Consider the following 72,089-nt stretch of genomic DNA (forward strand, 5'->3'; position numbering starts at 1 on the left):
AAAACTTATAATTCTAATTAATTTTTATCAAATTTTAACCAAGATAAATCCAAATAAAACCAAATAAATTTTTATTAGAGAATATATTCTAATTATTATGATATAATTCGATATATGGCGTTATTTCGTTGTATAAAGCTTGAGTGGGCTTAATGGTTAAGAGGATGTGTTTCCTCCTAAGAGGTCATAGGTTCAAAACCACAGTGGGGTAGAGTATGTATGCCTTCATAGATTTAGCAGTCAAATAGTTGCGCGGAGGTGGGTCCCTTGTCCCACAAACAAGGGGGTCTCATACACCAATTTGGTGTCTGGCTTGGTTGTGACCTTAAAAATGAATATTATTATTATTATTATTATTATTATTATTATTATTATAAAAGTTATGCGGAAAATTTGTTTTATTGATGAGTTTTTATACGTTATTGTTTCATCATATAAGATCTAGCATGCACCGAGAGGGAACAAATCTTTTTTGATGCAAATCTTCTTTACAGTACAAAATTTGAAAAAAAAAATTGCATCCCTTGATAGATCTCAATAGTTCTCTCTCGCTATATATATATTAATTATATTTTGTAATGTTTTATAGAGTACATATCTTAAACTTGTAAGTCCAAAAAATATTGGTTGCATTTTAGGGAAAATTTACCAAAAAAGGATATACCTAAGAAATGAACAAAATATTAAACAGTAAGACTACTTTAAATATTTTAACCATAACCACTATATTTTTAATTGATTTATATGATATACACATATTTTTTTTAAATATTAAAAAATATATAGATAGTTGGCATTATAATATTTTACATAACATGTGAATTGAAACATTTTATCTATGGGCTACATACCACATTGAAATTGTTTTTTTATTATTAATATATTTTAAGCGAGTTGTCTTTAGTGAGACTTTTTGGAAGCTTTTCTGGTCTAATTTCTCTAAAATCCGGAAAGAATTTATTGAAATCACAAGCTTGATGGGTAACCCCTGCACAATCGAAGTGCCCTAGGGGTTTTTCGGGGTGTTGAATCCATATATACAGTGAAAAACCAATTTAAATAATAAAAATCAAGATTTCATTGCAAATTTTTCCGTCGGATTCCGACACTAGAAAGTCCGAAAAATCACACTAATGACAACTCCATTTTTAAGTATAAATCAATATTATTAATGACTCAAATTGAAATTCTTATTATATTAAAAATTGAATGAATTACACGACTCCCTCATATTATTTTTATTAGTAAGTACTTGATATTTTTTATTTCATTTTTTAACTTTCAATTATTATTTTTTAACATTGAATATTTTATTATATACAATATTAAAATATTTTCTTTTATCAACATAAATTAGTTAACATGTAACTTCAAAAGCAAGTAGGAAGCCCACAAGGGGAAGGAGGTCGACTCTTGGAGGATGGCGCGCACGCGTAAAGGGTTAGGCTAAGGGTTTTTTCTCGCTGTCGACTGCAGTTCGTCGCGGCTAGGGTTTGACATTCTTTCTCGATCGGTTACCGCCGCGGTCACAGCCCTGGGACATTACTGCAGCAGCATCTCCATCGGATTCTCCACCAGTCGTTTTCGGTCGCCGCTCAAGAGACAGTTATGGCTGACATGGAGCTAGAAGCGGTGGATTACTCGGCGGATCCTTCGCCGGACAAGTCAATTTTCGGAAACCCTAGCTTCGCCTCTCGCTCACAATTTGCACCGTCCTCATCTTCAACTGCTCCGGATCTGCCGCAGCACCCGCCCTCCATCTCGCTTGCCGCTCATCGAACCATTCCAACCTCTGCAGGCACTTACCCTATCGAATCTCCGCCTTTTGAGGTCCCCCCGCTCTCGCCGGGCTCACTGCATTTCTTGGCTACCCATACGCCTCCTTCGCCCTCTTTTGATCCGCTGGCCCCTCCCCTCCTTTCGGTGCCCTCCCCCTCGCCGTCGGTTCCCCCTGCATCTCATCCCTCTGTTTCGGGAGTCCGTCCCTCCGGATGCTTTGAAACACCTGCTGTCATTGCTCGCCCTGCAAAACCCCCATCCCTGGATGGCATTACAAATCCTCTGGTAGACCATCCGTCGGCTCCCCGCACCTGCAAAAAGAAGGCCAAGTGTGTTAGGGCTACAGCCAGGGACATCTCCATCAAATTCGACGAATCGAAGCCTCTCGGTGAATACATGGACATTGCGAACACTGTGTTGGTAGGGCACGTCAGGGGAAGGACATACTCGGTGAAGCGGCTCAAGCAATGGGTACAGGAGATCTGGGGCGGAGTTCTTTTCGATCTACCTGTGGTCCATGTCCTCCCCAGAGGATGGTTTTCCCTTCAATTCTCCAAGGAAAGTCAAACTAATTTGGTTTTGGGCAGATACTGGCATATTGAAATGGCCCCGGTCCTCCTCAAGCGCTGGAGCCCCCTCTTCGATCCAGAACGGGAACAGCTCGGAGCCGGACCAATTTGGGTTCGCCTACCAGGACTACCATTACCGTTTTGGGCAGAAGAAGTTTTCATTAGGATTGGAAATGCCCTGGGGACGTATCTGGACTACGATCGCACATATGTTGAATCCGGGAACCGAACACTTGCGCGGATTCTGGTCCACCTAGACACCCGTGAAGGACTTGAGGAACAGATCACTCTACAGTGGGGGAGGTGTATCAGAGTGCAGTTATTGGACTATGAAGGAGTTCCCTTCCGATGCAGACGATGCCACAAAGTGGGACACCTTGCGAAGGACTGCCCACTCAACAAGAAAGCAGAAGATACTCCGAGAGGAACCCCGGCTCCTACCAGGACAGCATCCCCCATTACCTCTCGTCCTCCCTCTGCGGGCCCGCCCCCACCGACATCATCTCCCGCGGTCGATCCAGGACTTCGGCGGCCCTCTCCACCAAAGACCAGGGCACGCTCGGCAGCAGAAGCGGGTACGATCTCGGGTTCTCTTAACCCATCCTTGCTTTCTTCTTTTGATGTTATGCATGATATTGGATCCTCCTCACAGACTTCCATGATTCACTGCGCATTAACATCTTCCCCACTTATCTGCAACACTGATCCCATCATATCCACATCCTCCCCCGCGGCTAGTTCCTCCCCGCTCCCCTTGGAGTCCTCCCCACCTCATTCATATTTTCTCTGGTCAAGGAATCCTGCCAAAGAGCCAACAGACAGACATTCGGGATTGGGCATTGTGATACCTGAGGGGGGTTCTTTGATTACCAGAGGGAGAAAATCCCATCTCTCAAAGGCTATAAAACAAGCCGGGGCAGAGGTTGTTTCTGGCCGGCAATCGACCATTGACGGGGTCCTTAGAGCAGGACACACCCCGAGAGGTGTTCCCCCATGAAGTGCCTATCCTTTAACTGCAGAGGACTGGCTAGTTCCTCCAAGAAACTAGCCATGAAGCGGCTCATTGAATCTGAACCTATCGATATCATCATGCTCCAAGAGACCCTCTGTTCTGCAGACCAGATAACTCGGGCCATGCAAGCCTTGACCCCTGGCTGGAGCTACTCTGCCATTGATGCCGTTGGACGATCTGGAGGTATGGCCATTGGTATCAACCCTCGTTCCATTAAGATGGACTCGACCTGGGGAGGAGCGGGGTTCATTGGGCTTGACATTTTCTCTGCTGAACTCGGCATGAATCTCAGAGTTGTCAATGTATATGCTCCCTGCTCCCAGAGAGAATCGTTCTGGCAGCATCTACTACACCTCTCTATGATGAATGAAGACCGGGTTATCATTGGAGGAGACCTTAATTTCTCTCTGGGTTTCAGGGAGTCATGGGGTTCGGATGCTCAATTTGACCCCATTACTGATTATATGACCAATCTGCTTGAGCAAACAAATTTTATGGATATACCCATGCAGCGACTTCTCCCTACATGGAGGAATCGGCGGGTTGGGGATGCTGCACTTGCTCGCAGACTTGACAGATTTCTTATGAAGGGGACTCTCCAACAGCGCTTGCATCTCTTCAGACAATGGGTTGGCTCGGGGGGATTATCGGATCACACTCCTATATACCTGGAGATTCAGGGTCCTTTCAAGAAACCTAAGGCACCTTTCAAATTTAATCATACCTGGCTGAAGGATCCATCATATGTCAAGATGATATCGGATTACTGGTCCTCTCACCCTATCAATGACACAGAATCCCTCGCCAAAGGGTTCTGCAGGAATCTCTCTGAAATAAAACATATATCAATTATGTGGGCAAAGGAGAAACAGGACCGTGATTCGGCTCAGCTTACCCAAATTGAAGCTGAATTAAGCTCTCTCACCGACGAAAGAGGATTGGGATTCATAACAGCTGCAGACAAATGCAGGCTAATTGATTTGGAGAATCAAAAAGCAAAGATCCTCAAAGAGAGAGAGGAAACCATTAGACTAAGGAGTAGGGCTTTATGGATCCAAGCTGGGGATGAAAACACGAAGTTCTTTCATAACTTTGCAAAGTGCAGGAAAGTTTCAAATACTATCTGGAAGCTCCCCTCCCCGGATGGCGATATCGCAGATAATTTTAACAAGCTCGCTCACCTGGGCACCACTCATTTCAGGAATCTATACAAGTGCCCTCGGGAAGTTAACCTACTTGATATCATTAATGTGGCAAATCACTTCCCGAGATTCGTGGAGGAAGAAGATGTGGAGGATCTAAATGACCCGGTCTCGGCAGAGGAACTGGAAGGAGTGCTGAAATGGTTCAAAAAAGACAAGAGCCCTGGCCCGGATGGATGGACCATTGAATTTTACTTAGCCTTCTTTGATGTACTGGGACAGGATCTGCTGGGGGTGGTCGAGGAGAGCAGGACTACGGGTTCTATCTATCATGCCATCAATTCTACTTTCATTGCACTAATCCCTAAATCGGATTCCCCGGCATCCTTCGATGACTACAGGCCCATCTCCTTGTGTAACTGCCTCTATAAAATCATATCTAAGACCATTGCAAACCGTCTTAGACCTATCCTCTCCCGATCCATTGCCCCGCAGCAATTTGCTTTCCTTGAATCTAGGCAGATTCACGAGGCCATTGGACTCGCCCAAGAAGCTATGCACTCCATCTGGTCTAGGCATCTGAAAGCCATTCTTCTCAAAATAGACCTCTCAAAAGCCTTCGACCGAGTCAGCTGGCTCTATATAAAAATGATTCTCATCCACCTGGGCTTTCCTCACGCCTTCATCACTTGGATCATGGCCTGTATATCCTCCCCATCCTTCAGTATCCTCATTAATGGCTCGGCCTCCCCTTTTTTCCACTCTGAAAGGGGTTTGAGACAGGGCTGCCCCCTATCACCCCTACTCTTCCTCTTGGTCATGGAAGGTCTCAGCCGCCTCATGGATTCTGCTAAACGGGCTGGAGATGTAGGGGGCCTCCGCATATCCGACCTATGCACTCTCACACATCTGCTCTTTGTGGACGATGTTCTTATTCTACTTGATGGCAGTGTTCGAGACTCTCGGACCTTCTCAAAGATCCTGCATCTTTTCTCTGCAGCTACAGGTATGCTGCCAAATCAGTTGAAATCTACCATCACTTGCGCTCGTACTTCAGTACAGGAATCCCGGATAGCCCTTCAGGTATTCCCCTACACTGTCCACCCTCTGGATAGAGGTCTCAAATACCTGGGGTTCAATCTGAAGCCTACTTGCCAAAGGATAGCAGATTGGGTCTGGTTGGTTGCCAAACTGGAAAAAAGACTTACAGGCTGGAGCTTCAGATACCTCTCTAGGGCTGGCAGATTGGTGCTCATTAAATCTGTGTTAGAGGCTACCCCGGTCTTCTGGATGGCACTAGCGTGGATACCGAGGAATATCCTAGGGCGACTACAGCAGCTGTGCAATCGATACCTCTGGAATGGGAGTCAGGATAAAAGAATCTTTGCATGGATTAGCTGGAAGAAAATTTCTCTGCCCAAAAAATGGGGTGGATGGGGCCTCAAAGACCTTCCTGATTTCGCCATGGCACTAGCTGCCAAGATGGGATGGACCTTACTAACCAGCCAAAGCCTATGGACACAGGTATCCTATCACAAATATATATGGCCCCAGAATATTCTGGATTGGGCTCGATTACCAACTTGGTCATCGAAGGGGTGCTCATCAGTCTGGAAGGCCTTGATTCATTCCCTTCCCCTCATTCGAGATAATCTTGTATGGCGAATCAATGATGGCTTGACGGGCAGGATTGGCCTGGATCCATGGATCAACTGTGGGGGCAGACACATCCTCAACCGGGATCTTATTACACATCTACATAACCGAGACATTCGGCATTTTGCTCATATCGCCGATCAGCTTCGCACAGACATATTCTCCCAAGCATGGAAATCGGCCCAGCAACTGGATCTCCCACTACAATGGCATCAGGAATGGAATCACTATATTGCTGCATTATCGGAATCCCACATTCGCATCAAACAAGGTCCGGACGAACTCATTTGGTGCATTGCGGATCATGGTTTATACGCTCCAAAGTATGGGTACAGAGCACTCATCTCCCACAGAATACCTGATCCAATACATTCATGGTGGCATATCATTTGGAAGCTTAAGGCACCACCTCGCTCCAGACTATTTTTCTGGTGTGCCCTCAAAGGTATCGTCCCCACAGGCGAATATCTTACCCGCAGATCCATCTATGGACCTTCCTGGTGTATATTCTGTAAGGCCGCATCAGAGAACTCGGATCACATATTTCTACTCTGCCCTGCTGTCCACACCCTATGGACCAACATTCGCACTCAATTGGGCATTGCAGGGAACTGGACTGGGGATGATCTATTGGGTGCTTGGACCGCATGGACACTCAGTCACCCGGGCTCCAAACTTCTAAATCTCCCCCTCGTAGCAACTTGGTATACCTGGCTTGCGCGGAATCGTGCTATTTTCGAGGATCTCACTGTATCTTGGAACCGGGTTGAAGCCACCATCATCGCTGCGTACCAAGAACTACCCGACCCGCCTCCACCTCGACCCAGAACCATTCAGCCCATGCCCAATATAGACAAATCGACCCCGTGGGCTTTTTTCGACGGGGCAGCAAACCAAGCGGGGTGTGGAGGGGGTTTCGTGCTGCATATAAATGAAAATCACAGATACCATGTAACAATGGGATTCGGAAGAGGATCAAATAATTATGCTGAGCTTTCTGCCATCCGGAATCTATTGCATTTTGCTTTAACACATCAGCATTCAAATATCAACATTTTTGGGGATTCAATGGTGGTCGTTAACTGGATCAATAATGTCACTACATGTCATACACACACACTCAGCAATATATTACATGATGCTCTCACTCTCAAAGCAGCTTTTAATCATTTCTCTTGTTTACACATTTACAGAGAACATAACAGCGAGGCTGACAAATTATCCAAAGAGGCCTCGACACTTCCCAGAGGCGAATGGCTAATTGTGGAGCAGAATGGAGCCGAAGAACACAGATTTTACCACAGGCCATACATAGATCAGAGAGAACAGAGGGACAACAGTCCCGATAGCTGACAGTAATGGATAGTATTTTTTGACATGATGGAACTGTATATAACTATGGCTATTTTGTATGGAAAAGGATCCTTTTGTGGACGCGAATAGGCTTGAACAGCCAGACTAATGTATGTACCCAGCACAATTTTGTAATACTCTCTGATACAACACCCTGTGAGGTGAATTTTGTATGATCAACACAGCAATGCCAAGGCATCTACTATATGTAATTTTCTAATATTAATGAAAATTACTGATTTTTCCAGTGGAAAAAAAAAAAAAAAAAAAAAAAACTTCAAATAGTTTATTTAAATGTCGTGTCAAAATATTTATGAGAAGTATAAAGTTTAAACATCTTACTCACACATTTTTATTTTTTTTAATTACTTATCTCTTTTTAAAGTTTCTATAAAATTATATTACATCATGTGAGCATCAAAGTGATTTTTTAAAATACATTGGGTTGTAATATCAACAACAAATCGAGTGACCATAGTGAGGTTGAGATTTTTTATTTTTCGCACATTTTTTTATTTAGAGAATATTTTATTTTTATTTTAAGGAGGACATGTGTCAACTCCAAGTTGAGCATAGACAAAATTACACATTCCCTCGCAGTGGGTTGTAGAATGTGTCTCTATGCGCAATTAAATTTAGTTAATATACAACTTGAGTGGGCCTAATGGTTAAAAGCATGTGTTTCCTCCTAAGAGGTCACAGGTTCAAAACTAGAAGGGGGTAGAGTATTTATGCCTACGTAGGCTTAGCAATCAAATTGTTACGCGGAGGTGGGTCCCTTGTCCCACAAACAAGGGGGTCTCATACACCAATTTGGTGTTTGGATTGGCTGTGACCTTACAATTGGATAATAACAATAATAATAAAAAGATGGGTATTCATTAGCCCTATTTTTCAAATTATTATGGATATTTTTTATTATCTTGTATAGATTATATTATTTCACAATATAATAATTATGTTAATAAGTTTGTTTTATAATGTAATTAAATTTAATTGATATTTTTTTGTTAAGTTATGCGAGTTCTGAGATGACTGGAAAGCCTAATTTATGGCTTGAGCAATCGCAATCCAGAGACATCAAGTGGTCAAAGTCAACTGGGGATTGCACTCAGCCTAGGCCACACCAACCCTTAGTATGGCTAAATTTTCCCCATGGAGTTTCGAACTAGTGACCTTCACATCAAGGTGATATAAAGATATTACTTATAGGAAAAATATAATTTTTATAAGATAGTTAGAAATCAGCATCTAGAGTGGGGATGTTGGTAGCCCACATGTCTACTCACTTAAGAGTTCACAAGGCTTAAAGAGAATACAACATTACATCATCATGTCACTAACGTGGAATTGAAATTGAGTGGGGAAGATACAACCATTCTACTCAACCACTCGAGATAACCCAAGTTGACATATATTATATATAACATAATTAAATGTAAAACTTCTCAAAAATATTTATAATAAATATATTTTACGCCAATAGGCACATTCTACAACCTAGTATGAGGGAGACATGTAATTTTCTCGATGCTCAACTTGGAGTTGACACATGTCCTCCTTAAAATAAAAGTAAGATATTCTCTAAACAGAAAAACAATGTGACCGGTGGAATCGCAGGTGGAGGCGCTATGTAAGAGGGCCAACCCTAGGTTCTTTGGACCCCAATGTGACCAGAGCGCGGAGGTTTTTGGAGCCCGGTGGGAAGGGCGGGCGATTAACCAAGCCCTTGATCCTGTGGCGCCCTACGTGACCACACACCCGATGTTTAAGGGCTAGGTAGGCGGGGGTGGGCATTAAGGCCCAACCCACAACCTTATGTGCCTATATGACCATGTTTTTCGGACTTAAGGGGTCATTAACGAATTTAATCGTCCAACAAAATGCACTGGCAGATGGCGAAAACGTCACTCTGTTAGCGAAAAATAGGGAAAATTTGTAGGGTAGTTAGACTGTTGGTCTAATTTGTAGGACAATTAACATCAAAACTCATGGGAGAGCTTGGAGAGCAATACCTTTTTTATTTTTTGACCAAATTGAGCTCAAGAAGAGTCTACCTAGAGGTTTTTAGATATCTTGGATCTAATGGTGACCTCTAATTTCTGATTTGAGTACATGTAAGGAGTATTTTTACAGGTTTAACACCGAGGGTGTATGGTTCAATCAGGTTTTTCAAATAGTTTTGAAAGGTGTTTGAGCATGGAGAAGGCCTTGTAGGGGTTTTCTCACCTTCAAAAGTCTACTGCAATAGTTGTCATTTGCAGGGTTCAATTCAAGGTTACTTTTCTCATTATGTCATGTTGAGGGAAGTTTTATTTATGCTTTTCAATGTGGAATTGAAGTGCTCATATGCTCATGTAAGCTCATTTAAGTTAGATTATAGAATCTTTGTAGGAGATGCCTTGTAGTGTTGTTTTATGTGAGAGTTATTTGCAGGAGAACATTACCTTGTAGGGGTAATAGCCACATGTTTTCACCAACAAACTTTTATGTACTCCTTTTTACAATGAATATATGGAGTGGTCTAGCTATGTTGGCAGGCTTGAAGATGTAGCCCAGGAGGGGTGAACTCCGTAAACAAATCCTTTATTATGCTCTTTATGATGTCTGTATGAGTTACGTGATATTATGTTGCTTATGTTAAGTCTACATGTGAAGACTAACTCATGACTTGAAGAGACCTTAAAAAGAAGGTTGTTTTGTGTCAAGACCTACTATTATCTTGCAAAGCATCGGAACGGTCCTTGTTTATTTGTTTGTTTGATTTTAGAGGAGGAAAAAGAAACCTCCTCCATTTTCATATTAGAATGGTATCAAAGCTCCATCTGAACAAGTTGCAAGAATGGGGAAAAAGAGCCTCCAAGAGCTAGAGGAGCTGAATTTGGCTCTTCGTATGGAGAACATTGGTTTGAGATGAATGCTTGAAGGGACCATGTATGTCATCTTCCACTCCACTCCGTTAAAGTTTCAGCCCTAGAGATAGGTATAATTTTCATGGGTGTTTTCCAATCTATTGTTCCTTAAGAAACCAATTTCCTGGCTGTGGGGAAATTGTGCTTAAGACATTAATAGATATTATTTACTGTCACTTATTGTTTGTTGTGTTCTCAAATGAAGGACCTAGAAAACTTGGTCTTTAACTATTAACACATGTATGACCAGAACATCTCAGAATGCCATTTGTTGCCAGATATAAATGATGAATGAAGAAAGTTTGAAGGAGAAGTTAAAGATAATATGTTGATCTTTCATAGAAACAACTATCTGTAACTTAGAGGAACTATGATAATGAGAACTGAATCATAGACAATATGCTTCTATTTCATAGAAACTATTATCTATAACTTAAAAAGGAAGTGAGGACTTCAAGTATAGCAGCGCTCTTTTAAGGAATTTTAACTTTATCTACCTAAGCAAATAAAGACCTACAGCTTCATTACTATACTTGAAAAGAAGAAAACATAGCATGACACATGACAAAGAAGCTTACAAAATTATATGCAACAACTCATGGAAACTTCTAATTCTTTCATTAATCAACGATGATATCAGGGATACAGTGGCCTAGTCTCTGGGTTCTCCAAAGTTCGAACCCTTTCTCTGTAAATTTTCCTCTTTTTATACATTGTGAAATAGTTGCTAATCTCTGAAACTGTCAAACTACTAAAATTGTTTCTCTAACTATCTGAAGTAAGAATTATTACAAAATATTACACAGAGGGTAAAGACATTTCAAAGAGCATAAAATAACAGGAACATAACTGAATTTGGAAGAGTCTTGCTCTATTAATCTGCTGCCGAGTTCCTCTGTAAACATTTTAATGATAATTAATCTGCTTTTATCATAATGAACTTTGTTTGACTTGTAAACTTGGGCTTACACATGTATCAGATGCATTTTAATTGGCCAAAACACGAAGAAACCCGACCAATTGCCTTTTCTTCAAATTCGGCTTTAACACTGATTTTTCCGCTTACACAGCGAATCAACACAAAACACGCCAAGCGGAATTGAAAGGAATTAAATATGTTTAATAAATCTATCAGATCCACCTTTCCAATAGCCTTCTGACTTCCCATCGCAAATCGCAATCGGCCCTTTCCATTGTAATGTTGGACTTACGCATAAATCCTCCATATTTGCGCTTTTCTATTATATACCTTTTATAATGAAAATATGCCATAAACATGCTTTTTCCGCTTTTAATACGGACTCCGCACAACTATCGAGGCATACCTTTCCCGCGATAGATTCCCACCGTAGATCTGCGCTTAGCAGATCAAACTGTCTACAAAGATTTCGGGTGGGACATAAGCCCAGAGAATACTCGCCCGAAATGGGCGGTTTTCTCTCTCCACCCAACTACTACGCGTTGAACAATAAATGGAATTGGGTGAGTTCCACTAAAAACCGCTTACCCCTTTCGCCCGAAATTTTGCCTTTTAGCTTAAAATCCGCCTTTTCGTACACCTCACGGACCCATGGGGCTTATAAATCATTATATATATATATATATATTCAGGTCCGACCTTTCTATTATAATCCTTTATAATAGAAATACATATAAAACTGCGTAAACAAAATATATATGAAGGGCTTTTGATATATCAGTAAAACCTTTACAACTCGCGATAAGATGGACATGCTGAGTTATAAAATATAGCATATAAACTATCGGGTCGGGAATTCCCATTGCTCATCGCAATCGATGCTTTCCATATATATATATATGTTATGCGATATCGCGGACCTGCAGCAATTATAAAACATAATATATATGCTTTCAAGTCCAACCCGCGATCGCAAATTGCAATCGGCATAAGTCATAAACGTTATGTGATGATCGTGGACCCGACAGAGTTATAAATCATGGCGTAATCAATATCAGGTCCGACCTATCATTATCGTGGACCCGCTGATATTATAAATATAATATATATCTTTTCGGGTCCGTCATCGCAAATCGCAATCGGCGGAACCTGTATGCATGTATATAAAGGGCTTTTCGATACAGTGGACCCGCCGAACTTTTAAACACAATGTATATATTTCAGGTCCAGCTATATATGTTTTAACACTTGTTTCCTTTGTAAATCCGATATATTTCTTTATTTCTTTCTCATTTTGATATGCACTTATATATATACATATTGGGTTTAGCTCCATATAACCCTTTATATCTGATTCTTTTACCTTTCTTCCTTTAGCGATGGCGATATATAATAAACAAAATATTTCATTTCTTTTAGACTTTTCGGGAAGGGTAAATAATATAAAGGAGTTTTATTGAGTTTGAAATCCTGATAGTGATATAACTGATAAATAAACCTCAAGCACAATATAAGCTACAACATCTGACTCCAACTGGGGATAGTGCTTTTGCCACAGAAGCAATAAGAACCGCAGATCAATGCCTTATCCATTGGGCATGGAGTCATATATTGCTTCTCCAAACTTAATTGTGTGAAAATTTTGTAATGTGATCCCACGCCGATATCTGCAGTGATAAGATGCTTGCACTTTGATAGCAAAATATTGAAAATCACAGATCAGTAGCCTTAGTTGGGCATGGAGTCCAAAAATATGAAAATCCTGAAATTTGACCACTGAAACCTGACAATCTTGAAGTCTGAAACTTTTGCAAACCAGTTTCCAACTGGGAAAGTCATCCTTATTCCTCAACTAACGATTAAACTAAAGAACTGCAACTGGAAACCAAATGCTCAAAGCATGAGCCTATTTATGTACAAGTTCCTACATATGTACATGATTGATCTCCATCAAGTGAAGTCAATCTTCCAATGGTACCAAGTTAGCATTTGAGTGCTTAATCTAGAACCATTCTGCCAATGAATCTTGAAAATGCAATTCATCTTGAACAAAAAATAAATTATACATAAAAGCAGCTCACAATGAAAATTAAGAGTATATCCACAAAATGATATGTGTATACTGCTGATAAATTCTTCCATGTAATCTACCACAGGATCTTCGAAAGTATGGGGAAAAATATGTTCTTGATCAGCTCCAAAAAAGAAATTATCTATGTCTGAAGGTTCCTTCTTAATTAAACCTTCTGTTGGGATAATATGTTCAACAAAACAATCAGCAACATCTTTAAGAAAATGATCTATGTCACTTTCATGTCTCCACTTTTCATCTCTAAGCTTTGATTGAAAATAATTTGTAGTTCTAACTTCAGGGAGAAAGATTTTTTTTTTATCATTACTATACGACATATGATCAACTTCAAATAGATTAATTACCTCTGATCCATGGGCATCCTTATGTTCTTCAATGCACTGATATACCATCTCTTTATCAGCTTTCTCCTTACATAAGATAGCCTCTTTTGCTATGATAGATGGCTCAATATATTGTTGTCCAACATATTCCACTTGTTGGTTTCTTCTTGTATGTTCAACACCCAACTGATGAACTTGAAGAGCTTCATCTTGTTCCCCATTTAAACCATTTTCATTATAGATAGGAGGATCATCAAATTTAACAAAATAGGAACTCTAGGGATTTATTTGCAACTCAATCATTTCTTCCTCTTCTTGACTGCTGAGCAGAGACTCTTGATGCATGTTTGAACTTTCCTCCATCTGAATACTCTCTTGATTTGTTTGGAACAAAGTCAACCAATTATCTTCTTGGGAGATCATTGGAGAGAAATGTTTTATAAACTTTTCCACATCATTTTGAGAAAATGATGCTCGATCTGCTTGGACCATAGTCAACCAATTCTCTGCTTGGGAGATTATTGAAGAAGAATGCTTTATAAACTTCTCTGCATCATTTTGAGAAAATGATAGTTCCTCGCTTTCAGAGACTTTCTCATAGTTAATCTGGCTATAATCTCTCTGAATTCTTGATATATTATCAACAAGATCATCAGTTTCCTCAACAGGATTATCTTGAGCTTTTAAAATTTCTTTAGAATCATAATATTCACAACAACCTTCAAAAAGAAACTTGTGTGGATAATAAATTCTACAAGAAGAATTGAATGCTAAATGGAAATCTTTCAAAGATGAAATGCTTGAATGAGGCAGAGACCTGAACCAATCCCTAGCTTCTAGGTCCAAAGAAAACATAAACAACTTCATCTTAACATCTTCATGAATGATGCCCTGCTACTCCATGCATTCATGAAACTCTTGGAGATGCTGAGCTAGATCTTCATATTCCTTTCTACTGAATTTTGGAAGATACTCATCCCAGACATAATATGCAGGCATATCATGAGGATAACCAGTGATCCCAGTAAAATCAAATGGATCAAATTTATGGACTAAGAATGCAGGGAAACCAAAGAAAGAAAACTTCAAAGTACAGTGAGTCGCCAATCAATGTTGTAAGTGAAAATCACAGGTGTGAATGTACAACCAACTGCTGAAACTTGTCACTCTCAAGAATTAGCTTCAAACTTTAATGAATTCAAGAAAAAGTGTTCTTATTCTATTGCTTTGCAGTCTGTGGTCTTTGTTACAATGGAGTCGCCTTTTATTGCTTTTATTCAAAACAACCAAGTATTTCCTCCTCACTGAACAACCAGAGGAAAATAATGAAAACCCAGGGGAAAGTGTTCTTGTCTTCTCTCCCCGACAACGGCGCCAATTAATGTTGTGCCTTAAGAAACCAATTTCCTGGTTGTTGGAAAATTGTGCTTAAGACATTAATAAATATTATTTATTGTCACTTATTGTTTGTTGTGTTCTCAAATGAAGGACCCGGAAAACTTGGTCTTTAAATCTTAATACATGTATGACCAGAACATCTCAGAATGCCATTTGTTGCCAGATATAAATGATGAATGAAGAAAGTTTGAAGGAGAAGTTAAAGACAATATGTTGATCTTTCACAGAAACTACTATCTGTAACTTAGAGAAACTATGATAATGAGAACTAAATCATAGACAATATGTTGGTATTTCACAGAAACTATTATCTGTAACTTAGAAAGGAAGTGAGGGCTTCAAGTATAGGAGCGCTCTTTTAAGGAATTTTAACTTTATCTACCTAAGCAAATAAAGACCTGCAGCTTCATTACTATACTTGAAAAGAAGAAAACATAGCATGACACATGACAAAGAAGCTTACAAAATTATATGCAAAAACTCATGGAAACTTCTGATTCTTTCATTAATCAACGATGATATCAGGAATACAGTGGCCTAGTCTCCGGGTTCTCCAAAGTTCGAACCCTTTCTCTGTAAATTTTCCTCTTTTTATACATTGTGAAATAGTGGCTAATATCTGAAACTATCAAACTACTAAAACTATTTCTCTAACTATCTGAAGTAAGAATTATTACAAAATATTACACAGAGGGTAAAGACATTTCAAAGAGCATAAAATAACAGGAACATAACTGAATTTGGAAGAGGCTTGCTCTGTTAATCCGATGCTGAGTTCCTCCATAAATGCTTTAATAATAATTAATCTGCTTTTATCATAATGAACTATGTTTGACTTTTAAACCTGGGCTTACGCATGTATCGGATGCATTTTAATTGGCCAAAACATCAAGAAACCCGACCAATTGCCTTTTCTTCAAATTCGGCTTTAACACTGATTTTTCCGCTTACATGGCGAAATCAACACAGAACACGCCAAGCGGAACTGAAAGGAATTAGATCTGTTTAATAAATCTATCGGATCCGCTTTTTCAACAGCCTTCTGACTTCCCATCGCAAATCGCAATTGGTCCTTTCCATTGTAATGTTGGACTTATGCATAAATCCTCCATTTTTGCGCTTTTCTATTATATACCTTTTATAATGAAAATATGCCATAAACATGTTTTTTCCGCTTTTAATATGGACTCCGCACAACTATCAAGGCGTACCTTTCCTGCGATAGATTCCCACCGTAGATATGTGCTTAGCAGATCATACTGTCTACAAATATTTCGAGTGGGACATAAGCCCAGAGAATACTCACCCGAAATGGGCGGTTTTCTCTCTCCACCCAGCGATTACGTGTTGAACAATAAATGGAATCGGGGTGAGTTCTACTAAAAACCGCTTACCCCTTTGCATCCGCCCGGAATTTTGCCTTTTAGCTTAATATACGCCTTTTCGTAAGCCTCGCGGACCCGCGGGGCTTATAAATCATAATATATATATATATATATATATATATATATATATATATATATATATATATATATTCAGGTCTGACCTTTCTATTATATTCCTTTATAATATAAATGCATATAAAAATGAGTAAATATATATATATATATATATATATATATATATATATGAAGGACTTTTGATATATCAATAAAAACCTGATATGACAAAGGTTTACCCTGTAACATATGTAATAACGCTTCTGATAGGCTCTGCAACTTGAACTAGGGTTAGGGTTTTGACGTTGGGCACCATGGCAGGATGCGCAGGGGGGAGTGCTGCTCCCTCCTATAGTCAAGTAGTTACGGATAGAAGCAAGGACATGGGAAAGCAGTGTTTCAAGAAATCTCTGGAGAAGGCAACAGGGGCAAGTAACACGAAAACATTGGGAGGAAACAAACCTCATGAACAGGAAGGGGAGCAGCAGGAAGCTAGTAAGGAAAAGGAGAAAGGGGATAACAGTCAAAAACCTACTTCTATAAGGACATCTGGGGTCTGCAAACCTAAGTCGAACACCATTCCTCGGGTCATCTTGAGCGACCCTGCGCTACAAGCGCATAGGGATCATATGACGGAACATGCGGTCATCTAAAAATTCATGGGAATATGGCTGACGGAGAGGGCATTGCATGCCTAGATAAGGAGCCACTGGAAGCCAAAGGGGGAAATACACCTTCATCTGGGATCCAAGGGCTTCTTCACAGTAGTATTCACAAGCCTAGAGGATAAAGACAGAGTGTTTGAAGGAGGACCATATTTCTACGCTGCTGCAGGCCTCTACATGCGGCCATGGATAATGAACTTTGTTCCGGAACATGAGACATTTTCATCGGTACCGATATGGATTAGACTATACTCCCTTCCTCTAGATTATTGGTTACCAGAATCGCTGAAAACAATAGGCAACAAACTGGGGCATTTTCTAAAGATCTCAGATGCGACTCTGAAAGGAAAATACACCTCCTTCGCCCGGATCTGTGTGGAAATGGACTTATCTGGAGCACTTCCGAACATGATAATTTTAGAAGTATATGATGAAGAATGGGTACAGGCGATGGACTATGAGCACATCCCATTTAGGTGCCGCAAATGGCATGAGCATGGGCATCTATATAGAGACTGCCCAACAAACAACATCGAGAGAAATGTGAAAACCACTATGGATAAAAATGTTGAGGGTTTTACCAAGGTTGGTGGCAAAAGGAAAGGTGAAAAGAGGCTGCAAAAGAAGATCAATGAGGAAAGACAACCGAGCCACAATAGCTTTAAGATCCTAAAAGAAGATGAAGGAAATAGAGAAACAAACCAGAAAATGGAGAACATTATCACTGAGAAGGAAAGGGATGACAGCATGGAAGATATCATAGAAAACATGATGGAGATAAATAGGGACCATGAGATGAATCCAAGTGAGGCGGGAACGGAGGACCATGAACTGCAGGAGATTCTAGATAGGGAAAATCTGGATCTAGAGAAATTTATGGAACAAGGAACGACCAAAGGAGTGGACTCCCTACCAAAAGAGGAATATGACAGGGTTCAACAGCTCTTCCTATGGAGATCACAAACGAAGGGAATTGGAGTCAAAAGAAATCATGAAAGCTAGGAACATAGAGGGGTCAAAATGATGGAGGAGACACAGGCACAATCTCCAAAGAACCCAAGCAGGAAAAGAGGAAGAAAAAGACAGAAGGAGTTGTTGAACGAATGTGGGAAACTATTGATTAACTCAGGTAAGATGAAAGATCTTACCAGTTACTCCTTTACAAACCTTTCTTAATGAAGCTCACAACCTGGAATATTAGAGGCATAGGAAATAGAAGGAAACAAAGAAATCTCAGTACTAGAATAAAAGAAGAAAAACCAGATATGGTTTTTATTCAGGAGACAAAATGTTCGATGGATAAAATTAGAGAAATTCATAATAAATGGCTAATCAAGTATGAGTATATATAGGTTAAAACAAAAAACTCAGCGGGGGGGATTCTCACGCTGTGGGATCCACAAAAATTTGGAATCATGGATGCCGAGGCATCTAGGAACTATCTTTCTTTTGTTTGTCAACCTTTAGGTGATAAGGAGATATACATGATCACAAATGTCTATGGACCTCAAAAGCAAGAAGACAAACTCAAGCTTCTCACCTCCCTTGAGCAACTAAGAGCAAGACACCCTAATATGCCCTGGATCGTTGCAGGAGATTTCAATATGATGAGATCTCTTACAGAGAAAAAAGGCGGTATTAGATAGCTAGGCAGAGACTCCATGGCCTTCCATAACTTCATAATGAACATGGGGTTAGTGGACACTAGAACAATAAACGGAACCTCCACCTGGAACAACAAAAGGGGAGGGGCTTCACAAGTTGCATCTAGACTAGATAGATTTATTATCTCAGAGGACCTCTTTCTCTCAGGCCCTGCCATAACAGCGTCTATTCTTCCCTTTGGAGGTTCGTATCATTGGCCTGTATAGCTGCAAGCCACTTTTATGGGTACACCAAGAAGCAGACCTTTCAGGTTTGAGAATTCCTTGCTCTCTCACCCTGAATTCACCAATAATATTGACAAATGGTGGAAGGAGGATCTGAACATTCAAGGCACTAGAATGTTCCTGCTCCAACAGAAACTTAAACATATCAAATCCAAGCTTAAAGGTTGGAACAAAAAGGAATTTGGAAATATCTTCAAAGCCAAAAGAGAAGCTGAGCAGAAACTCCAGGAGATCAATCAGATCAACATCACAAAGGGCTTTACACAGGAACGGAAAAATCTAGCCGATTCTTTGCAGGAAGAATGGGAAGAATGGTGCTTGCAAGAGGAGATTTTCTAGAGACAGAAATCAAGGATACAGTGGATTAGAGAGGGAGAAAGAAACACAAAGTTCTTTCATAAATCCACAATGGATCACAGGGCACACAACAGAATCACAAAGCTCAAAGACTCTCAAGGGAGAGAAATCATCTCTCACAAAGACATGGAATCTCTCCTTGTACAACATTTCCTCAGTATTACAGAGGAGCCTCCAGGGGATAGATCCAGGTTCGTCAATCATTTCACTCAATATATCCCTCAGCTGGTTACCAGAGAAGATAACCACAATCTTAACAAGCCAGTGTCAGGAGAGGAGTTCAGTGAAGTGATCAATGAAATGCAAAATGGAAAAGCTCCAAGCCCAAATGGGTTTAATGTAGTCTTCTTCAAAGCTTGTTGGAAAACAGTGAAACATGATATCCTTGAGGTGGTGGAAGACTCAAGAAGATCCAAAAAGATTCTGAAGGCTTTTAATGCTTCCTTCATAGCTTTGATCCCAAATCAAGAAAAATCCATGACTCTGGAGGGATTCAGACCCATAGCTTTATGTAATGTGGTGTAGAAAATTATTTCCAAGGTGATCGCCAATAGACTCTAGCCCATTTTACCAGCTCTCATCTTAGAGGAGCAAACGGGCTATGTGGAAGGAAGACAAATCCTCAATAATATCATCCAAGCTCATGAGGTGGTAAACTCTCTCAAAAGAAACAAACAAGCTGGTATGATCATTCAACTAGACCTAGCAAAAGCTTACGACAAGCTACATTGGTCTTATATAAGTGCAGTTCTAATAGCCTTTGGCTTCAACCAAAACTGGATAAGATTTGTTATGGCACTAGTTACCACGACAGGCTTCTCCATCCTGCTTAATGGTGCTCCTTCAATATTCTTCACACCCCCTAGAGGTCTCAAACAAGGGGATCCGCTCTCACCCTTCCTCTTTGTTCTCATGATGGAAGGGCTAGGCGGAGCGATTAAAATGGAAAATGTTGAAGGAAGAATCCAGGGCATCAAACTCACCTTGAATGGAGTGGCTAACACTCATCAACAATTTGTGGATGACACAATGTTGCAAGGCATACCCACAGTCAGGGAAGCCAAAACGATCAAATCAAAAGTTTTTTTCTTTAACACTGACATTGCTATTCAAATAAATATCACCAAAATTCTTGGGTTTCAAAGGGACCAGCTACCTTCCAAGTATCTGGGCATACCTCTCATAAATAAACCTCTCAACAAGGAAGTGTGGGACCCAATTATAAATAAACTTCAGGACAATATCAAAAAATGGACATGCAGGTCTCTAAATTTGGCGGGGCGCCTTGTGCTTACACAGGTTGTCCTGCAGGCCATTCCCATGTTCATGTTCTCAACTCTTCCTGCTCCTAAATGAATTAAGCAACATATCAAGAGCATACAAAGGGACTTTCTATGGGGCAGAGGAGAAGAGAAAAAGAAATGGGCTTTAGTTGCTTGGGACAAGATTTGCAGACCCAAGAGCCATGGTGGCTTGGGGCTTCATGATCATGAAACAATCAGCAGAGTTTCGGGAGCTAAACTCTGGTGGAGGTGGATCAAGGAATCGGCAACTCCCTGGGCTAAGCTTTGGAAACAAAAATATTCCAAGCATTGGCAGGAAAAGGATCACATTAGAATGTCAGGGAATATTAAGGGCTACCATATTTGGAACCTTGCCTGGGAAATTCAAGTTGGGAACCTAGCTCGATTTTGGGAGGACAACTGGGAACAGGAACCCAACTTGTATAAGGATGAATTAGCAGCTCTCAAGAATGACACAAACAACAAAGGTCTACTTATGGTAAAAGACTTCTGGGACCAGGATAGGAACAATGGAAAATGGAGAACTTGGAAGGATCTAGGCCACAATGAAGAGAGTCCTCTGAAGGCCCAGGCAGACTCTCTTACCCAGGATCTAGAGCATAGGAGGATTTTGGTATCCTCCTTGTCTGACCAACTAAGATGGGGAAAGAACACCGAAGGAAAATTTAACCTCAAAGAAGCTAAATAGGTAGTAACAGGATTTAACTATCTAAACCCTGATCAATTTTGGAAGAATCTTTGGCAGAGTCCCTAATGGATGAAAATAAAGTTATTTATTTGGCTTGTTCATCAAATGAAAATCTTAATATGGGAGAATCTCCTGAAAAAAGGCTTCACTGGACCATCCAAATGCTACCTTTGTGGCTCGCAAGAGGAGACGATGGATCACCGTCTCAACCTCTGCCCTTTCACCTCCACCGAGTGGGAATGGGTGGCCTCAATATTTAGGTACATTGGTAGGGACAGGCTCAGCATCTCCAACACTTTGAAGAATTGGAGGAAAAATTTCTCAGGGAATGAAATCATTAATAAAGCCTGCACTCTGGTTCCAAGCTTTGTTATCTGGAATGTTTGGAAAGAGCGCAATAGTCGGATCTTCAAGAACAAAGCAAGCAAGCCCAGCACATATTTGACCAAATTTTAAGGAAACTCAAAGACACAGTCAGTAGCTTGTTGAGGTCACTTCCTAAGGACCCTCCTCTGCCCCAATATGCGAGTATTCTACTACATTTGGGTCTCCAGTCTATAAGCCCACAAGGCATAATCAAGGGTGTGAGCCAAACAAATGAAGATATAAATATTTGGAAGCCTCCTCCACATGGTTTCTTAAAGGTTAATATAGACGGAGCTTCTAAGGGCAACCCAGGGTTAGTTGGTTTTGGGGGTGTTATAAGAGATGAACAGGGTCAAATAAAGAAGATCTTTCATGGCCACTTGGGGAAGGCCACTAATAACATGGTGGAACTCATGGCCTTAGAGCAATGCTTGGAAATCTTGGTGGATTCAAATTCACATAATGTCATCATTGAAGCAGATTCAGAATTGATTATTAGAGCGGCCAAGAAAATATGTAATGGTACATCACCAGATAAAGTGTCGAAACACTAGAGGCTATTGCAGGTCTTTCACCGTATCTACACCCACCTGCAAACCTTAAAAACTGTAAGCTTTGTCCATGTGAAAAGAAAAGCTAACATGTTAGCTGATCGTTTGGCGAATGAAGGAGTGACTAATAAGGAAAGGGACACTCGGCATGTTTGGGAAATGTTATCCCCAGGTAAACTGTTAAAGCACTGTCTCTGTCAAGCTGCCAAAGATAGGGAGCAATGGATTGACAGGCTGGATCAAAGAGGATCAGGAGGCAGGCGGGAGGATAGGGAATCCTAAACTGTTTGCCTGTTGTTTGGCAGAAGTCCGAAGATTGTGTGGGCATTAGTGTTCCATTGGATTTGAGGGGAAGATTGAGATCAGCGGAGGATGACCAAGGATGCAGTGGCGTGAGGACCAATTTTGGAAGTGTTTCAGGTTTAATCGACCATCGATCACTGTATGGATTGATGGTGACTCATTGATTAAAGAAATATTGTTATCTATGAGTGTCTGTGTGTTAAACGAAGTATGGCAGTTAAACTGGGATTTAAGTGCAAATCCAGCGATCAACAGAAGATCAACGGTGCAGGGTGGAAAGAACGAGAATCGTCCGATGGGATAGATCGACGATCTTCGCTTGGCAGAAGAGCGTGCAAATTAATTCGCGCGGAAATGGTTTCTCGAACCACAAATGGTATTTTGGGCAAGGTCTAAGTGGTAACCGCTTTTTCGAGAAAGGCCTCTGATTCCACTCTTCAAGAGACACGTAGCAACGAGGAGGACAGAGAAAACCGCTTTTCAGGCGGTTAATCCTCATGCTACTTGTCCACCCAAAATCAGCGCGCACTGTTGGATCCACGAAGGGTACATCAATAGTGGAGGTTCAGTCGTGCTAATGGTTGTTCGGCGTTCGGAGGAAGGAGGTGGAGTTGGAACTGTGATTCGCTGATATGCGATTTTGAGATTCGACATTAGCCGTTGGATCATTGAATGAGATGGACGGCAATTTGTTTTGGTCGCGGATGTTTTATTTTTGATGTAAAACCTTTTGGGTTGCGGATCGGATTTTGTGTATTTCCTGTGTAATAGAGTGAATGGTTCCGAGTTTTAGAGGTTTAAAGCCAATAACACTTCTGATAGGTTATGTGGACCATTTTTTGGTAAATGAAAGGACTTTGGTTTACCCTATAACATATGTGTGGAGGTTTGCCGTTACACCAAAACCCGCAGGTGTTGGTAAACATTACAAGCCAGTAACTAGGATCCCCAGGGTGGAAATTACGGATTCTATAGAGGTGCGGTGATTCTTCCAACACCCCCCCTCAAACGCAACTTGGGGGAATCGAACCTGGGTCCAAGCTCTGATACCATGTGGAGGTTTGCCGTTACACCAAAACCCGCAGGTGTTGGTAAACATTACAAGCCAGTAACTAGGATCCCCAGGGTGGAAATTACGGATTCTATAGAGGTGCGGTGATTCTTCCAACAATATGTAATGTACTTGTTCGGTTAATAGAAAACTCCATTCTTACTTGACCAAAAAAAAGATATATCAATAAAAACCTTTACAACCTGCGATAAGACGAATGTATTGAGTTATAAAATATAGCATATAAACTATTGAGTCCGGAATTCCCATAGCTCATCGCAATCGACGCTTTTCATATATATATATATATATATATATATATATATATATATATATATATATATAATATGTTATGCGATATCGCGGACCTGTCTCAATTATAAAACATAATATATATGCTTTCGGGTCCAGCCCGCAATCGCAAATCGCAATCGGCATAAGTCATAAATGTTATGTGATGATCGTGGACCCGACAGAGTTATAAATCATGGCGTAATCAATATTGGGTCCGGCCTATCGTTATCGCGGACCCGCCGGTATTATAAATATAATATATATCTTTTCGGGTCCGTCATTGCAAATCGCGATTGGCGGAACCCGTATGCATGTATATAAAGGGCTTTTCGATACAGCGGACCCGCCGAACTTTTAAACACAATGTATATATTTCATGTCCAGCTATATATGTTTTAACATTTGTTTCCTTTGTAAATCCGATATATTTGTTTATTTCTTTCTCGTTTCGATATGCACTTATATATATACATATCGGGTCTAGCTCCATATAACCCTTTATATCCGATTCTTTTACCTTTCTTCCTTTAGCGATGCCGATATATAATAAACAAAATATTTCATTTCTTTTAGACTTTTCGGGAAGGGTAAAGAATATAAAGGATTTTTATTGAGTTTGAACTCCCGATAGTGATATAACTGATAAATAAACCTCAAGCACAATATAAGCTACAACACAATCCATGGTAATTTTGACTATTTGTGGAATAAGTATCCTTGTACTTTTTGTGATGTATTTGACCATTGCGTGGTTGTCTATGAGAAACATATAATAATGGTTAAAAGAATGGATAATATTCTAGGCATCAAGCATAATGATTCTCCTTCACATGAGAGGGTTTCTTTGTTAGCAAGCAAGAAAAAGTTCTTTTGTACCATTGCAAGACGCATGGGCATGGCACTAAACGATGTTGGAAATTACATCTAGAGCTTCATTCCAAGAAAGGAAAGGAGATTGTGCAACATAATGCAAGGGAAACAAGAGGTGGAAAAGAGAACTTGCATCAATCCTAAAGCAACCTTCAAGGCAAATATGATATAAAAAGAGAACCCATAAGCATGGGAGAGGGAGAGATTGGGTAGACTTGATTGTAAAGTTGCTTTGTAAATTTGTAATTACTTGTTGTTGTTTACTTGTTTAGGTGATTTTGTAAAGTGAACAATCATTGTCACTATGTTCAACAAGTATGTGTTTTTCATTGATGTATGTATTGGCTAGTTTATAAGTCCACATGTTCAAGGACTTTTGTGAATGTACAAGATTGTCGTTCAAAGTTTGTCTACAAGTTTGTCATGTACTCACATATGCAAGTATTCGAGATGAAACTTGTGTGAATAGAATCTTTGTTTCAAGATTGTACAATATGATTATGTTTTGTAGGCAAGGCCAATTGTATCATTGAAAATTTATAGCAGTGTACTTTTTATGTACAAGCTCAGCTTGAGGACGGTAAAGCAAGTTTATGTTGCTTTTGATTTCCAAGATGGAGTCAAGTTTGTCTTCAACAGTTTAATTTCAAGATGAAGTTGTTTTTGAGTCGTTCAAAGACGATATTAAAGGAAATGTTCAGATTCCACTCATTATTTTGTTCATGCATCAACGATAAGAATGGTGGCTCAATTCTTAACAAGACAGTAGGTCTTCACGAAGAAGATAGGTGAAGTGCCTTGATTGGGGCTTGAAGGGAACCAATTGAAAACTAAGCATTTTGGATTGAATTTTTGGGTGTTTTTGAGTTTCAGTCTCATTATATTGACTAGGGAAGTAAACTTTTGGAGTTCAAAAATTCCTAGTGGAGAGATGTGATAAGGGGATCAAATTTTAGCTCAAAAATGAAAGTGCCCAGAAAGTCTTGAAACTGGCTTCAAGTTGAAGTGATTGTCGTTTTGAATCCAATGACGTTCGTTTCACCTTAATATGACACTATATGCTTAAGTTATCGCACGCTGACCGTTTGGCTCAAAAGTTAAAATTTTAACAGGTCTCGACTGGGTTGACTGTACGGTGAGCAAGCATGAGCCAATCACAGGCTTCAAAGTGCATCCTCTGGTTTGTGGGTAGCTTCTCGATTTTTATTAGCTAGTGGTTTTTGTGTGGTGGACTAGTAGTATGGTGCCATGTGACCCATTCATGGGCTGCCACATGGCACCTTGAAAATTGTGCAAAATTTTGGTTACATTTTGATTGAGCCCCAGGAGGTTCGAACACAAGACCTCCTATTCACAATCGTAGCACTTTACCATTAGGATATATGGTGGTTCTTAACACACTATGGGCAAAACGCATATAAAAATTTGAACTCGCCACCTTTTGGAAGAAGGGGTCGGGGCTAAGCCCCTGGCCCCCAGTCACCACGCACCCATGGAATCACAGGCGGAGGAAGGTATCCAAGGATGGCAATGGGAAAACCCATAAGATAGAGGAGAGAGGATTGGAAGAACTAATAACTGGCATAATACGTTGTGCAGGTGAGAAAGATGCTGCGAAAGATAAGGAGTTCTTGAGCTGGACTCCGAGCCAATGGAACCCTTAAGAATAATCCCTATGATTTGAGTTCTGAACTCGACCAGGTAGTCTTGAGGTTTGGAAAACAATCTAACTTGGGATTCATTCTTATACTTTCTAGACGAGAGGAAGCTTGGGGGGAGATTGGACATCATTTCTAGTCTTGTGGTCGAGTGGAGAGACTTCCTGGTTTAAATCTTGCAGTGTGGAGAGAGATTGGATAAGTTTTTCTATAAGATTTTATTTTGCTAAAGTTTACAGGAACTTCATGATTATGTGTGTCAGGGAAAAAATATTGTTTTTTTGTTTTCTTTGAAGGAATCATTGAACACTATACAAACAAAATTTTATCTTGAATGCAACTTGTATTAGTACTATAAGTAATTCAACAAAATTAATTAAGATTTTATGAATAATGAAAGAAAAATGGAATTGTTGTTACATCATAAGCCAAAGAACTAGCACTGAAAAATAATTTATGTAGGAATAATTGCTATGTATGCATTTTTCCAGAAAAACTTGAACTAAATTTAACAAAATTCTTGAACATTAAAAGAAAAATGAGTTAGTTGTGCTAGGGTTGTGGTTAAGTCTTGATGCCAGTGGTCGGAGCCCATCGAAGACAGTCCAGAACCGTTGTTAAGCTCTGTTAACACCTATGGGTTACAAGTAGAACAAGAATAGCCAAGTTTCACTTGTGAGTAGGTGATACCTTTTGTTTTTACAATATAAATGTGAACTTAAAATAAAAAAGCAGAAAAATGATACTTAGGGTATGGAACTAAATTTCATAAAAACGAAAATCATGTGAATATGCCACATAACCAGACAGAAAATTAAAACTCAAGAAAGTGTTTCTCTTAACTGATAAATCACGACAAATAAAATTAGCATGCAACTGAATAAGTCTGAACGAATTAATAGACTCTTAACCATCCATTTGTTTCCCTTGAAAAATTAATAAGAATAGTGTGATAAGTCCATGAATGGAGCAAGAGTTAACCCTTCCTTGCAGACGACAAAACTCTCAGCTAACACAAAATTTGCATAACAGTGATCTGATACATAACCAAATTTTCTTATCAGGCAAATTAACCGGTAGGTCGCCATAGAAAAAAACCCTCGGAGGGATTACCCTTTGACTTTCATTGTAAAAAAATATAAATTACATATTATCCAAAGTCGTAATCAAACCCTAGGGACTTGGTGACAGTGATGGACCCGCCAACATGTCAGGGGATTTCCCCGGTAAGAAGTCCCAACTAGACCTCAAATTGTTTGGAGTAGGAGTCCCAACAATGGGTAGTAAGGCTATGCCTTGACTGCGATAGCGTGTAGAGGTAAGAAATATATCTTTGTTAGAAAAAAGTGTGTGACCTTACAGTGAGTCAAGCGAGATGCATGGGGAGGTTCTAACACATAGAGGGGAAAAGGAAGTGTGCCCCCTAGAAGCCTGTAATAGTATGCAGCCTGAAAGGAACAAACGAGTTGAATGACATCACAAGCTGGAAAGAAGAATAGTCGACAATCCAAAGTGATGGGTTAAACCAACAACACGACTTCAACAAGATTCATACAATTATATACGAAATAGTTCATACACCAATGCATAAGTTAAACAACATACATTGCCAAAGTAACCATAATAGTCTAACTACAATAACAACATATGCATAAAGACGTGTTGGCTCTGTTATATTATATATAAAATGAAAGTTCCATCCATACATATAACCATGACAACCACTAGCCCCAATAGTGGAACGTTACATTCAGCACGCTTGCTCCTCCATAGAGATATACTTGCTCTACACTGTGGAGAAGTCAAGGCTCATCATAATACTCTCCAAGCCCTTCTCTAAGCAATGCCTAGCAAAAGCTTGGCTCCCAAAAGACCATTCTATGAGTCATGAGGTTCTATATATAGCAAAGGGTGGGGTGACCCTTAACATTCCCCTTTGACTCTTGGACTACCCTCATGAATCTTGAACTTCATTACATATAACTCTACACATTACATATGATTGTTTGCATTCCACTAATGACACTTGGAATTTCACTTTACATTATATTGGATTACAATAGTTACGGCTCACAATAGTGAGGTAGTCGAGACAACTCATAACATAACTCGACATGACAATATTGACATGTACTGGTTGACTTTGGTGTCAATGTAAAGTTGTTGTGTTGTTAAGTGATGGATGTGTCCCCAAATGTACTTTGTCTTCATCTCTGTATAGTTTGGTGTTGCGGGGTCTTCCATGTCTTGTTCTTCACAATATGGTTCAATGCATGTGTTTCTTTCACTTGTTGTTTGATGTGCTTCTTGTGTACGTTCAACTGAGAGAAAGTCTTCTAGCATGTGCTCCTTCATCCCGTTTGTCGTCGCGCCATGATCCATCAGTGTACTTGTTCTTGTAATTCACTCATGACAGGACGACATCAAATCCAAAACCTCCTAGTCTAGCATGATACATTGTTCTTGTGTTTTGGGTCGAGGTGACCGGGAGGGAGGAAAAGACACTGAAACTACACATAGCACATCTCAGGCTGGGATGAGAGGCACCGGAGGATTTTCGAGAAAAATTGCACAGAGGTCACTGGGAGGCAGATTTGCGCAATCCGGGATAGCAATGACAACTATAAGGTGGAACCCATATGGGCAGGACTGCGCAGTCCCTGGGAGGAAGACAAGACTGGGTGTCTGGGGGAACTGCTGGATAGTTTTGCATAATTTTCAAGACGAGGACTAGGCAGGACATCCGGGGTCCAACTAGGAATCTGCGCAGTTTCTCTGAGGAGTACAAACCGGGAAGTGGGAAGCACTAGCACTTTTCTGCGCAGGTCTCACAACTGCGCAGTTTTGATGGATAGTGCGAGATAGGCAGCAGGGGCCTTCCTGACACAATTGCACAGTTTCCGAGATAAGTATAGAGCGAGAAAACAAGGAGAGCTCCAATCAAAACTGCACAATTTTAAAAGGCAAGGTAAAGCAAGCCAACAGGGGAGCCTGCCATTCAGATATGTGCAATTTCTTGGAACAGTACAGTGCCAGGAAGCAGAGGCCTAACTCACATGTCTGTGCAGTTTCTAGAGGCAGTGTCGGGTAGGCAATTAGGCATGTCTTCGCATTTTTGGAGAGCAGCGCAGCGCAGGGTCACAATGCAATTCAGTTTTCCGGTAGACTAGAGGGAGGCTTGATGAGTGATCTTGCGGAAAACGCAGATTGGATAGGACTTGGGGACAAATTTTGCGTGGTTCTGGGAGACAGACAGCTTGCTCACTTCCAGGATTGCACAGTGCAGGCTGCCCCAGAGGACAACCTCAAGCTCTGCACAATTCTGGGCAGCAGAGCAGGGTCACTGAGAGCTGAGATTGCACAATGCAACTCAGTCGGGGTCCGGTTGAAGGAGGGTTATTTGGTCGAAAATTTTTCAGGAAAAATGACTAAGTGTGGGAGCAAGTGAACTTGTGCATACATGAAATTTTGATCACACACTTAGCATGAATCGACGACAAGACACCTCAAATCAACAAGACAAACATGTGCTCAATGGGACTGTCTAAAGGTTAAGAGCAACAAGTGCGACACTTGAGATAGATCTTTGAACGACCATGACAAAACTTGTGCGACAATTCTTACAATTTTGTGTGTGAGTACGATCGATGTTCATAGAGCGAAAAAACTCATGCACACACTAGAACAAGATCGAAAGCATGATATAGCAATCAACATCCCAAAAGATGACAGTTGATCCAACAAATGAAAAGGAAGAAAGACACGTAGACAGAACACATGGAATGACTTTTAGTGCTTGCAACATGCATGTTATTGAAGATAGAATAATATAACAATAATAAGCAATACTTCAAGCTACACTTAGAGATGTACTTCAAAAGGATGTACTTTATTTACCATATTTACCCTTGAGATTATTATGCATCTGAAGAAGTTTTCATGCAGTCCTGATCTTTTGTCATCACTCGGTTTCTTGGTTCTTCTCCTCAACTCCTTGAGAGTGATCTAGCACGTCATATTTTCCTGTAGTCACTAAGAGATAGATCTTCACAGTTTCAACGGGCAGTGACTGCTACCAAGATGAGGCCCTCGGAGGCCCATCTATACAATTTCTGAATGCAAGACAGCTTGGACAACACTGTGTAGTTTTGAGAGGCAAGACATAGTTGCAGGATGGGGTCCTGGTAGGGCACCTCTGCGCAGTTTCTGAATGCAAGATAGATTGTGCAGCTGCGAGACAATATTGCATGGTTTCTAAATGCAAGGAACTATTACGGGATGGGATCCTGGGAGGACACCCCTGCACAGTTTCAGGGTGCAAGTCTGACTGGGCAGTTGAGGGACAACACTGTGCAGTTTCTGAAGACAATGGGTTTTGGATGGGGAAGGACACTGGAAGAAACTATTGCGCAGTTTTGGATGCCAAGGGAGGCTGAGGTCTCTGCGCATTGCACAATCCCAGCGGGCAAGGAAAAAACCTTGAGGGTTGCAAAAGCAAAGTGTGCAGCTCCAGAAAGTTGGATGAGGCTAGGTTGCTCGGGAAATTGGCTAAGTATGATATTAGTGAAACTGAAGTAAACAATGATAGAACTTGACTATGATCACACATGAACACTTAGTGATACAACATAGACCATCCAGAACATACTTTTATTGATGCAACAACCTTCGTGACAAGAGTGCGTGAAGTGAGTGTGAAACATGTCTATGTGATGAGAACAACCATATGCACAAATATTTCCCCTTGAAGTAGAACAAACTTCCCTTTGCATGAAAAAGGATAATCCCTATGCCCAAACATGACACATGCTACATAGAGATGAGAACGTGAACAACTCTTAAGATCAAGGAGGGGGGCTTGAGATCATCAGCTTACTATTAAGTGACCAAGGAACGATCAATCACAGGATCCACGGTAGGCTCCAAAGTTTGGAGGGTGGTTGTAGCCGCTACAACATTGTCGACACATTGGTAGAACTCCAACTCTCTGTATGGACCTTATCTCGTGAAATCATCCCCAACTCTTCCGGAAGTATTGTTCAATTCTTTTATTGTCATGGCTTCGTCACTAGCTTGACTGAAATATGTAGTCCCTACCATTCTCCTGATCGGTCAGCACACATACCAAGCCAAGTCAACATAGTTGTTTCGATTGGAGATGAGGAGTATATTGATTCATAAGTAATATAACTTCAGAATTTTAGTTTCATCTTTGGTGTTGCTCCACTGCTAGCAGGCCTCGATAGTACCCTGGCGGAGTCACGTAGGAGCACAAGCATCGCTCCGCTGCCAGCGAGCCTGGATAGTACCCTGGCGGAGTTACTTACATCACCCCTCCGTGCAGGAAGCCTTTCTCTTCTTTCACCTTATTCATTTTTCATTTTCAAAGAACTGTGCATAGGCACTTATTTATTTTTCATGAGGTGGAAAAGGGATCCCGACTTATTGAGATCAGAAGAGGTTGTCCCTTCAGAGAAGTATGTTATATATACCTCTGACATACTTGTTAAGGTTTTCCCCCTCACCTTACTCTACTTGATTGAGCTGACAAGGGTTAACCCACAAAAACCGATTACAGTAGGTGGTACTACTTAAAAGCGCAAGCGTTGTGTTTTCACCAAGACTCACTCTGAACAGAGCGTATTTTCCATCAAGGTATCATCGAGTAAAGACAACAAGCTCTTCATAAAGAGAGAGGACAACAAATAACCAAATGTTGATAATTGTACAAGTCCTCTTATATTTTCTCGGCTTGTCTCAAGAGCCAAACACAGTTTCATTTGAGGCTAAACCATAGGTGCAAATAAGAAAACAAACAAGAAAGCAAAGAGCAAAAGTAAAAAGAAAGAAAAACAAGTAAGCAAAGACAACATGCAAACAAAAAAAAGCAAACCAGAAAGCAAAGAAAAGCAAGAAATAAAACACTACTCCTACTCCTATGCTAAACAATGCATGGCCCTGCTCACGTAAAGTGATATTTCCAATGCAGCCACAGGCACATTGGTTGGCCCATGTTGGTGAAGGCATGGTTAACAAAAAAGATATACATTAAAACTAGCAAAATGAAAAGATAAAACAATGAAGATAAACACGCTCCAAGTTTAAAGGAATCCATAGAAAATAAGAGTAAAAGTGCAAGATAATCATTCTGTAGATGTACCATGGTGTTGTGACACTTGTGAGCAGACGATAAGCACATACACTCTTTTAACCTTGACTGATGAGAAAAAATGAAGAAATAATACAACTTGCGCTTCGCAAGAGTGCTCGTCGTGTAAGATTCCTCTAGTGCATAGGCAATCGGATCGTGTGATGTTGGTGGAGGGAGTGAAATCTGTGAACTAGATTGATATTTAATGCAAACATGTGAGTGATGAGGAGCTTGGGGTGTTTCAACATATTTCTGATCTGAAATGGAATCGACCTCAAGACAGCGAGGACCTGACATAACCATCAGCACAAGCTGAAGTGCCTCGACAACCTGAGGGGTTTCCACTTCATTAGTAGGTAGATCATCAAAGACCAATGGCTTAAAAAGATCAACATCAAGTGAATCAGCGCCGTGATCAAATGAAGGAGTAAAGAGATCATGACAACCATGATAAAAAAATTTGAGATGTTCATCGGCATTCTCATGATCTGATGAATCATGAAGAGGTGTTGATGAGAAACAAGAATGTTCACCCTCTGCTTTTCCAGAAATGACAGATGAAATATTGAATGGATTTTCAAAGAAAGATGTTTCCTCTCCGCAATGCAATGACGAATTGACATCCGATGTGTTCTATGAATGATTGAAAGTAGAAACATCTGGCGATGAGTTTTCACATGGAAAATATAAAGTGGCAGAATCACAAGGGATGTCAAGAGAGAGCGGATGAGGCGCAGATGGAAGGGATTCATCCTTCACCGCAAGCTCTTCTTCATATTCCCGCACAAACTCAGCATGAATGACAGTGCAGGTTGGCTGCACAACATCAAGTTCATTGACAACTTGGTCCTCGTGAACATAAGATGTGGAGTTAGAAATGGGAGAACACAAAACAGTACAATCTGGAGGACCAACAGAACACGGGGAAGGAGGTTGAGAGAATGAGTTCACGTGACAACCAACAATCTTGCAAGCCAAATCTGCGCAGAAATCAAGAGAAGGTGGGGTGGGAGGATGTGACGGTTCCACAGATGGGTACGCACCTTCTCCCACCTCGCACTGTGGAGCTAGAGTTGTTTGATGAGATGAGGACAAACAATCACTTGTGACAGTGACTTTGTCCATCTTGGATTTGGAAGCTCTAACACCGAGGTATCCCAAGACAGGTTCGAATGATTCTAAGTTTTGCGGATTTTTGGATATATGAAGAAGATACTTAAATATTCCATCGAGAAATTCCCAATCAATTTCATCGTCAAGAAATCAAAATGCAAGATTATGAAAGTGTATGTGAAATTTCTCAATGGATTCATCAGGTTCTTTCCGTAATTTCAAAATTTCTTCGTTGAGTGTTTTACAGTCAAAATGATGGAAAGCATTGTCCACCTCTCCAACCAACTGATCTTTGGTCCTTCATGGGGTTGGTTGGATATTATTCTCAATTTATAGAAGGGTTTTCTAAAACTGCCTACCCTATTACTTGCAAAAGAAGGGAAAAGATTTCAAGTGGACAGCGGAATGTCAACAAAGCTTTGAATGTTTAAAACATTTACTGACCATTGCCTCTGTTTTGAAAGTAGCGGATCTAGAGTAGGAGTTTATTATTTGCACATATGCTTGCAAGGAGGGCATTGGAGGAGTGTTGATGCAGGATGCAAGAGTCATAGCATATGAATCCCACAAATTGAAAGATCATTAACAATGATATTCTACCTATGACTTGGAGTTGATTGCAATAGTGCACTCCTTGAAGGTATGGAAACATTATTTATAGGGAAAAAAATTGTTAATGACTAAACACAGTAGTTTAACGAGTTTCTTTAGACAACCTCATTTAAATGCTCACCAAGCTAGATGTATTTCTTTTCTAATTGAATTCGATTTTGACATAAAACATCTCAAGGGAAGGGAGAATTGAGTGGTTGACGCACTAAGTAGAAAATTACATTACGTGTACGAAATTTAGTATAGCCAATTAGAATTAAAAATATTTGAGAAAATTAAGGAAGCTACCCACAAAGACCCTAAATATAGCTTCTTTCAGCAGCAAGCTAGTCAGACACAGAACTCGGGAGAGAAATCTGATTATGGTCTAAATAGTGAAAATTTGTTAACCTTTAGAGGCAAGATATATGTTCCAAATTATATTTCTATTAAGCAATTTATGTTGGATGAATTCCACAAAAGTCTGTATACCGCCCACCCCGAATATCAAAAATTGTTTTCTGCAATTAAAAAGAATTACTTTTGGTCGAGAATGAGAAGAGATATCACTTAACACTTGGCTAAATGCTTAAAGTGCCAGCAAGTTAAAGAAAAACATCAACATCCCGCTAGGTTACTCCATCCCCACCTATTCCTGAATGGAAATGGGATACAATTACTTTAGACTTTATTACGAGTCTGCCCATATCCAAAAAGGAGAAAGACTCCATTATAGTAGTGGTGGATAAATTTAGCAAAACAACCCATTTTATACTGGTTAAATACACAAAAAATAATTGAAATTGTTGATTTATTTATGAAGGAAATATTTCAGTTACATGGTATACCGAAAGTGGTGGTTTTAGACAGGGACGTAAAATTTATCTTCGCCTTTTAGAAAGCACTTTTTATAGGATTGGGCACTTAAATCCAGTTCAGCACCATGTATCACATGGTATACCGAAAGTGGTGGTTTTAGACAGGGACGTAAAATTTATCTTCGCCTTTTCGAAAGCACTTTTTATAGGATTGAGCACTTAAATCCAGTTCAGCACCATGTATCGCCCACATACTGATGGGAAAACTGAGTGGGTGAACTAGGTACTGGAAGACATGTTAAGAATGTATGTGATGCAAAAACCAACCAAGTGGCAGGAGTACCTCCACATAGTTGAATTCACTTACCATAATAGCTATCATGGACCCTTGGGAATGAGCCCTTTTGAAGTGTTATATGGGAGGAAATGCATAGTACCCATAAATTGGAACAAACTTGAAGATAAGTTGATATTAGGACTAGATATGCTTGTTGACATGGATCAGGCAGTAAAGAAGGTGCGTAAAAATTTAAAAGCTTCCTAAGACAGGAAAAATACTTACGCGGACAAAAAAAGGACCTACAGGGAGTTCCATGTAGGAGACCATGTTTATTTATGAGTGAAGGGTAGAAAAAGCACCTTGTGGTGGGGTGGTTGTGCGAAATTAGCACCTCAATACTGTGGACCTTTCCAGATTTTGGAAAGAATCAGACCAGTGGCATACAAACTAGCGTTACCTGGTCACATCTGATTCCATGATGTGTTTCATGTTTCATTATTAAAGAAATATGTTTATGATCCTAGACATGTTATTAATCGGCAAGATATGTAAGTAACATGTAAAGTTGTGATTTGAATTAAATAAATTTTGATAATAACCAGTATAAAATAATGACATGATGTGATTATGACCCTGGTCAAACTAGACGAAGAGCTCCTAGTAAAACCTCTGCACATTCTTAAGCAGAGAGAAACAGTGCTACGAAGGTGAGTTATCTCCTAGGTTAAAGTGAACTGGAAGCACTTTAACCCGTAAGAGGCCACCTAGAAAGATGAGGAATTCATGCGAAAAGCCTATCCAGATTTGGTTAACCAGTTTGAGTTGAACATTGAGGATGGTGTTTCTCTCAAGGGGGGGAAGATGTGACACTGTGTGGATATTCTATTAAATTACTATTGTTGTTTTATTTTTACTTTTAATTTTATTATTTTACAGACTTAAATAATTTGTGGCCTAGAGTAAGGCCTAACAAATAATGTGATTAAGATATGAAAATAATTAAAGAAAGGAAGTTTGGTATTAAAAGAAAAAAGAAAAAAATATAATAAACTCTCCAGATAAGTAGGTTAGTTACAAGCTTTCTTGCTTCATAAAGAGAGGAAGGGATCTGAGGATGGAAATGAGAAAAGCCAGAGGATAGAGGAGAGAGGGCTGGAAGAATTGATCCCTAGCACAAGACATTGTGCAGGTGAGCAGGACACTGCCAAAGTTAAGGAGTTCTTGAGTTGGAACCATTAAGAATGATCCATGTGAGTTGAGTTTTGAATTAGGCCGGTTAAGAATGATCCATGTGAGTTGAGTTTTGAATTAGGCCGGGTGGGCTTTATGTTTGGAAAATAGTCTAACCCGGGATTCATTGTCCAACCCGGGATTCATTCCTATACTGTCTGGACGAGAGGAAGCTCGGGGGGAGATTGCACGTCATTGCCAGTCTCGTGTTCGAGTGGAGAGACTTCCAGTTTAAATCTTGCAGTGAAAATAAATATTAGATAAGTATTTCTACATGATTATGTTTTGCTAAAGTTTAAAGAAAGTTCATGATTCTGTGTGTCAGGGAAAAAAAGATTGTTTTTGTGTTTTCTTTTAAGGAATCATTGAACATTGTGTAATCAAAATCATATATTGAATGCAACTTGAAGTAGTATTGTAAGTAATTCTGCAAAATTGATTAAGATTTTATGAACAATGAAATAAAAAAATAATTTGTGTTACATTGTCAGTCGAAGAACTGGAACCGAAAAATAATTTCTACAAGAATAACTGCTATGTATGCATTTTTCCAGAAAAACTTGAACTAAAATTAACATAATTCTTGAACATTGAAAAAAAATTGAGTTTGTCGTGCTAGGGTTGTGGTTAAGTCTTGATGTCAGTGGTCAAAGCCCATCGGAGACTATCCAGAACCATGGCTAAGCTATGTTAAAACCTATGGTTACAAGTAGAGCTAGAATAACCTAGTTCCACCTGCAGCTAGGTGATAACTTTCGTTTTTACAGTATAAATGTGAACTTAAAAATAACAAAGCAGAGAAATGATACCCAAGGTATGGAACTGAATTCATAAAAATGAAAATCATGTAAATATGCCATATAACCAGACAAAAAATTAAAACTCAAGAAGGCGTTTTTCTTAACTGATAACTCACGAAAAATAAAATTAGCATGCCACCGAAGAAGTCTGAATGAATTAACAGACTCTTAACCATCCATTTGTTTCCCTTGAAAATTTAATAAAAACAGTGTGATAAATCCACGAATGAAACCAGAGTTAACCCTCCCTTGCAAACTGGAGAACTCTCACTTAACACAAAATGTGCATAACAGTGACCCAATCCATAACCAAATTTTATTATCAGGCAAATTAACTGGTAGGTCGCCATAAACAAAACCCTCGAAGGGATTACCCTTTGACTTTCATTGTACAAAAATATAAATTAAAAATTAGCTAGGGTCATGATCAAACCCTAGGGTCTCTCACTGTAAGCCACCAAAAGTTGTGGATTGGTCAAACCCTAGTGGAACTTCTGAAAGAACCCATTAATTCTTTGAGCGGGTTGAAAAGGAAAGAAGAACCTAGAGAGACCAGCCACTGGAGTTTACTTGGCAGTTATTGAAAAACAGTCGAGACCAGCCACTGGAGTTTACTTGGCAATGAGATTAACACAGAGAAAAACTCTGTCAGTGAAACTACGAATTTGTAAGCAGTTTAAACTTAAGGAAAAAGATAACATTGAATATAAACACAATACTTGTGAACTAAGTAAGCAAGGTCGTGTGTGTTCCAACACTGCCAAACGCAGAAGGAGAAGTTGTTATAGTCAGGCAAATCCATGAATGAGAAGAGTCATAAACAAGAAAACATTTCAAAGTAAAAGACCTAATCCAAGAGGCATGTGTTCCATCAACCCTTTCTGTTGTTACTACCAAGGTAGGAACCAAAAAAAACCTGCGAAAAAAAAAAAACCAAGAGAAATTAGGGGAAATCTTCCTAAAAGTGTTAGGAGAATAAGGCTAGAGAGGCACAGTTCCTTAGCAGTGGAAGGGAGAACATACCGCTTGCTATGAAGCCCTTTCAAACAAATTTTCCCTCGCCAATAAACCATGTTATAGAACCAGAAAACCCTAGCTACGAACAGAAAAATGAGGGGAAGCTTCGAGACAACAGACGGTTACCTCAACATTTGTTGCTTCCACCTGCATTGTAGGGTCGAGCAACCCCCAGGTGGACGGTGGATGTGTCCCTAGGTGGTCCGGGTAGGAAGTATATTGATTGAATTCATGCACGTCAAATTAAATCACATTTATATCTTAATGACCGTAATTTGAAACCTCCTAAGTGATGTGTCGAGAAGTGCCCATTACAACGCAGAGTATAACACTAGCATTTGCACCACATGTTGCAAAAGAAACGCCGTAAGGCAATGATATGAAAAACAATAGCATAGAAGAGAGAAGTCAAAATTTTATGCAAATGACATAAGAAACAACAGCATAGAAGAAAGAAGTCAAAATTTTATGCAATTTTGTTTCTTTACCGGTGTTTATTTTTTATCATCAACAAATGGCCAATTCGAGGCAATGCTAATCTACATTTTTGACAAAGAAAAATCAATAAAAGTCAAAAACAATTATGGATCTAGAATTGAATCTCAACACAGAGGTGTGCCTTACTGTCTAGCATGTATGAGTGGATATCACAATGAGACTTTTCAGAACATTATATACCTTAGTGTCAGACAAGGGATGAACAAAGAGGAATCCCAGATAAAATGGAGACTTCTGGCTTGTTTTAAGTTTGATACATTATAAGTGCTACATGCTTTTTCCAACCCTAGCGTTGCTTCTGATCCTAAAAGAATTCCACAATGTTCTGATTTTTATTGAGAGCTGAGAAAGTGTTAAAACATGTGTACAAACTCATAACGTTAAAGAGGAGTATACTATAAATATAAGATTTATCCCACGTGTCTATCTAGTCCTGTCAGCGAATCTAAAATAACTGATCTTACCATTGGTTTAGGAGCCTATAAGACAATTAGATGGATATAAACTCAATTACATCTTAGAAATCATGGGAAGACAATCATATGGATGGAAATGATAAACATACATAAAGTTGAAAAAAGTGAATGCATCATTGCTTGTGTGCAGCATAAGGACACCCACAGGGAGATATATTTTGAATAACATCACTCCTTGGAAAAATCAAAGAGAGTGTATGCAAATTGTCACACAGAATAAGCCATGACGTTGTCGAGAATAACATGCTGTTAAAAATTAAGTACCTTATTCTTCAAATGATCAAAGTATTATCCAAACTTATATTGTTCTAGAATCTATTAGTTCCAACGATGTTTAAATTATTCTTCATTGTGGTTGTCTTTTTATTTCTGGTGTTAATAATAGTTTGTATCTTATACCAGGAAGGTCAGACTTTTATAACTTTCTAGGTCCGGTTTTTATTTCAAGCCTTTTAAAAGTCTTTTGGTTAGTTTAAAAAGTATGTTGTAATGTTGTCGTAGAGTCCTCTATTACCAGAAAGCTGACCGATAGACTGGTTTTTGCTTCTGTTCACCAAATAGCTCTGCACTTACACTCAGCCTATATAAGTTGCATGTTTTTTTCTATATTAAGAACATATTGAGAACTTGAATGATATCTACTTAAAACTTGAGAGTCAATATTATGTTTGGTGGTTCAATAAATCCCTGTAATTTTCATTCAACCAATTTTCGTGATTTTGAAAAAAAACAACAACAAATACAGACACCCAAACCTTTAGAGTTCATAACATTTTTCCAAAAGTTTTATCCCATGCTTCAAACATAACTGCGGGAGGATTCGCCCAATCACAAAACAGTGCTGCGTTGAAACTTTCCCAGTAACAAAACAGCTTTCCTCTGCACCAGGTACAAAATTATTCTGCCATTTTGGTCATCAATGTCGATCAAAATAGTGCAGTAAAAATTGCAAACACGTACAAATAACATTTTCCTCCAATGAAAAGCAAGTGGCTCCTTCATAGCAGATTGAAATTGCAATACTCCAAAGACAGATGAAACAGTGATAGAAGGAAACAATGTGGCTCATGGATTTTTGGGTTGCAACTGTCTGAGAATTTTTAGTCCCATTGCTTCCTGTTGAATTCTTCACCATCATCAGGGAACAACAACAATGTAGAAGAAAATCACGCATTAGAAGATTGCATAGTAACCAACCTTTGTTTTTGGATTAATTGATTGTATCTGGCAGCCATTCGTCTCCCTGTATAAAGTTTCCAACAGTATACATTCCTACATTTCTCTCAGGTATCTGATTAGACCATGGCGTTCTTCCAGAAACCTTAGCCCCCGGCCCATAATTATGGTATTCCCCATAGTAAAGCGTGTTAAGAGCAAAGTCCTCTATCCACGGCATCCATCCCTCAGGGCTAATGGCCTCTCCCAAATATGAATTTATGCAGATTGCTCTGGAGTACATCTTCCATGGCCGACCCAAATAGCCTTTATAAATTTTTGGGTTGGCATAGTAAGCCCTCATATATTCTTCAGTTCCATTGATAGTGCAGTTATGGAAAACAAATCCTGTGGGCTCGGCTGGATCTGTTCGACCCTGTGCAGTGACAGGATCTGATGATCCTTTGTCTGATTTTATTTGACGAGGACGCAGCAGAATGAGACAGTTTTCAAAGATGGCTGCCGAGTCTCCAAATATGAAGTCAACAGTGCCTTCTATTCTGCAGTTTCTATAGAACTGACGAAGAATATGAGTGTACAATGTATCCTGGTGGCCAAGAAAGGCACAGTTGTAGAAGGCAGAGTGATCACTATCTACTCTTAGGGCTACCGCTTGTTGACTACCTGGCCCTGCTGCATTTTCGAATGTTATATCCCGTGCTAAGAAGCCATCAGCATCAGCATTTACAGCTGCAATTGTGAAAACAAATAAATTAGCAATCCTCAACATCTAAAACAAGATTTAGTGGGATCGAGGAATATGGATTGATTGAATTTTCCTTTGATAAGAGTTCAAAACCAAAGAACGATGGTAATTGTAAGTATTAAATTCCGCCTTTGTTTAGAAATAGCATACACATATTTATCTAGTTATCAGAATAAACAGAGGATCCGATTTTAGCATATGCCCATTGAAATTTCTCAAACTTACAAACCCCAATGCATGTTGAAAGACATTACACCTATCATATGAAAGGGTTCCAAATATCTTATTCTTAAAATGTAAAACCATAATTAATTTTTTTGCTGCTTTAATAGGATGAAAGAAGTGCAGAATCTGCAAAAATAAATGTTATTGCTCTCTTCTTTTCAGCAACCTACAATCTGAAGAAAAGCATTATTGCTTCCCTTGCAAATGACGGATTGCATTCCAAGCACTGCTGGATTTTGATTGTTTCCTTCTCCTCTCATTTGTATTTTGTTGATGCTTTCTAGATCAGCATTCCTTTGCAAGGGAATTAATCTGGGTTGAACTCAAGTAGAAAATTTCTCTCTCATTAATTGGATGGTCATTTTCACAATTGATTGTCTCCAAAGAAGTCTTGTCAGCCAAATCTCTACCTTTCCTCAGGCTTTTAAGTTTAACCAGCATGCAGGCCCTCAGTGTTGTGGTTTGGCATTTTTATCCAGTAGTTCTTAGCAACATGGCAGAAAGGGCACACTTTATGTCCATGCAGAAGGAATTGGAAGCAATGGTAGTGGATTCCTTGGCCACAGAATTGAACAAGCGTTTAAAGCCCTTTGGGTTCTGCAAGAAGACCCATAAAAATCTGCAAATGTATCAAAGAGAATTGCTTCCTAGATCATACTTATACAATAAGTGATCATAGTAGAAGGTCATTTTACTGTGAAACCGTTGTGGGATTCAATCCAAGTGACCTGAATTTACTGTAGATAGACGTCCTCTTTGATATCCATGTTTATCTCCATTCAGGGGCTAGGATGTCACTAGGGCATCTAGAGAATAGCTAAAAGGAGGGAGGCACTCTTTGAAGAAAAGCATTATTGCTTCCCTTGCAAATGACGGATTGCATTCCAAGCACTGTTGGATTTTGATTGTTTCCTTCTCCTCTCAATTGTATTTTGTTGATGCTTTCTAGATCAGCATTCCTTTGCAAGGGAATTAATCTGGGTTGAACTCAAGTAGAAAATTTCTCTCTCATTAATTGGATGGTCATTTTCACAATTGATTGTCTCCAAAGAAGTCTTGTCAGCCAAATCTCTACCTTTCCTCAGGCTTTTAAGTTTAACCAGCATGCAGGCCCTCAGTGTTGTGGTTTGGCATTTTTATCCAGTAGTTCTTAGCAACATGGCAGAAAGGGCACACTTTATGTCCATGCAGAAGGAATTGGAAGCAATGGTAGTGGATTCCTTGGCCACAGAATTGAACAAGCGTTTAAAGCCCTTTGGGTTCTGCAAGAAGACCCATAAAAATCTGCAAATGTATCAAAGAGAATTGCTTCCTAGATCATACTTGTACAATAAGTGATCATAGTAGAAGATCATTTGATTGTGAAACCGTTGTGGGATTCAATCCAAGTGACCTGAATTTACTGTAGATAGACGTCCTCTTTGATATCCATGTTTATCTCCATTCAGGGGCTAGGATGTCACTAGGGCATCTAGAGAATAGCTAAAAGGAGGGAGGCACTCTTTGAAGAACTGAAGACGCCTTTAAAAAAACAGCACATTCGCTAGACAAAGGGGCCTGTGGAGGCAATCTAAAAAAGGCAAAGGGCCAGATAGGAGTTTCCCGTGAAGAAAGAAGACAAGTCCAAAAATGCTCTCAAGGAAAAAGGGATGAATGCCAAACTGTTTGTACAATGGGTTATGGAACTGTTTGTTTATGCTAAATCATACACTGTAGCATGAGGAATTGGACTGTCTCAGCCTGCGCGCAGTCAGGTGGTAACGAGGTAGGCCCCAAGATTTCAACATCGTATAGTACTATAGGTCTGTTAATTGTGTCAAAAAATGCATCTCAGAAGAGATGTCCTGAAAATGCATATGGAAGTATCGTCGGTCAAGCATGGAGAGAGACCTATAACCCTTTCTAAGTTTGGGTTGAAAGACATGCCTTAAGCTAAACCTAAGGGCTATGGATCAGATCCCATAGATGTATAAGCAATGGTAATCTCCACCTCGCTTCCTTTGAAGAAGAAGTGGAAGTTTGTTAGGGTGCTCTTGGATATTTAAATCACAACCTCAGTTTCACTAAGGTTCACCACCATCATTCTATGACCATCACATTGGCAGGGGCATCAAGCTATCTCTGAATGTCCCTAGGGGAGGAGGCTAAAAGGATCAGATCCTCTGCAAATAAGAATAAGGTAAACAAAACATGGTGTAAAACGTAAACATCTCCCTTGTGGAAGTACTCGCTCGGTTATGCTCTAACCCATTAATGTATATCCCATGGAATTTCATGAAAGCAACTATGAGACACTCAAAGATGCCAATTTCACGTAGTCTCCAGAACGATAATTCCCTTGGAACAGAGTCCAAAAGCCTTCTGAAAATCCACAAAGCAACAGGACTTTAGATGAGGGTCGTCAGCTTCCTTGATAATAGCACACAGGCTAAAAATGTGGTCACTAGTTTCATAATCTCTTCTAAGACTTGGTTGCCCCATAGCTTTGAATTTGTTCCTCTCTAGATGTTGAGAAAGCTACACGTTCACGCCCATAACATAGAGTTCGACAAAGGCACGCCCAATCATAATATTCCTGTAATTATTTCTATCAGAAATATCCTTCAATTGGAAGATGGGGTGGATGATATTTTGAGACCATGAAGAGGGAAAGCCAATGCAAATTCAACTTGCAGACCTTACTCATCTACTTCTTTGCTGGTGCTCAAGATCCTAACAGCTCTTTTAATGTCTCTTGGGGTGAATTAGTGACAAAAGGTGAGAGAGGAGAGAATATGGACTAAGGTTGACCCGAAAAATCACAGAGGGATGTGGTCCGCAAGAACCATGTGTAATGATCAAAACATGTTGGAAGAGCAGATTTTCCAATTTCAATTCAAGGCATCTCAAATCTGCCAGGAACCACACCATGATCAAACACAATAACAAAACCAAACTCAGGCAAAGAAATAAATTCCAACTTAATATGAAGAGGAAGAGGAACAATGATGAGCATTACCAACAGTTGCAGAGCCATATGTACTTGGAACACCAAGCAAGGATGGCACACGCATATACCCCGTGATCACAGTCTTCCCCATGCCATCACCCACAAACATAAGATTAGTTTTACTGGGAGGAACCCTAACAATCTCCTTATACACCCCAGCCTTTATATGTATCACGAATCTCCGCTCAGATTTATCCGGTGCACTGTTCACCGCCTGTTGAATACTCATAGAGGATTCATCCTTGGACACAGTCACATCGGGAACCAATTTATCAACCTCTAATACATCCCAAATTTGATTATAATGATGGTAATAATCTGCAGTACTAGAGGAATTGGATGATCTCTCTGTTTTTGGAGGCCTCCATAGGACCATATTCTGTCCGTATGTATCCAGAGCATCTACCATGCTAAGGGCATTGCTGGTCAAGCTCATGACTGTAAGAACAGGTTACATTACACAGCGGCTGCTCAGCGAGATTTGAAGCAGCAAAAAAACCCATTGTTTGATTATGTATAATAAATTAAATATAATCAAAACAATGTAGTGACTTACAGTTCTGCCATCTTAACCTGGTTGGAGTGTTCAGAAGTTTTCTTCGCGCAAGGATAGTAATCGACGGATTTCAAGGGGCAGGCCTGCCTCCCCTGATTCAACCACTCTGTCAAAGCGTTATCTGTCCTGGGGATCTCCATCTCTGTCCCTTCCCCAGCTCAGCCGCAATGCTTGTCTCCCCCGATGCAGCTAACAAATCTTCCAGTGGAGTAAATACGCAGAGGAAAAATACGAAGACCGGCAAGAACAGCGAGCCTGAAACCAAATCCAGAGCGAGGGCAAGCGTTTGATCTGAGGTACAAACCCTGCTGCCCGGATGAAACTATTCGATGAAACGCCCAAACCGTTTGGGCAACCCCAATCAACGGCTGAAATGGTTGCAATCGTCTAACATATAATCCTGTGGCTTACAAGATGACAGGTAGGCAGAGAGGGGAGTTGATCTCAGAGGGAAACGCCTTACGACGTAATTAATATAAAATGAATAAATTATATATATTTTATAAAACTTAGTTTTAACTTGTTATATTTAATTTAAATATAATTTTACTTGAATTTTATATTTTACAACTTGGCCACATGTTCACTTGTTCCACCTTTCAATTATCCAATCTGATGATGCGAGTTTGATGATAAAATAATTGCGATCATAGATTCAGAGCAGGGTGACAATCATCACAGCATTTTGAGAAGCCCTGAAGTGGAAATTTCGTGCAGGTTATTTACCTGACTTCAAGTCCACTGAAACCAGGTAACTGTATTTACTTTTTCAGTCTATTCAAATGATTGCTATAGAATTAAAGAACAAAATATATTATTGTGGCCCTTTAAATCAATTATAGAACACATTGTACAATTTAACTAAATAATCTCTAAGAGTCATCAGCCTAGGAATATCTTTTTTGACAATGATATTCTCTGAGCTTGATGCAGTCAGCCAACCAAGCTCTCATAAATTACATTTCTCTGCATCATTTTTTTTGACAGCTAAGAACTTGCAAACCTTACCCAGATATCTTTTCTCCTGCCACTCGTTCAAGGAGAAAGACATTACCTTTGTCATCCCTACCAATCCTAGTAATATTGTCAACATATCTTTCCCCACATTAAGGACCATCATTCATGTGACCAAAATCACTTTTAACTATTGCACACTTTCAAAATTAAAATCAAACTGCAGCCAATTCAATATTTTCACAGAGAAAGAGAAAGAAGTCCTCTAATTATCCTAGGAAACATATGGTCAAGGATACGTTATTTCCAACCAGCCTTGGGGATTGAAAATGCTGAGAAGTATATCATAGTTCTTTCAGAACAAATTTAGTAACTGCAAATCACAAACAGCAAAGACATTTGCAACCTCACAACCGAAAATTCCATGCCAAATCTTGTTAACAACCTGTATTTCTGAAACAAAGTAGCCTACCATTTCAGGGGCAATGGCTGATCTTTCAAACTGGATGTCAACGCGCTGGTTGGAAAGAAGGGCAGGATTAGTTTAAATACTTATGCAAGATTGAGAAACTGAACAATGTTGACTATAAATTTTGAATGAATCAAATCAAGGAATAGGAAAAGACATGAAACAGCAAATTGAATTTGATCTTGAGCTGGTGAAATTCAGCCCTCAACCTTAATTCCATGTTCATTAGGCACCTGAGTTTTCCCTATGATTTCGGAAATATCAGAGCACACCTTTTGATTCTATTCAAGAACATAAACTAATGCATATTGTAATAAGTTTTCCACAATGGCTCAATAGATATCAAAGTGTAAATTTTGATTATATTCAAGAACATGGACTATTCCATATCATACTCAGTTTCTCCCAATCGTTTGGAATATATCAGAGTGAACATTTTGACTTATTCAAGAACATGGACTAATCCATTATAAAATCAGTTTCTCAACATTAATTGGAAGACCTCAATGTGCACATTTTGATTCTATTCAAGAATGTAGACTAATCCATATTACAATCAATAAGGGTTAGGGTTTGGAACCTTAGGGCTTGCAATCTTGAAGGAAGCCTCAATAGTTAGCTCTCCTGTGAGCATGCCCAAGCCGGCAACACTGAAGCCAATGGTGTTTACTGCTTTTCCCTACATTCAGAGGATTAAGATTTCAAAACCCATATGGGTCCCTACAGAAATCAAAGCCATGAACACCCAAGCTTTTCTGATATGATTTTGAATTTAGAATAAAAGACAAGCAATTCATGAATGAATGACAAACTGGATAGCAGAGCCACCTCTTTTGTATTGATAGTCTGCACAAACTCCCCCAGAGCAATAAAGTCCCGGAGACCTAGCTTTGTCCGTTTAGAGCCCAGGATTGTTATTGTACTGTATAGAAGCTTCCACCGGCCTTCGACCTGGTAGAAACTTCACATTAGGGCATCCATGGTATCCTATCCATGCCCAAATCTAATTAGAACATGGGATCCCAAATCTTGAAATGGAATAATAGCGCTAATTTCTTTTGTAAATGCCACCAACCATTGGACTAGATCCACTTAGTTTCGGAACCCAGATTCACACTGAAATACAAACGCATTTACCATTTGGAGATTTTCAGTAGGATTGTGTACAGGGTTTTGTTCTTCAAGCAGCATTAGAAGCTTCTCTATTTCGGTCCTTTTAGCCACTGGAACGCCGAAAACACCCCTGTTCAGGCCTTGCATTGACATTCACAAAACCCAAACGGGCAATCAGCAATTTACTTTCAGAAAAGGCTTAAATCCTTCAGCTCCGAATTACTGTTATCATCCAAAATGCAATAAGGACCCCAAATTCAATAACAGAAAGCATAACATACCCATGTAAGAATAAGCTAACCTTGTAAGGAATTTTTTAGGGCTATTTTTAGTTGATCAGTGCTCCCAACCTCTGGAGTCTCCATGGAAAGCTCTGTTCCTGCACTCGCATTCAGAGACCTGATCTGCTGCACATCGCATCTGATGGCGCCGCCTTTGATGGCATGATCCAGCAGCCTATGATCCAGTGGAGTAAATACGCAGAGGAAAAATACGAAGACCGGCAAGAACAGCGAGCCTGAAACCAAATCCAGAGCGAGGGCAAGCGTTTGATCTGAGGTACAAACCCTGCTGCCCGGATGAAACTATTCGATGAAACGCCCAAACCGTTTGGGCAACCCCGATCAACGGCTGAAATGGTTGCAATCGTCTAACATATAATCCTGTGGCTTACAAGATGACAGGTAGGCAGAGAGGGGAGTTGATCTCAGAGGGAAACGCCTTACGGCGTAATAAAGTCGACAAGAGTAAATAACCCCACCATATCATACATGGTAGATGCATAGGGAAAGCCCTATTTCCAACCATATTGCATAGTAAATGCACCTTGATATGGGACTGAAATAACACGATATAACATGCAGTGCGGTGATGAGAAAAAAAAATAGTGGCGTGTTATATCGTGTTATATCGGCCTTATGTCAGGTCGCATTTACTATGCAATAGGGTTGGAAATAGGGCTTTCCGACGCATAGGGCCTTACATATGTATTTATATTGTTAAATTCTTAGTACGGGTTATTTATATTAAGTCATCTCTCGTGCAGTCCGGATAATGGCATTTTATTGTATTAATTCTATAGTTGTAATATGGCAAAATGACATTCAATTAAATGTGTTGGCAGTAGGTTAGTCATGTAAATGATTTTTTTATAGTGATACTTATTACATTAATTGTTTTGGGAAACTCTTTACTCCTTATCCAACATTCAGTGAAAGGCGCATCTGCAAAGGACAAAATGTTAGAAAGCATCCTAAGAAGAATCAAGAAGATTGCAAAAGGTTTCTCATTTATAGAATATTATCATGTCCTTAGGGACCTTAACAAAAACACCGACAGTTGTGCCAATGAAGGTTGCAGACTAAGTTTGGGGAGTTAAGCATAAATAGTTTTCACATGCGTATTAGCATTTTGTAATCAAGATGAGTATTGGAGGTTATGTTCTTTCTAAGATTTGTAACTAATGAATAAATTATGATGTGTAAATTTTGCCTTTTAGGAGGTCAATTTGGTAAGGTTTATACCTACAACACCCCAATTGTTGTTTTAAAATATATAGTCTCTGTGGAAGACCTTGAAGCTCTGACAAGTAGGAGGGAACTAGAAGAAATATGGAAGACAAAACTATGTAATTCATAATGTATCTACTTCAATCTAGGCATAGACTTGCAACTTAATACAAAATTCGCATTTATGTTAAAAACAAATTAATGAACGTAACATTACATTAAAAGTTTAAAAATACAAATCAACTGTATTTTAATTAATATGAAATTATATTTAAATAAATAAATAATTACATATGTGCATGCAACAATATCTAAAAACAAATAAACCAATATAACTGTGTTAAATTAAGATTAATTTAAACTGGCATAGATCTGTTAGGATCTATCAAGTGTCTAGAGCAATTCAATTTGTTAATGTATATTTTTTTTTTAAATATTATGGAGTTAATACATGACATAGAATTAGATGATAAAAGAATTACACATTAACAAATTTGATCCCTTTTGGTTCTTGATAGATTTGGGTTTAAGGTTATCTATGCTTATATCTATTTAAATTCTAATTTAGGAGTTTTAAAAGGTTAAAATAACTTGCATCATATTTTCATTTGAGGTTTGATTCTAAACCTGGGCACTTTTGAACCTGAACAAACAACTATTTGCATAATACGGCTTTATTATTTGGATAAAGGTGGTATCCTAAATTAGAAGAATTTTGAAGTAGTAAAAAATAAAAAAAAATTGAAACAAACAATGTATTATCAAAATAAACTTTAAATTAATAAATAGAATTCAAGACGATGACTTAACTTCCTCCTCATCTATCCTTAAAAAAACTTAGTAGAGGTACTAAGATAGTTTCAATGAGTCTCTTTAGTGAGACTCGGGTTGTGATTCCCTCTCACATACACAAGGATGACAATAAATTGGTGAATAGATTGGAAAATTAAGGTTGTTCAAGGCCTAACATACATCCCTTTGTCTTGTGGGAGAAATTGTAGGGCTATACCTTGAAAAAAAATTGTGAACTCTTAGTGCAAACAGACACTTTTTCCCCATATGGTGTGAGATAGGATGAAGTAAGGAAGGGAGGGATGGTATCATCATCACTCCACACAATAAGTGGAGGAGACATGCCACACATCCTCACCCCGTTAGTCAAACATGGGACACATAACCCTCGTTGATCCAGGTGGATGTTGGTGGCCACCCACCTATCCCACTTGGACCCCCACAACTGTCTCTTTCAGTTTTTCAGTTTCCATAATTGTAGCACAATTTACTATTTTTAGCAGCTTTTCGGGTCCTGAACTTCTGGAGCCATTTTGAGGCCCTAAACGACGTTTTTTGGGAAATCTGGGAGCAACATGGGTTTGCTCTTCCCAAAGATGTAGTGCTCAGATAGATCTTTCTAACGAGCTATTGTACGCGTCAAATGGAGATCGGGTGCCAAAGTTGCGACCCCGGGAAATTGATGTACCAATTTACCCAAACGGGCCCACAATTTGGCGTTTCATCTTCTACGGTTAGGTTTTGGGATGTTAAGGGTTTTCCATTGTTTCTCAACAATAAATAGGCCTTCGAGCCTCATTGTAACCACCACATCTCTTCTCAGAGATAAGCTATCATCGCCCTAGCTGTTTATTTCCATTTTTTGTTTGTAAGCATATCTCAGTATTTTACATTAATGAAATGAGGTATTATTTCTACTACATCTTTGTGTTTATGGTTATCTCTGTAATTTTTTGCGTTCCTGTTTAAATCCAGATTAGTGGTATCAGAGCGGTCTGCTTTTTCTCTGTTTTTCTTTGCATGTCCCCAACGAGGTTGGGATATAAGGAGTTAGGGCTTGAACTGGTCGAACCTTTGCAAGACCAGCCTCGCAAATCCCAATGGCCTCCCATGGCAAATGAAAAGAAAGACGAGGGGGCAAGAGATCCTATCAAAATCTTGCTCGAAGAAGCCCTCGAGCGATAAAGGAATGCGATGATGGACAACTTTGCGTAGATCCTTCAGCGACTACCTAGAGGCGACGCATCAGCTTCCAACAGCTACTCTGGAAACGCAACACCGTTTAAGGTACAAGTTAATTTTGAAATCCCATCTTCGAGGGTCAAATAGACGCAGATGTCGTAGATAAATGGTTAAATCTGCTAGATGGGTATTTTTTTGTTCATGAATTTTCGAGTCGAGAAAAGATTGTTTTCCCTCTTCTCAAAGCAGCCCCCCACGTCAAGGACTGGTGGGAAACCTACCGCAAGCAGAAGAATGAAAGTACGGGCTCACAATTTTCAGCAGCACCCACTTGGGATTCATTCCGGGATGCCGTCAAGGAGCAATATTACCCTGTCAAAAGCTATGAGGACAAATACATCAAATGGACCACACTGCGGCAAGGAAGGGACCAAGATGTGCTGGAGTTCACAAACATTTTTCATACCCTTCGCACACAATTGGGTATCAAGGACTTTGAGCTGCATTTGGTACTCAAATACCGCAGCTGCCTACACAAATACATCTAGGAAGAGATGGAGTTCATGAACATCTTCTCGCTCGGCACAGCATACCGATACGTTGTCAAAATCAAGCAAAAGTTCAAACAAAAGAAGCGAGACTTTGGATCTGCAAATTCGAAGACCAAAGGACAAAGCCAAGGTGAGGTGACCTAAGACAACCCGTCGAAGCCGCAAGAAAAGGACAACACCACGAAGTCAAAGAAGGACACAGGACAGTGTTGTGAGTTCCACAAGGGTCCCACTCATAACACAAGTGAGTGTCAAACCAAGCAGTGGCAGGTGGCCGAGTTGAAGGCTTCAGAATCAGATGCATGTTCCGACCCTGAGTCAGAACCCGACAAGGGGAATGGCAAAGGGAAGCAGATCATTGATGTGGAGCCCAACGTCACTGTTGCCACTGCCCAGATCTAGAAGAATGAGCCTAAATACCCAGAGGAGGGGGAGTATATTTTCCACTCACAGATGTGGGTGAAGGGTTCGCCGCTGCAATTCATTGTCGACAATGGCAGCCAAAAGAACCTCATTTCAATAGAGGTTGTGAAGCGGTTGGGCCTACCGACTACACCACACCCACAGCCGTATAGTATCGGGTGGCTTTATGAAGGAAGAGATCTCAAAGTTTGTCAGCAATGTCGACTTCCCTACAGCATCAAGCCCTTCACAGACGAGGTATTGTGTGATGTCACACCTCTGGATGTTTGTGATGTATTATTAGGCCAACCATACTTGTGGAGGCGACATGATGTGTATGAGTCAAGGCCTCGCGCTGTCATTATTTCTTTGTGTAATTCATTATACAGGATACCGGAGGTAGCCCCACCTACTGCCACCTCTTTGATCACTGCCAAGAAAGGCAGCAAGCTCATCTCCCAGACTAGGAAATTTATTTTCTGTTTGGTTTGCTCCCAAAGTAAGGGGAAGATCGTCACCACATCCATGACCCTCACGAAGGGTTCCTTCACGCAACAACAGCAGCAAAGGAATATGGTCATGACAGAACACAGGTCTCCTCACCCACAGGGGTACCACACAAGCTTCAGGTGGGCAACAAAGTCTGGTTGCATCTGTAGAAAGAACGTCTTACAAGAGCCCATCAGAAGCTCCAACCACGCTGACACAGTCCTTACACCATTACCAAGGCTGTGGGAAACAATTCTTTGGAGCACAACATTCCCCCATTCCTTTGCTTACACCGAGTGTTCAATGTGAACCGTCATCGACCATGCTTTCCACCATTATTGGACACATCAGAGAGTGCAGAACAGCTCACCAGGGACCAAGTTCAGCAGCAGCTTCCTCATCTCATGGAGGAACTCAACGCAATGGGGACAATTGCTTCCTAAGGGGGGAGGAATGATCCAAGTTGATGTTGGTGGCCAACCACCTATCCCACTTGGACCCCCACAACTGTCTCTTTCAATTTTTCAGTTTCCGTAATTATAGCACAATTTACTATTTTTAGCAGTTTTTCGGGTCCTGAACTTCCGGAGCCGTTTTGAGGCCCTAAACAACGTTTTTTTGGGAAATCTCAGACCCATGTTGCTCTTCCCAAAGCTATAGTGCTCGGATACATCTTTCTAGCAAGCTATTGTAAGCGTCAAACGAAGATCGGGTGCCAAAGTTACGACCCTGGGAAATTGATGTACCAATTTACCCAAACGGGGCCCACAATTTGGCGTTTCATCTTCTACGGTTAGGTTTTGGGATGTTAAGGGTTTTCCATTGTTTCTCAACAATAAATAGGCCTTCGAGCCTCATTGTAACACAGTTCAGAGGCATGTAGCCACCACATCTCTTCTCAGAGATAAGCTACCATTGCCCTAGCTATTTATTTCCATTTTCTGTTTGTAAGCATATCTCAGTATTTTACATTAATGAAATGAAGTATTATTATTTTCGCTGCATCTTTGTGTTTATGGTTATCTCTATAATTTGTTGCGTTCCTGTTTAAATCCGGATCACTCGTATCATCATGAATTAATAATAATTAATATCTAACAGACCAAGGACTACAACATTAATATCATATCATCGTGGAAAAGTTGGGTTAAGCTTTTCCCAGATGGTTATAATGGCTAACCACCCTTCACCATGATGAAGTCTATCATTTTCATTTTCCCATCTCTCTATAGAATGGACATCGCCTCCTACTTTTGCTCATTAGGTGTATTTTGCACAATCAACAATGGATGTTTCCTTCACATGTTTTGAATTGTTCCCTACTTTTAGACTTGGCTCTTGAGAGGAGGGGCTCAAAAACAACCCCATTGTCTACATTTTTCTTTTCCTTCTAGTTTATGTTTGCATGATTGTCCTCAACCAACTTTGCTCTTCCAATCATCCCCAATTTTTCCAGTCTCTTCCATGACTAGGCAAAGGGCACATCGTTGTAGGAGAGTGGAGGTCGAGGTGCATTTGTTAGTTCACAAGCTTGGTTTGGGGTAGAGACTTTAGTGCATCGATTTAGGGACTAGCAAACAAAAGAAATGTAATAGGAACTTAAGTAAGTTGAGGAGGATTTTAGCCCCAAGGGATAGCTCAATAAATCGAGCCCTCATTGCTAAGTACCTTGCTTATTGGGAGGTCACGAGGTCAAATCTCCTCAATGCCCTTGGTGTTAGGCCTAATATATTAGGCCTATTGCCCTTGGAAGTAGCATCCACTCAGTGACCGCGAAACATGGTACCGGAAAACAAAACAAAACAAAAAAGCATTGAGGAGGATTTGATATAAGAGCGAGAATGTTTATTAAACTCAAATTTTCTTGTTGATGTTGCAGCCTCGGTCCTTGACACCAACTGCACATGGGATTGATAGAATCAAAACCTTTACACAATTGATTTATAGTGCCACATGAAGTTGTTGTTAAGCAAAATCTTGTTTGGAGCGCAATGATGCAAAGGATGAAATACTCCTCATGTTTGACGAAATGCAATTGGATATACATGACTTGGGGTGTCATCTAGACAAAATTGAAATTAGCCTTGCATCGGAACCATACTTAGGAGCAACTCGACATCACGTCAAGCTAAAGACACCTCAAGAGAGGTGGAGCCCTCATAATATACTTAATTTTCTACATATTATCTAAGCCCATGGCTTTCATGGTTTTATGTCTTCATTTCCTTTCTAGCATAAGTCAATATATGTATCTAAGACTTCATAGTAAACCACAACTATGACTTTTTTACGTTGTTTATTTTTGTGATATTTGAATATGAATTTTCCAAAGACAAATAGTTTCCATTAATCTAGCTTCACTAGTGGTAAACCAAAGGTTGGCATTAGGCCACTGTAAATGTGATGTTCTAAAGGATTAATGAACATTAACTTCACATAATGTGAGTAGTACCTCGGATAATGTGCAATATGTATTTCAGTTATTAAGTTTTGTTAGTGATAATTCAAGTAGAAGTACAAGTTGCAATACATTGAAATCGTAGGAACTAATTAGATGCAGAATTAAATTAGACATCCAACATTTTGCATATAGAGGTTTTGATATATTTCTAATTTATATATGTATATCACTTTTCACATATCTATAGTGAAATAGATTTTAAAAACACATGATATATACAAAATAACTACTCATTAAATGCAGAATTTAATTATATATCAAACTATTGCCTAAATTGTAAAGATATAGTTCCTGATTTGCAAAGGCACAAACACCGAAGCAGGGCTTCTTGCTATGTGAGGAGTTCTTTATTGCTCCAAATGGCTTGGCCTTGAGGAAATTGACATCTTCAGAGACTCCAAGGTGGTTGTAGAGTAGGTAAATTCAGATATATGTTAGAGACCCTTGAGCTCACAAATTAGAAGGACGTGATTAGAAGGATCATCAAAGATTTCAAAAGGGTCTCATTTTCCCATATTTATAGAGACCAAAATAGTGAAGTAGATAAATTGTCCAAAGATAGATGCAACTCAGAGTTGGGGTTGATCAGATACTTTGCTTGCGAAAATGGTTGTTTTCAGCGGTCTAGAAACATCACAATATGAGAAGATGTCACAATTCTCTAGTATATTAGGATTTTCCTACAACTCTGGAATATGATTTGACATACTTTTTGTTTGATACTTGTTTTTTTTGGCATTACATAGAGAAACATAATCAATTTTGTGTATTAGGATAGTTAGAAGATATTTCTAGAGATAGCCACAGGGGTGAATAGAGTGATAGATTTTTAACTTAAAGTCATAATAGAAGTAACATGTTTTGTATCTGTATTAGAGCAACATGGTGAAAAGAGAAGAAAACTAGGGTATATGCAAAAAAAAAATATAATGAAAACAAGTGTATTTTCCTTTTCGAAAAAAAAATGCATATAATTCTGATTTAGCTAAACTATTTTTATTTTTAATTTTTAATTTTGGAATGTGATGCATTCAAAGACATCATTTTTATTTTTAATTTTTAATTTTGGAATGTGATGCATTCAAAGACATCAGAGAGAGACCTTTTTCGGTTTCTTGGCATTGCCTTTTTAGTAAGGGGATTGTTGGAAAGTTGGGCCAATTCATCATCAATTTCAACAAGAAAAATATTGAATAGCGAAAGACCAATAACAGAGAACTAATAATCTCATAGACTATTTTTAGTCTCGTGAACGTTAAAATATCATTTCATTCTTGTTTTTCTAAAATAGTTATTTCCCTCTTCTTGAAATTATATTTATAGCCACATTCTCTTTCATCCAACTCTTAGCGATGATCACTGGCAACAAACTTGGAATTGTGGAGGCGCTTTTATCCAACTCTTGGTGATGATCACACAAAGATATGGAGTTCGAGACTCCACTCGAATAACCAACAACTGTCAAAGCATCTTCCAACGACCTGACTAAAAAATTTTCATTTCTCCTAACTCTGGGAAAATTCGGAATTTAAATGGTCTCAATTTTTATTTTATTTTTAATTTATTATTATTTATTTCATAGTGGGTTTTTAAGGTGTTTATTTTTTTTTGGGTAGATTTTATAAAAATCTTATTATTTATTTCATAGTGTTTTATTAAAATGTTTATTTAATTTTTTGGGTAGATTTTATGGTCAATTCTATAGAAATTTAATTAGAATTTGAGAAAATAATAAATTTCTAAATTGTTAACACTAAACACCATATAAATACCAAAGGTTTTCTAATGTGTTGTATCTTTTTTTACTTTAAAAATATATAAGGTAAAAAATCAAACATTTTGATTTCACCCCAACAAAAATAAAATTACAAAAATGTAACTCTATTTATTTTTAAATAATTATTTTTAATAAACTTATTTTGTATCTGGTTTATAACTTTTTAACTCCCGTACACATTTATGTGAAAAAATTTGCCTATAAAATATTAACTTATTAATCACTTTAATATTTGTCCCCATTCCATCCATTTTTCAACTAGCCCAATAATTTCTCCAAGGGAATTTAGAATTTAAGTTTTTGTTGTTTTGTGTTTTTTTTCGTTTTTGTTTTTTTGTTTTTTTTAGCATTTGCATCTGATGATGTTGCAAAGGAAACACCGTAAGGCATAAAGTGTAGAAGAATAACGATAAAGTGTGTAAGGCATAAAGTGTGGAAGAATAACGACATGTGAATGGACATTGTTGAAAGTAAGGGTGGATGATAATGATTTACAATTGATATTTTTAGTTATTTGTATTCTGAATAAGGATATTTTGTAAATAATAGTAGTGTGTAGAAAAATAACTAAATGGACATTGTTGAGAGCAGGGGTGGATGATAATGAGTTACTGTTGAAAGTATTAGTTGTGTATTTTGAATATGGATATTTTGTAAATAATAATAGTGTGTGGAAGAATAGGAACATGTGAATCGACATTGTTGAAAGCAAGGGTGGATGATAATGAGTTATAGTTAATGTCATGTCACAGGTTATCCATTATCCCCATTATCCATGTAGTTGTTGTTGTTTATGTGAACATGTTTTTGTAGATTTTATTTATTTATTTATTTATTTTTATTTTTTTTAGTTTTAGTCTTGAGTCTCCTCAACTTCCCAAACGAATTACTATGAAGAAAATATATTAACAATGTTGTCATTCCTATGACAACTATATTATATTTCTGGAATTCATATGACAACTATGTTAAAAAAAGGACAGATAAAAATATTATAAAGCACTTCTCAACTTCCCAAACCAATTATTATGAAGAAAATATATTAACAATGTTGTCATTCCTATGACAACTATATTAAAGGGACCTATAATAATATTTCTGCAATTCATATGACAACTATGTTAAAAGGACAGATAAAATATTATAAAGCACAACAAAGAACTTCTAAAAACAAGATTACACTGGCATCATTGTTTCTGAGATAAAAAAATATTATGGTGAGGACTTGGGTCTGAATTCCACTATTCCATTTTCCTAAAAGCATAAAAACACATTCAAATCATCCAATGAAACTCTTACTTATAAAGATAAGCCTTTAAGGATTAGATTGTACCACAAAATGTGGAAGAGTAGCCTATGATTGATCACCACAATGAATAGCCTTAATATGCTAGAGGGGCCTGTCATATAAAGTCCTTAAACCAATCTTTGGGCCAACCATTTTATTGTCTAGATGAGACTTTTGAATAGGTCTTCAACAATTTCCAAGACAAGCCAAAGATGTAGACTTAACACCAGCCTTTAGTTTACTTATAAAATTGCTTCGAATCATTTTTGCAGGCTTCCATATATAAAATTATCTGAAGCGAGTGATATATTTTTACATATTTTTTTGACAATATGTGTAGCAACTGTGTTGATCAATATTTCCAAACCCCCTCAGCGGCCAAAGAATTGAGATTGTTAGCACAGGAGATTCCAAACGAATCTTCAGAAACGGAGATGGAACGTGTCTCCTTCCCAAGGAATGCCTTCGCAAAAAATAATTATGTTAGCAGACGTTTAGTTATCTCCCTCAATAAAAATAATGTATTAAATAAGTGCATACATTTTCTACAATGGAAGTTGAATTCACTGCATGGCAAGAGCCCTTGATGAAATTTTTGTAGGACCCACTTGGATTTCCAAAGCTTGCAAAGCTTAAGTTTACTAGAGCTTGAATGTGATGAATCCACACTAGTTTAACCCAAAATTGTCATATCGATGGAGACATATAAGACTTGGGTGAAGTTCTTTGAAGAGAAAGCTAAACAAGAAGAAGAGGAGCAAAGAAGAAAGATAAAGTCACGAAGACAAACACATTGTACTAAAATACAAAATTAGAATAGGACCAAAAAAAACAAGAATGATAGGAGACTGACAAGTCCAACTGGGATTCACAACAGAAGACGACATCTGGCTTTCTTTATTTACCTACTAGGACATTATGTGCCCACAGGTCTTATAGTTTTCAGATGTTAATTTTTTTGGCCTTGAAAATGTACCATACTTTGCTTATAAATCTAAAACAGAAGGCATGTAGTTTTACATCAGCAAAAGGAACATCTATAGACTATATCTTGTTTCAAGTTAAACAACAAAAAATAGGACAAAACAGAAAGAAAGGAACTTTCATTCATAACTCATAGATATAAAATATATCGACTAATTAAAGATTACCTGTTTAACAACTGCAACTGCAGTGCTTCCACTGCAAAAGCAGTCTATAGTCGGATGAGACCTCAATTCTTTATCAATTACTTTACTTTGTACGCTTTCAGGTAGGTGTCTTTCCAGGCAGAAAAAACACTAGATTCCTTTGTTGAACTAACTTGGCCATCACCACCTAAGTCATTTTGGGCATTTTTGGCCTTCTTTTTATTATTGTATGTATCGGTAGCATTGATGTTGCTTTTCTGAAGTGAAACACCTAAGGTGGGTTTCCAGACATTTGTTGACTGCTTCAGTTTGACCATTAGTTTGTGGATGATAGGAAGTACTGAGTTGTAGTTGGGTACCTTGTAACCATAAGAGTTCCTGCCAAAAATTATTGGTAAAGACCGGGTCACGATCAGACACAATGGAAGTGGGCATGCCATGCAATTTGAAGGTCTGATCCATGAAAGATTGAGCGACCAAAGTCAGTGTAAAAGGGTGGGGTAGGGTTGTTATGAAACCAGCTCAAGAAAAAGATAGAAAAGATAGATCAACGCCTTAAAATTCAGCCTCTTCGAGGGGGAAACCTCCTTTACATTACATAAATGAACAATTCTTGGATGATACAAATGAAAAGACCTCCTTTCTATATATAGGAGTCTAAGAGGTCATAACATAATCAGAGCCGACATAACAATAATAATGTAAGGGCACAATAATAACAATAGTGGGCTTCTATGGGGCACAATAGTAAAAATATGGGCACTACATGGATACATCAATCTAATAAGTGGGTTGTACTAATAACAATAAGGGGTTACACTAGTAGTATAGGGGCCTGACATGCCCCTCTCCTTCAAAAAGCGTTGTCCTCAACGCTTGAGTAGTTCTTGATGGTTCTGTATAAAATTCTTGTCCTCCCATGTGGAATCTTCAGTGGGTAAGTTCTTCCACTTGATGAGATACTTTGAAATTGATCGATTTCGTAGCTGTCGGGTTCTTATTCTGTGACTGCTCCAGGGTCCAATACGATTTTTCCTTCCTCTTCAATTTCTGGCAATATTGTTTGAATTGGGATCTTTTGCAACTTTTGAATAAGTGGCCATACTTCTTCATCCTTCTTCCATTCATCCCTTGCTTCGTTTATCCAATCTGGTTGGATAATAGAAATAGCACAAAACAATGCTTCCACATCCTCATCCTTGAAGAGTCTTTACATTCGGTAAGGTCGCCATTTTTTAAGTGCATGTAGTATTGCCAACATTTCCTTCAGATAAATAGCTTGCTTGAGATGTAGCAATAAAAATACCCAATCACCTACATCAAAAAAAATTCACTACGATGTTGATCTACCTGTTGTTTCGTTTGATTTTGCACCGATGTGGCGTTATCTTTTAAAATTTGGAGAACTTGTTGTTGATGCTTGATGTGATCTTTCACTGCTTGAACCTTTTTCTTCTTGATATGTCCTTCTATCTTTAGAGTTTGAGGAGAGGCAATTTCTTCCACTCCTTTACAAGATATGGCCGGATTCATTTCTTGATGCTCGATGTGACCTTTCACTTCTTGAACATTTTTCTTCTTGATATGTCCTTCTATCTTGATAGTTTGAGGAGTGGTAATTTCAACCAATCAATTACAAGATATGGTTGGATTCATTTCTTCTTTCTCAATGTGATCTTTCACTTCTTGCACCTTTTTCTTCTTGATATGTCCTTCTATCTTGATAGTTTGAGGAGTGGTAATTCTTGCCAATGCTTTACAAGATATGGTCGGATTCATTGCTTCTTTCTCTAGGGTGGGGTCCTGGCATATATCTTCTTCTTTTGATGTTTCTTGATCCTTTTCTTCCTCCTCTTCATATTCTATGTAAAATAATTTCTTCTCAGCACACTTATGACCTTTAGTGCATTTGCTATCACAATTGTAACAAAGCCCTTTTTCTCTTTTTTCTTCCAATTGTTGTGGTGTAACCCTTGTAGGTTGTGGAAGGCTAGGAGAAACAACACTTCCATCTTTATAGTTGTGAGGAGTATGCTTCTTGGTTTCCATAATTTTGCTTTCCACTATGTCACAAAACCCTTTTACTCTTTCCAATTGTTGTGGTGTTGCTCTTTGTATCCTCATAATGTGCTATCATTTCCTCCGTGAAGATTGACCACGTAACAAGTTTTTTACGAGAACAAATCCCTTCATACCATAAAAATTGATCCGGTTCTAAATATGAAGATGTAATACATACCTTTTGTAACAGTGGTACACCATGTAGATCAAAATATTGCTCCATCTGATGTATCCAATTTATCGGATCCTTGCCATCAAACTTCCTCATCTTGCTTTTTCTTGATTTTAGGATCTCGATCTTGAAACGACTGTAACTCTGTACTTTCGGATCTTTAAGTTATGAAATTATGACCTGTAGTAGCCCTTTGTGTCCTCTTTCCAATGCCACCAGTCTGATCCAAATTGGATTCTCCAAGAAAGAGTTATGCACAATCTCCCAAGATGACCTAATTATAGACCTTTCCAGAAGAGAGAACTTGTATGAAGTGCCACGTGTCACTGTTTCGACCTTTTGCTCTGAAAAATATCTACAAGAAACTACAGTCCGTCCTCTTTCTGTACCTTCTTACGAAATTTCAATCCGATGCTCAAAGAGAAAGTTATGACTATTTTCCCCAGGTCACCTGTTTGGAATGTAATTCAGGAGTCTGCAAAAATACCAACTTCCTCAGATCATATCTCCGCAAATATAGCGAAAAAAGCTCTGAAATTTAGACACGAGGTTTAGTGTGATTTCTTCTCAAATGGGTTTTTTTTTAGCTTCTGAAACATCGCAGAAAAAAAAGTTATAGCGAAAATTCCACGATGACCTATTTGGAGCAGCGAAACCCTAGAATCCAAAGCTCTCATACCAAATGTTATGAAACCAGCTCAAGAAAAAGATAGAAAAGATATATCAACGCCTTAAAATTCAGCCTCTTCGAGGGGGAAACCTCCTTTACATTACATAAATGAACAATTCTTGGATGATACAAATGAAAAGACCTCCTTTCTATATATAGGAGTCTAAGAGGTCATAACATAATTAGAGCCGACATAACAATAATAATGTAAGGGCACAATAATAACATAGTGGGCTTCTATGGGGCACAATAGTAACAATATGGGCACTACATGGGTATATCAATATAATAAGTGGGTTGTACTAATAACAATAAGGGGTTACACTAGTAGTATAGGTGCCTAACAAGGGCGCAAAAATGAGCATGTCTGTCCACAACCACCATGATGACTGACTTGTTTCCTGACTTTGGAAGACCCGTAATGAAATCCATAGAAACCTCCGTCTAGATTGATGTCGGGATGGGAAATGGCTGTAATGTGCCTGAGGATTTGACTATTTCTCCTTTGTGGCACTGACAGATGTCGCATTCAGCTATAAAAGTAAGAATGTCATTTTTCATGTCTGTCCAAAAAAATGATCTTCGAGTGCAAGCATACGTCTTCTGAAAGACTGAATGTCCTGCAGTGGGAGATGAGTGCAACTCCGGCAAAATGTGGCTTTTAAGGGTGGATGTTGGTGACATTACGACTTTGTCCTTGTAGCGAAGAATCTCATCCTACCACAAGTAGCCCGTTGTGGAATTTGGATCTGCCTGCAATTGAGTAATGAGTTGGGAGAGCCAGGGATGTGAAAACCATTCCTTGCGAGCCTCTTCAATCCATTCTGGAATGGGAAGGAAAATTGCGAGCAGGGTACTTTCCTCCTCAAATTGGCGGGATAATGCATCTACTACATTATTTTCGCGCCCTTTCTTGTAAATTATCTCATAATCATATCCCAGCATTTTGGTGAGCCAATTATTTTGTTGTGGTGAGGATAGGCGTTGCTCCAAAAAATATTTAAGGCTTTGATGGTATGTGCGGATTTGGAAACGTCGCCCCAATAAGTATGGTCGCCAGCTATCTAGTGCATGTAAGATGGCCATCATCTCCTTCTCATAGGTAGATTGTCCCAAATTATTCCCACTTAGTTGTTGGCTCGTGAAGGCCAAGGTTCGACCTTCCTGCATTAAGACCGCCCCAATACCCATACCCAAAGCATCACATTTAATCACAAAATATTTGGTGAAGTCGGGTAGTGCTAAGACTGGAGTGGAACACATGGCATGTTTGAGAGCTATTGAGAGCTATAAAGGCCTGTTGTGCTTCATCATTCCATAGGAATGAATTGTTCTTGAGGAGGTGAGTGAGGGGCCTAGCAATGTGACCATAATTGCGGACAAATTTGTGATAGTAGCCTGTGAGACCCAAAAATCCTCTCAGGCTCTTCAAGGTCTTAGGTTGAGGCCATTCCTGAATTACCTGGATCTTTTTGGGGTCCACCCTGACACCTTCACGCCCCATAATGTGGCCCAAATACTCAACTTCTTCCATGCCAAAAGAACACTCGGACATCTTGACAAATAATTTATGCTTGCGGAGCAGTTGCAAGAGTAGATCTACATGTTGAAGATGTACGACCCAGGTGCGACTGTAGATGAGGATGTCATCAAAGAAAACAAGGTCTAATTTTTTGAGATATGGTTTGAGCAGGTGGTTCATAAGGCTCTAAAAAGTGGATGGGGCATTACAAAGACCGAATGGCATGACTAGGAACTCATAATGGCCTTCATGAGTCCGGAAAGCAGTCTTTGGAATGTCGACTTCTTTCATGTGAATTTAATGGTAGCCTGAGCGAAGATCAAGCTTAGTAAAGAATTGAGCCCCATTTAGTTCATCCAGCAAATCATCGACAATCGGGATGGGAAGTTTATCTTTGACTGTCAACTTATTAAGGGCCCTGAAGTCTTGACACATACACCATTCCCCACCTTTCTTGAGCACCATGACCACCAGCGATGAATAAGGACTAATGCTGGGACGAATGATGTCTGCTTCCAAAAGTTCCTTGATTATTTTTTCTATTTCATTCTTTTGGGCGAATGGATATCTATATGGGCGCACATTTGGTGGTTGGTCCCCTGAGACCAAAGTGATGCTATGATCATGTTCCCCTCTCGAGGGTGGAAGCTCATGAGGCTTGTCAAAGACGAGCAAATGGTTATTTAAGATCTGTTGCATCTCAGGATGAATATGAAGAGAATTGGGTTCAAAGGCCTGGATGGCATTAAATTGAGCTATAACTCCATGGTGGCCCTTTTTTAACAATTTTTCCATCCGATGTGAGCTGATGATAGAGGGAGCTCCCGCCTGGAGTCCGCGGAGGGTATGTGTGTGGTTGTTCTGCTTAAAGCTCATATATAACTCTTGGAAATCCATTGTGATTGGGCCAAGTGTGTGAAGCCATTCAGCACCGAGGACAATGTCGCACCCTCCCATGTGTATGGCAAACATGTGGGTCTTTAACTGATAATCCCCCATTTGAAGTTTGACATTTTCACAGCGGCCTTCACATTTCATTGTTCCCCCATCAGCAATTTGGACCTAGAAGTTAGAAACTGCTCGGACAAAACAATGCACTGCTTCCACGACTCTTTGATGGATAAAATTATGTGTACTTCCACTATCAATCAAGACTACTACTGGGCGATGCTTAATAAAACCTATGATTTTGAGAGTTTGAGGCGAAGAAATCCCTGCCAAAGCATGCAACGAGATAAATGGTTCTTCAGGTACATTGTCCTGCTGGTTGTCCTCTTCTTCCTCCTCTGGTTCCTCAAGTGGTGGGGCTTCCTCCGATGAACTGTGATCAGTAGCATCAATTTGAAAGAATTTGGGCTCCTTGCATTTATGCCCTGGGGAGTATTTCTCATCATAGTAGTAACATAATCCTTGCTTCCTTCTTTTCGCCATTTCTACTGGTGATACCTTTTAACCTTGAGTGTTTGGGTAGTGCTTTGAGCCTATGGGGGGTGACCCTTGGCGATGAAATTTGGGCGATTGGACTGGGCCGCTAACGCACGTTCTACTTCACGAGCTATCCTGCAAGCATGCAACCATGTGCTAGGGTGGTGTAGTCGGACATGGGCTTGTATGGTTTCTTTAAGACCATTGACAAAACATTTCGTGTAGAACTCATCTTGTAGACCTCTAGTGTAGAAAGCTAAGGCTTCAAAGGCTATAATATATTCATTCAGTGTTCCTATCTATCGGAGCTTAGTGAGACGACCCAAAAAGTCATATTCATGGTCAAAGCGATCCATAAGAGATTTTTTGAATGTCTCCCAAGTCAAGGGCCTTCCATAGCAACGTTGATGCCATTGCCACCATTGCCATCTTTCATTGTCCAAGTGCATGATACCCACACTAAGCTAAGTCGCATTATCCAGGATGTAATTCAGAGTGAAATATTGCTCCATTTGTGCTATCCATGCAGTCGGGTGAGAGCCATCAAATTTATACATGTCCAACTTGGGTGGTCGCGGATGGGATTGTTGGTGGGTGCCAAAGAGGTGAAGCGACTGGCTAGACTCACCCTCACTGTTTTCATTGCCAATATAGGCCTCCTCGCGTGCCTCCACCTTGCCCTTAGAGAGTGTTGTATTTAAGTTCTGCAGCAACATCACGACCTCGTTCAGTGTTGATTCCAGTTTGTCAATCCTCTCAATCACCATAGCTTGAGCTCTAGTTTCTACCATGCACCGATCTGATGTACTTGAAATTTTGGGACCGCCCGAATTTTTTTGGCACTAACAATTGAATGGTACCACCTTGCTCAGCTTGTCGTCTTGATTCTGATGGGCTAAGTCACCAATAATAGTCGTACAACCCGACTACCCTATCGTATGCACAAGTAATCTCTCTGAGTGTTGTTCTTAGTGTACTGTAGCAGCCAGACGACCGACAGTTTATCTATGGCGAGGTTTCAAGGGAGCTAGGGGGCTTCCGATATACCCAGAGGGTACTTGGAAGACAGACTGTGCGCGGTTCTGTCTAATGCGCTACTACTCGAAGGGGTACCCACAGGGGTTACAAGGGAGTCCAACAAGCGTGACCACCTCTTGTATTTCCTGCATGCATACCTCCCCAAATCCGCAGGTTTATGCGCTCAACGACAGATCCCGTGGTTTAAAGATGTCGGAACACGTCTCTAGCTAAAAAAAAAAAATTGCTAAAAATTGGAGATCCCACCGACCCTGGAAAGCGCTCTGATACCACTTGTTATGCTCTTAACCTGCAAAACGATACCAGAATACCAAATATGCGAAGAAATATACCCAAAACATAGAACAATGAGAAATAACAGCAAGTATTTTATTATTCAAAAAGCAATGTTTACTTGCCTCATCAAGGGGGCAACCTCCAATAGAGCTGAGCTCAATACAAAATAAGACACGATGCTCCTCGATGGGAGTCTCTATCCTTTATATAGGATTCATGCATGCAATACCATGGTTCTTATTAATACCATCTATCTAATACCATGGCCCATTGGCAACTAACTGTGGTCCCTTCATTAAATGCGAATTAACCACTTAACAATTATTAATATGGGCTTTATTGACTCTTTACTTAACTATAACTATGACTCAATCCTATTACATAAATAAGGGGGTTAGGGTGGGACCCTAACAGACCATAAGGACCATGGCCATCAAAAAACCCCACAAAAGATTGAATCATCTGAAACAAAATCCTATGAATGATAACAAAAGAATAATCAGAATATGAACTTTTTATTTCCAAATTAGGACAGAGCAAAATTTTTTAAAAAAATTGGATATCATTTGAACTGAAAAAGGAAAGGATAACTCTGAACATGAAAATGTCAGAACATTTCATTTATGAACTCTTGAGAAAAGAAAATTCACAGCATAAATGCCAATGTCCAAGAGTTGCATAGTAGTCCTTGCTCCATTCATTACTAAGGGCTAGGATCCATGTCGTACTAAATAGTGCATGCACATTGTTGTTAGGGCATACATGTAGATTGCATATGTTACATTCGACATTCTAAATAAGTACCCTCTTACATGAGGAACAGAGTGATGTTTATTTTATGTTCAAAACCACCACCAAATAAGAGTAACTAATTCAAATATAAGCTACCAAACCAGTTTCAAATTTCTTGCAGCAGCTAACTACATAAAATTATACATATAAAAATCTTACCATACAAGTACTTATCCAGAATATGAACCACGCGATGATTGGTTATTTAGAATAAATGCATGAAGTAGATCCTGAGTTGAATGGGTTTGCTCTAGAGTACCAGATATTCAATCACTTAATATGATCATGGTCTCACTTCAAGTAAGTTAGCTTTTGCACCTGATATTTGTAGAAGGTAAATAAGATCTTGTTGATGAATATACTCATGAGAAGAGCTCTGAGACAATGCAGATACAATAAAGGATTGACCAAATCAAATCAAAAACCAAGAAGATGGTTTGAACAAATGGACAGCTAATTGGCCTATGCACATATTTAGAACTCACAATGTCTGCCACCATTGAACATTCTCTCTTGTCAATAATCCTAACAGGTGAATTTGAGCAACACCCTTCTCTGAATTTGCAATAAGAGGTGCAATGGCATGCTCAGTTATGACAACTTCAACTGTTGTTTTAGTAACAAGCCCACCAATTGATCTGATACACACAATGAGTGAAAATGAGTCAATATTACCAAACACTAATAAGGATAACTTGAAACTACAACCCGAAAACTAATTAAAGAGATATTGATCTTATCCATACATTCCAGATCCTTTTGGCCCCCCTTGTTTTCTTGCTTTCTCTTCATACTCGGGTAGATTCCTACCACTGATCTTCTGTCATCAGAAGGCATGTCAGAGAGACAAATCAACATTATACTTGGAGAAAAGGAGAGATTGGTTGAAGAACCGGGACTTATTGGATTGGGTAGGCTCTTCAAAAGCAATCTTTCCCTCTTAATTTTTTACCCAGGTGACTGGAGGGGAGCAGATTTTGCATGGAGCATAGGAAGAGAAACAAAGAAACATGCCAAAGCAATGATGGTGTTGAAAGGACTACACATAGTGAAAAAACTTACATGAGATCATGTTGTTTGCGTTGGATATGTGTTACCCTGAAGAACATTGGAGACGAAGCTCTAGCAATGTCAATGAGCTGACAGTAGGATGAGCTTGAGACACACGTGTGCAGACAGAATGTTGAATTCAAAATCAATCCACATATTGTGCTCCAAACATCATTCAATTACCCTCAAAATAGTGCAGGTTAACCACACAGAAATAACCTTGAATTTGTGTGAATAAGAAACTTCCTCAAGGCCGAAATGTAGGTGATAAGTATCTGCAAAAGATCGCCAATAATATTCCTTAGAGGGAGGCAAGAACTCGCTTGAAGATAAGCCCATTCTACCTCAACCCAGAAATTCGAATTGACTTCAAAAAGGACCGAAATAGAATGTTAAATGGATGCCTAAACTTTCCATAGAAATCTTTGTGAAGAAGGATGAATTCAGACCTTAGATTGTATTCTTTGAAGGCCAAACCCTTGCAAGGAAGCAAGCCAAATATGACCTCTAGGACCTGTGCATGTAGCCTCAGAAAGGGTCCAGAGAAGTCTATTAAAAGAGAGCGAAATAAGGGACAAAAAGTCCACTCAGTTGATTCCAAAATTCCAACAAAAAAACATAACCAAAAACATAAAAGATAAACCCAATCAACTCCAAAAATGTGACCTATTACTACATGTGTGCGTGATTACTAAAGGCTGCAGAAATTAGAGATGTATGTATCAATGTTGTTGACAGTAAAAAACAGAGTTTCCTTAATGATGTCAAATTTGATTGAACTATGCAACAATAAGATAATTGTTGGGAATACTTTCTGTAAGCTAATTGTTGGCCATACTTTCTGTAAAATAATCTAATAAAAATAATAAATAATTTTCACAAAACCGCTATTCTTGATCGTTTTTGTTGCAAATTCATTTGCTTGCCAGTATTAAATACTTACAAATTGAAAAAAATATAGGTATAATGAAAATGATGAGCACATTTTTATCACATAATCTGCGACCTAAAACCAGAGAACCATGTTTAAAATTTAAAAGTGATTGAGAGCTAAAACCAGAGAACCATGTTTAAAATTTAAAAGTGATAGATTGTAAAGGAAATAAATAAAACATAATCCCGATTATAACAAATTAGCTGTAAATTTTTGTCCGTATTTGCCATTAGATAGTGCCAAATAGCCATGCAGTTAAAAAACAAAAGTTCACTAAATTGTAACTAGGACTTCACAATATGCTCAAAATTGTTTCCACAAAGTAGGTTGTGAATTGTTTCCAAGCACACTGTGCATAGTCAGTGGGAAAATAATGATCCTTTGCATCAGGGGCTGGGATACGTAACTTATTTAGAACTCACAATGTCTGCCACCATTGAACATTCTCTCTTGTCAATAATCCTAACAGGGAAATTTGAGCAACACCCTTCCTTGAATTTGCAATAAGAGGTGCAATGGCATGCTCAGTTATGGCAACTTCAACTGTTGTTTTAGTAACAAGCCCACCAATTGATCTGATACACCCAATAATTTCTCCAAGGGAATTTAGAATTAAAGTTTTTTTTTCTTTATATTTATATTATTTAGTTGATTTTTTTTTGGAATATTGTATAGATTTGTTGAGGTGTTAAACATTTTGGGTGAACACTTCATCCATCTTCAAAGATAAAAACTTTTTTTCCCCGTAAGAAAAGTCGTAATTTTATTAATAATAACAAAATTACATTTTGTAGATGCGAAATCGCATATGCAAAAGTAGATCAAGAGACTGTTGTCAAAAGAAAAGCCAGAAAGCAGAAATTAGTGTACATTTGGAAGATTTATGTTTTTCTCCCTTTTTTCTTTTCAACCTTTCGCCACTCCGCTTGAGTCGATGAGGACGAAAAAAGTACTAGAGAAGTGTCCTCCACAGGGTGAGGATTTTCTTTGTCTGAATCGGAGTGGTCTGAAGAATGATGTCTTTTGGCTCCACTGGTGTCCGTTATGTTTGGTATCTTCTCCAGCAAAGAGTCCATGAGATCCTGTACTATAGATTCCTTAGTTGCTGGCGCCTTGCATGTCTTGGGAATGGTTTCCATAGCTACCTCCTCAATTGGGCCATCATCAGGAACTGGTGGAGGGATAGTTGCCTCCTCATCCTTTGCTGCTTCAGCTAGATTCATTGTGCGTTGCCAGCCTCGTGGTTTTTGTGATTGCTTCTTATTTCTTCTAGTGTCTTTTTTGACTTGTGGGCAGTTACTGAGGAGGTGACCTGTTTGTTGACAGCCACGACACCTGAATGCCGTATTCTCATAATATAAAAGTTGTTTCCACTGTGTGTTATTATGTATAAGAATTATGCTGTCAGGGAAGCCTTGACTAAGGTCTATCTCTACACAAATTCTCCTAAAAGTATGAATGCCTCTTGAAGCTCTTTCCTTGTCTATCTTGAGGAATTTTCCTAGCGCATTCCCCATTGCTTTGAGGACTCTAGGTAGCCAAAAATATAGTGGGAGGTTGTGTAGTCTGACCCATATCAGCATTTTGGAAACCACCATAGTAGTGGCATCAAAACCTGGGAACTAGGGAATCATGAAGAGTCCTGCATTGCCCCAAAACCATGGACCCTCATGGAGGACATATTCCCTTGCTTGGACCATGTCGAAACTGACAATAAAAAAACCTTTGGAGCATAAATGGAGGTCACAATTTGTTTTCCATGTGGAGAATATCCATTGTTGTAATGCATCTGTTTTGGGCCAGAAACCATTGAATCTGCATATGACAACCTTTGTGTAAAAACCAGTGTAAAAATTATTTACCTCAGGCAAATCGATTGTCAGTACTGGAGTCTGTGCTTTTTGTTCCACAATATAGGGTCCAGGTAGGTCTTGAGGTGGTGTTGGTTTATTGATGGCTTCCCCCTTCCCCTTGATGGCATCCTTGAAAGAATCAATTCCCTTTGAGCTAGATTTGAAGCTGCCACCTCTCAGCCTCGTGTTTAGGATGATAGTTGAGTCAGACACAATTCCATAGTCCTGTACTGTGTATTGGTCCTGTAAATTTGTCCTGCAGATATCAAGCTTTGCATGTTTGCTGGTATGCCTGTATGTGTTTTTATTTCTTACTTTATATCTTCTATCAACGTCCCCTTCCCGGTTCGCTTGCAAATATTTCTTCCTGTCAAGGTTCTAATAAAGATTTGTATAAGCTCTTGACCAAAAGTTTGAGAGGGAAGCAGGTTTACCTGCGATTCAGGTTCTAGTTTTGTCTGAGTTGCTTCAGATGCCAGAAGCCCTCGATCCATTGCCCAAGTCGTCCTGTTCCAGAGCGCTAGCCCCTTGCTTTCCAGCTTGCCTTTCAGGCCTTCTTCTGCTTGTGAATCAGGATAGAATGTTATTTCGGCACTTATTTGCCCCCAGATCTGAACTTGCCGTGGGCGAATCAGTCCTCTGTGTACCAGATTTATTAGATCGGTAATAGGGCTGAGGGTTTTTTTCCCTTCCTGGGCAATTTCGGTTGTCTCCATTCCATACCATGACCATCTGAAGCATGGATCCATAGTGACAGGCATCCTCCATTCAGCACTGGTAACTCCTGACTTGTCCTTGAGGTCCGGTTTCCTCAACATCTTGTCTTGATTCGTATCTTTGGGGTTAATCATTCTGCAGTCCCTGCCCTTGGTGACTTTGCCTGACCACATTGCATCAGTGAAAGCAGCGTACAGGTTGCATGCAT

General features: G+C 39.2%; 3 protein-coding genes and 1 long non-coding RNA gene across 4 annotated transcripts; 1 reads left to right on the forward strand and 3 right to left on the reverse strand.

Moving 5' to 3' along the window:
* Positions 1-1,608: 1,608 nt before the first annotated feature.
* LOC149226000 (uncharacterized) lies at positions 1,609-7,511 on the forward strand. Its single transcript, XM_089380071.1, has 3 exons — positions 1,609-3,284; positions 3,368-4,694; positions 4,785-7,511. The coding sequence occupies exons 1-3, from the start codon at positions 1,609-1,611 to the stop codon at positions 7,509-7,511; spliced, it is 5,730 nt and encodes a 1,909-aa protein (XP_089236197.1).
* Positions 7,512-40,594: 33,083 nt separating this feature from the next.
* Positions 40,595-45,137, reverse strand: LOC149226001 (putative pectinesterase/pectinesterase inhibitor 51). The gene is made up of 2 exons (XM_089375191.1): positions 44,709-45,137; positions 40,595-41,469 (listed from the first exon to the last, which is right to left on the reverse strand). The coding sequence occupies exons 1-2, from the start codon at positions 45,133-45,135 to the stop codon at positions 40,775-40,777; spliced, it is 1,122 nt and encodes a 373-aa protein (XP_089231317.1). The 5' UTR covers positions 45,136-45,137; the 3' UTR covers positions 40,595-40,774.
* Positions 45,138-46,052: 915 nt separating this feature from the next.
* On the reverse strand, positions 46,053-46,566 carry LOC149226002 (uncharacterized). Its single transcript, XR_016246995.1, has 2 exons — positions 46,509-46,566; positions 46,053-46,350 (listed from the first exon to the last, which is right to left on the reverse strand). It is a non-coding gene; the product is annotated as an uncharacterized LOC149226002 (long non-coding RNA).
* LOC149226003 (fibrillin protein 5 homolog) lies at positions 46,565-48,476 on the reverse strand. The gene is made up of 5 exons (XM_089380072.1): positions 48,093-48,476; positions 47,816-47,931; positions 47,507-47,629; positions 47,259-47,357; positions 46,565-46,726 (listed from the first exon to the last, which is right to left on the reverse strand). The coding sequence occupies exons 1-5, from the start codon at positions 48,154-48,156 to the stop codon at positions 46,565-46,567; spliced, it is 564 nt and encodes a 187-aa protein (XP_089236198.1). The 5' UTR covers positions 48,157-48,476.
* Positions 48,477-72,089: the final 23,613 nt, after the last annotated feature.

The sequence above is a fragment of the Pinus tabuliformis genome, chromosome J, assembly GCF_031772625.1.
Source record: "Pinus tabuliformis cultivar Carrire ecotype Pingquan chromosome J, CPIR1, whole genome shotgun sequence".
In the NCBI taxonomy this organism is placed as follows: Eukaryota; Viridiplantae; Streptophyta; class Pinopsida; order Pinales; family Pinaceae; genus Pinus; species Pinus tabuliformis.

Excerpts from the sequence above, each read along its gene's own strand:
- LOC149226000 (XM_089380071.1), top strand. The coding sequence starts at position 1,609 with ATGGCTGACATGGAGCTAGAAGCGGTGGATTACTCGGCGGATCCTTCG. Across the intron at positions 3,285-3,367 it reads GCAGAGGTTGTTTCTGGCCG|AGGACTGGCTAGTTCCTCCA; the intron begins GCAATCGACCAT and ends CTTTAACTGCAG. Across the intron at positions 4,695-4,784 it reads CGGCAGAGGAACTGGAAGGA|GATCTGCTGGGGGTGGTCGA; the intron begins GTGCTGAAATGG and ends GTACTGGGACAG.
- LOC149226001 (XM_089375191.1), bottom strand. The coding sequence starts at position 45,135 with ATGAGCTTGACCAGCAATGCCCTTAGCATGGTAGATGCTCTGGATACA. Across the intron at positions 41,470-44,708 it reads ATATGGCTCTGCAACTGTTG|CTGTAAATGCTGATGCTGAT; the intron begins GTAATGCTCATC and ends TCACAATTGCAG.
- LOC149226003 (XM_089380072.1), bottom strand. The coding sequence starts at position 48,156 with ATGGAGACTCCAGAGGTTGGGAGCACTGATCAACTAAAAATAGCCCTA. Across the intron at positions 47,358-47,506 it reads AGACTATCAATACAAAAGAG|GGAAAAGCAGTAAACACCAT; the intron begins GTGGCTCTGCTA and ends CTCTGAATGTAG. Across the intron at positions 46,727-47,258 it reads TCAAGATTGCAAGCCCTAAG|CGCGTTGACATCCAGTTTGA; the intron begins GTTCCAAACCCT and ends CTTTCCAACCAG.